This window comes from Lynx canadensis, chromosome E1, assembly GCF_007474595.2.
Source record: "Lynx canadensis isolate LIC74 chromosome E1, mLynCan4.pri.v2, whole genome shotgun sequence".
NCBI lineage: Eukaryota > Metazoa > Chordata > Mammalia > Carnivora > Felidae > Lynx > Lynx canadensis.
Window position 1 is genome coordinate 12,001,883 of NC_044316.2, and position 62,877 is coordinate 12,064,759.

The 62,877-nt window shown below is 49.1% G+C and overlaps 1 protein-coding gene across 1 annotated transcript; it reads left to right on the forward strand.

Annotated features, from left to right (window-relative positions):
- The first annotated feature begins 20,134 nt into the window (after positions 1 to 20,134).
- Positions 20,135 to 57,450, forward strand: TNFRSF13B (TNF receptor superfamily member 13B). The gene is made up of 6 exons (XM_030296491.1): positions 20,135 to 20,226; positions 41,028 to 41,165; positions 45,211 to 45,456; positions 56,301 to 56,477; positions 56,879 to 57,141; positions 57,355 to 57,450. Exons 1-5 carry the CDS (start codon positions 20,169 to 20,171, stop codon positions 57,127 to 57,129), a joined length of 870 nt encoding a protein of 289 aa, XP_030152351.1. The 5' UTR covers positions 20,135 to 20,168; the 3' UTR covers positions 57,130 to 57,141; positions 57,355 to 57,450.
- Positions 57,451 to 62,877: the final 5,427 nt, after the last annotated feature.

Here is a 62,877-nt window from a genome sequence, read left to right on the forward strand (position 1 = left end):
TGCCCTTGGTCTGCGGTGAAATGGGCCCAGGTGTGGCGGTTACAGTCTCGAGTAAAACCGACCCTAGAAGGTCGGGACGGTTCTGGCGTGGCAGGTTTCCTAGCAGAAAAGCACTGTGCACGTGCTATTTATAGATGCTCAGAATAGAGTGGGCTGCCTGTTAAAAGATGGCATCCACTCTCCCTGATTTTGACAGAAGGGGAAACTGAGTCTCAGGACGTTGAGTGCCAGGTCTGAGGTCACACACTGAGCTTGGGACAGAAACAGGACTAGAACCCGGTGTCTGGACTCCCTCCTCAGGGAATGATAGGGTTGCCTATGTGGAGCCGAGGCGAGATGAGTTTTGAGGGCCACAGAAGGTCTTCCCCCTCCCCTAACCGCCGCCAGGCTGGTATGGTCCAGAGCCCAGGGTGTCTGTGAGGTGGGGGAGGGAAGGCACAGTTGCGAGGGAGAGAGGATGCTATACCCATCCGGGGTCTCCAGGCCTCCATCCCTCCCTCTCCTACCCACCTTCATGATTCATGTTGGCCTTTTCTTTTTTTAAATTTTTTAATGTTTCTTTATTTTTGAGACAGAGAGGGAGACAGAACGTGAGTGGGGGAGGGGCAGAGACAGAAGGAGACAGAATCCAGAGCAGGCCCCAGGCTCCATGCTGACAGCTCAGAGCCCGACACGGGGCCCGAACTCACGAACTGTGAGATCATGTCCCGAGCTGACGTCGGACGCTTAACCGACTGAGCCACCAGGTGCCCCCATATTGGCCTTTGGTAATCTTTCCTTTTGCCCCATCTGGGTCGCTCTTTGGTGTTCACTGGAACCTGATTTCACTGGAACAAAAATGGCTGTGTGGTATTCCTTCCTTCATTCCTTCTCCCTCCCTGTCTTCTCTGCCTCCCTCCTTCCCTCTCTGCTTCTCTTCTTCCCTATGCTTGTTGAGCATGTACTACCTACTGGATACCATTCCAGAGATGGTCAGGCCTGTCCTCATTGACAAGGCAAGATTTGAGCCCAGATTTGTAGGAAAGGATGTCTGACCCAAGCAGCTATCCGGGCAAAGAGCGTTCTAGGCAGAGGGAACAGCAGGTGCAAAGGCCCTGAGGCAGGACCATGGACGTGCAGGTGAGTGACTAACGTGGCTCAAAGTGGGTAGGGATCAGGGAGGAGGTGAGAAGTGGTCATCTTCTCCCACAGATGTGGAAGGTGGTGGTGACACAGGCGGGGGAGGTGGTAGTGACACAGGTGGGGGAGGTGGTGACACAGGTGTGGGAGGTGGTGGTGACATGGGTGTGGGAGGTGGTGACACAGGTGGGGGAGGTGGTGACACGGGTGTGGGAGGTGGTGGTGATGCAGGTGTGGGTGTGGTGACACGGTTGTGGGAGGTGGTGGTGACAGGTGTGGGAGGTGGTGACACGGGTGTGGGAGGTGGTGGTGACGCAGGTGTGGGTGTGGTGACACGGGTGTGGGAGGTGGTGGTGACAGGTGTAGAAGGTGGTGACACAGGTGTGGGAGGTGGTGACACGGTTGTGGGAAGTAGTGGTGACACAGGTGTGGGAGGTGGTGACACAGGTGTCAGTGGTGGTGGTGACACAGGTGTGGGAGATGGTGGTGTGGGTGGTGGTGACACAGGTGTGGGAGGTGGTGACACAGGTGTCAGTGGTGGTGGTGACACAAGTATGGGTGGTGGTGACACAGGTGTAGGAAGTGGTGGTGACACAGGTGTGGGAGGTGGTGACACGGGTGTGGGAGGTGGTGGTGACACAGTTGTGGGTGGTGATGACACAGGTGTGGGTGGTGGTGACACGGGTGTGGGTGGTGGTGACAAAGGTGTGGGAGGTGGTGGTGACACAGGTGTGGGAGGTGGTGACACAGTTGTGGGAGCTGGTGGTGACACAGGTGTGGGAGGTGGTGACACAGGTGTGGGAGGTGGTGGTGACACAGGTGTGGGAGGTGGTGACACGGGTGTGGGAGGTGGTGGTGACACAGGTGTGGGAGGTGGTGACACAGGTGTGGGAGGTGGTGACACAGTTGTGGGAGCTTGTGGTGACACAGTTGTGGGAGCTTGTGGTGACACGGGTGTGGGTGGTGGTGATGACACAGGTGTGGGAGGTGGTGACACGGGTGTGGGAGGTGGTGGTGACACAGGTGTGGGAGGTGGTGACACAGGTGTGGGTGGTGGTGATGACACAGGTGTGGGAGGTGGTGACACAGTTGTGGGAGCTGGTGGTGACACAGGTGTGGGAGGTGGTGACACAGGTGTGGGAGGTGGTGGTGACACAGGTGTGGGAGGTGGTGACACGGGTGTGGGAGGTGGTGGTGACACAGGTGTGGGAGGTGGTGACATGGGTGTGGGAGGTGGTGACATGGGTGTGGGAGGTGGTGACACAGGTGGGGGAGGTGGTAGTGACACAGGTGTGGGTGGTGGTGGTGACACAGTTGTGGGAGCTGGTGGTGACACAGGTGTGGGTGGTGGTGACAAAGGTGTTGGTGGTGGTGACACAGGTGTGGGAGGTGGCGACACAGGTGGGGGAGGTGGTGGTGACATGGTTGTGGGAGGTGGTGGTGACACAGGTATGGGTGGTGGTGAGACAGGTGGAGGAGGTGGTGACAGAGGTGTGGGAGGTGGTGACACGGGTGTGGGAGGTGGTGGTGACACAGGTGTGGGAGGTGGTGACATGGGTGTGGGAGGTGGTGACACAGGTGGGGGAGGTGGTAGTGACACAGTTGTGGGAGCTGGTGGTGACACAGGTGTGGGAGGTGGTGACACAGTTGTGGGAGCTGGTGGTGACACAGGTGTGGGAGGTGGTGACACAGGTGTGGGTGGTGGTGATGACACAGGTGTGGGAGGTGGTGACACAGTTGTGGGAGCTGGTGGTGACACAGGTGTGGGAGGTGGTGACACAGGTGTGGGTGGTGGTGATGACACAGGTGTGGGAGGTGGTGACACAGTTGTGGGAGCTGGTGGTGACACAGGTGTGGGAGGTGGTGACACGGGTGTGGGAGGTGGTCGTGACACAGAAGTGAGTGGCAGCTGCCACATAAAAGTGGGCAATGTGTGCTCCTTTAGCCCAAAGTGGTTGAAAACGGTGTCCCATGGCCCTGTTAACAGGGCCGAGGTTGGGGCAGACGGTGTGGAGGGACAGCCAAATGCTGGCCTCGCCCCCACGCGGGGCGTCAGGCCTTCCCTGAGGAGAGGGGTGCCGGAGGGTTAGGGGCGGCCGGGAAGACGGTGGCCGGGTGTGAGGCTCGCGCACACAGCCCCTCCCCCGCTTTGGGGAGGTCCTCGCGGTGGAGGAGGAGCTCGAGCTCTGGGGAGTTGGCAGCCATCCTGATCCCAGAGGTGGGTTGCTTCTGGAAACAGAGATCCAGGGCTTCTCCTCCAGGGACAGATAACGACTGGCACCTCGGGTCCCCCTGAAGCCTTCCCGTTGGGCCATGAAGCTGTCTTCTCCCTTATTTCTGAGGAAGGGAGAATTGTGTCACTCGTGGTAGTCCACGCTGGGTGAAGAGCTTAACATGCTTCGTCTCACCCAGTCCTCGCGATGGTCCTGTGAGGTAAGGACCACCGTCATTCCATTTCACAGATGAGAAAACTGAGGCTCAGAGAAAGTATGGAGTCTGCCCAAGGTGTCCCAGCGGCTAGGTGGCGGAGTGCGACTTGACCCAGGTCTGTCCGGCCCGGCCTGAGCGGCTGCTGGAATCCTCCCGCACAGCTGGAGGGAGGTCAGAGGTCCAAGCGCTTTGGAAAGTAGTTATGTGACTTGGCAGAATTTGCTAAGGCCGTGCCTACGCCTCCCACGAGCCAGCAATCTCACTCCTGGGTACGTGCCCAGCAAAGTCTCTCCGGGAGCTCTGTGGACTCGGGCCTGCAGGCTCGCCCCACCTCCGCTGCCCACTCCTGGCCCCCGAGCAAGTCCACAGTGCGCCCTGGGGACCCGGTGGGACCCCGAGGCCTTGCCAGGAGACGTGCCGGGTCCCACCTTGCCAGTCACAGACCCGCGAGAGGTGGGTTTTCTTGCGCACTCGCACCGCAGCCGGCTGCGGGGGCGGGGGCCGGGGTCCGGTCGCCTTGTCCTAAGCCAGACTTTAAAGAGATTCGGGAAAATGTTCAAGGGCTGCTCGTCTCGCTAATTCCCCTTCAACACCTACTGACTTCCTCGTAACAATATGTTACTTATCTTGACAAGCCGTGGGTGGAGCTAGAGAGTATGATGCTAAGTGGGAGGAGTCGGTCAGGGAAAGGCCAGTACCCTACGATTTCACTCCTATGTAGAGTTTAAGAAACAAAACCCACAGCAAAGGGGAAGAAAAAACCGAGAGAGAGACAAACCTAGGAACAGACTGTGAATTATAGGGGACAACCTGATGGTTGGGGTCGGTAGCAGGGTTGGGATGGGGATGGGATTAAGGAGGGCACTTGTGATGAGCACAGGGTGGTGTATGGGACTGTTGAATCACCATATTGTGCCCCTGAGACTAGTATAACACTGCATGTTACCTCCCTGGAGTGATCAACTTAAATTTAAAAAAAAGAATGAAAAAAAATAAATCAACAGGTAGGTCTTTAACTTCTCAGTTTTAATTTCTGACGCGGTCACTACTGATAGGTGTGCCCACGAACGACAGCTCTCTGGGCTCCTCCACTGGGATCGGGACCAGGCAGGGGTCCCTGGGGACAGATGGCAGGAAACACAGGCCCAGGTTCCCCACAGGCTCCGAAACCCTTCCTGTCGGGGCCGTCCGTGGTGCTCCTCAAAGCTGTATGGGTCGTGCAAGACGAGGAAAGACCGAGAAACTGTCACAGGTTGGAGGAGACTGAGGAGACGGTGTGCGTTGTGAGGGGGGCTGCATGGGACTCTGGAACAGATACGGGAGAGTCGGGACAAACGGGTGACATGGAACAAAGGTGACAGTTTGTATTGTCATTATCGTTCTGAGAACGACCACTACGAGGACAGGGGATGGCAAGGTGGGCTAGGCCACAGAGGTAGGTCCGCAATAAGTCTGAGATGCCCCTTCAGAAGGCAGGAGGAGGCACGGAGGAGGCCAGCAGGGACCCAAGTCGAGTCCAGAGGAGAAACCTGGCTGCACGTGTGGATTTATGTGCTGTCACTGTTACTACACGCTGAGCACAGGCCAAGTGTGTTAGTCAGAGTCCCCCGGAAGAAGAGAACCAGCAGGAGGCACATAAAGAGAGAGACTTATTTTAAGGAATCAGCTCATGCAATTGGGGGCTGGCAAGTCTAAGATCTGCAGCACAGGCTGGCGGGCTGGAGACCTAGGGAAAAAGCTAGATGTTGCCGTTACAAGCCCGAAGGCCATCTAGAGGCAGAATTCCTTCTTCCTCAGGGAAACTCAGTCTTTTGCTCTTAAGGCCTTCAACTGATTGGATGAGGCCCACCCACTTTGTGTGTGTGTGTGTGGGGGGGGTCATCTGCTTTACTCAAAGTCCACATGTTTCACGGATAATCTCATCCAGAAATACCTTCACGGCGATATCTAGACTAGCATTTAACCAAATGTCCAGGCGCTGTGGCTCGGCTGAGTGGACACATAAAATTAACCATCCCAGCAGGGAGATGGTGGGACAGAGATGTCAGGGATCCAGGTGTGGTTCTTAGAAACAGCCCCACCTTCCTTTCGGTTTCTTCCCGGGCTTATCAGGATCTCAATACAGGTTTCAGGTGCCCTGCAACCCAACAAGGGCCTCTCGTACAACGAGGCCCCGAACACCGTGCAAAGCAGAGCCCTTGGAAACGCAGCTCTGTGTGAGACCAGACAGAAAGATCAAAAGGAATGGCCCCCTCCCGACTCAGACACCCTAGGGTGAGCTCTCCTACCTGGGAGTTGAGTTTAGCACTTTGCTCTCGCGTTGTTGTGCTTAGACCTTTATACAACTCTATGCAGAGTGATGTCCTCTCAGCCAGGCAGTGGACACCCGGAGGACAGAGACCCGGATTGCCTGTCGAGTAGCAGTGGTGGGGAGCTCACTCCTCAGCTGAGGCAGCCTTCGGATGGTGCTGACCGAAGGAGTTCTCCTCAAAGTTGCACTAGCACTCTCTCCCCAGGTCCTTCACACCCCATGGAGCCTACACAGGATGACCCCCAGGATGGCACCCGGGGCGTGTGAGGACTGTCACCGAGCCTTCTCTTCAGAGGAGGCACAGTCTTGTTCCTCACGACGGACGGGCTCCAGGCTGCTGGGGGCCCTCCTCTGATCACATTCCTGTTCTGGAAGGCCCCTTCCCACTCTCCACGGGGCCTGGCCAACAGCAGACTCTCGATAATTGTCTTGAATAACAAAGCGAGCCCATTCGAAGAGCTAAGTCGTAGTCCTGCACAGCGTTCTAAAAGTTCACTTATTCAATAAGTATTTATTGACTTCCTACCATGTGCCAGGCTCCGTGTTAGAGCCTGGGAATAAAACGGTCCCCCAAACAGACGTGACCCTATAAGGGCCCTGGCGGATCCCCCTCAGGCCTCTCTGCTTCCCTGTACCCCAACTTCCACCCGCCAGGGCCCATGGTTCTGACTCCCGGGAGGCTGTCATGCTCGCTGCTGAGCAAGAAGGAAGTGCCAGGGGATTGATACGCCCCGGGAACAGCCCTCAACCAGTAAGACTGGTAGGGACTGGTGTGTAAATATCCTGCCCCCTCCCCCCCCCCCGCTTCCCCAGGCACAAGTTTTACACCATTTCCCAGACTTGCCCTCTGGGATTGAGCGCCAGGTGCCCACCATGGCCGCTGGCATAATGACATACTTTCTTGGTTGCTTTTCCTGCCTTGCGTCATTTCCCTACCCCTTACCTGCAATCCCCGAACAAACAACTTGTGCTTCATCTTCCTCTCGGGGTGTGCTTGTGGGGAGGGCAGACTAAGACAGCCCCGGCCCTCACAGGGCTTCCAGCTAGTGAGAAGATGGATACTAAATGGGCCATAACAAATCAATATATAATTTGAAATTACGATAAGGGGTGTGAAGGGAAGAACAGGGTATATATGAGGGGCCAGGTGGAGAGAAGTGTGAATGTACCGCTCGAAGGTGCCAGAGCACAAGGTCAGGAAAGGCTCCTCAAAGGAAGTGACATTTAAACAGAGACCTGGGGGATGAGGAAAAGGAAACAGCATTCTAGATGGAGGAGAGCATGTGCGAAGGTCCTGGGGCACAAAGACGCTTGGCATAGTTAAGTTACAGGAAAAGAGCCTCACATCTCACTATAGTGTAGTAAGCAAGGGAGAGAGTGGTATGACAGGAAACTAGAGGGCCGGGCGGTATCGAAATCAGGTATTGTCTGGTGAGCAGAGCAAGAAGTTTTTACTTTTCTCTCAAGATAACGAGGAAGCTTCCAGCAATGGTAAACTAGATTATTTCAGACCATTCCTCCCGCTGAGAATCCTAGAAGAGCTGGACAAAATTAAAAAGGAAAACCTGTCTATTGGAAGGTACCAGATAACTATCAAGGCAGTGAGAAATTATGGGGATTATGGGGCCAAGATCTGGGAGAGCATGGATGCCCAGAGAGGAGGTGAGGCTGGCTGTCGATACCACTTTTCCCCTCAAGGGGATTACCGACTTGAAAGCAAGGTTTGAGAGGCTGAGAGGTTGCGCAGAGCTTTTTTTTAGACTCATGAAGCTTACTTAGAATTTAGAACCTGCCAAGGAGAGAGTGTTTATTAAACATCCAAAGGTTTGAGTCGGGATCCGTAAGGGCTGTGTGTTAAGAATAAAGATGAAAAGGACACAGACAAGCCCTCACAGGAAATGAATTCCAGCTTCAAGGCGTATCAATTCCTGACTCAACTAAGGGGATCTGGGACTGCCCAGCTAAGGTGATCCCAGCTTAGCTCCCTGCTCAAAGCAAAAGTAAAAAGGAAGGCGCCATCAAGTTATCTGTAACTTTTCATACTCAACACCCGGCCCTACAAGAATACAAGATTCGCCAGCAAATCAGGGGAAAACACACACACACACACACACACACACACACACACACTAAAGAGACGCGAGAGGATCTAGATATTGGAGTTATAATATGGATTTTGAAAATAACTGCAATTAAATGTTCAGTGAAGCGGCACGTGGGTGGGCTCAAGCGTCCAACTTCGGCTCAGGTCACGATCTCACAGTTCATGGGTTCAAGCCCCGCGTCGGGCTCTGTGCTGACAGCTCGGAGCCTGGAGCCTGCTTCGGATTCTGTGTCTCCCTCTCTCTCTGCCCCTAACCCACTCGCATTCTGTCTCTGTCTCTTTCAAAAATAAATTAACATTAAAAAAATTTAAAAAAATTTTTTAAATGCTCAGTGAGTTACAAGACGAGATGAGAATTTGGGCAATGAATGGGACTCTGTAAAAGGGAATCATAAAATGAAACATACTCTTGCCATGTGATCCAGAAATTGCCATCCTTGGTATTTACCCAAGTGAATTGGAAATTTATAAGAACATGAAAAACCTACACATGGACATTTATGGCAACTTTACTCATAATTGCCAAATCTTGGAAGCAGCCTTCAGAGGTGAATGCGTAGATGAACTGCAGTACATCCAGACAATGGAATACGATTCAGTACTAAAAAGAAATGGTTATTAAGCCACGAAAAGATATAGAAGAACCTTAAATGCGTATTAATAACTGGAGGAAGCCAATCTGAAAAGGCTATGGACTGTATGATACAGCTTTATGACATTCTGGGAAAGGCAAAACTATGCAGACAGGACAAGGATCTTTGGTTGCCAGGAGTTACAGTGGCGGGAGGCATGAGCAGGCAGAGGACAGAAGACTTTGGGGGCAGTAAAACAATTCTGTATGATACTAGAGTCTACACATGCCATTACACATTTTTCAAATCCCATGGAATATACATCACCAAGGGTGATCCCTAATGTAAACTGGGCTTGAGTGATGATGACGTTTCAACGTATATTCACAATTGTAACAAATGTCCCACTTTGATGTGTGGTGTTGATGGTGAGGAGGCTATGTATATATGGGAAGCGGAGTAGGGGCATATGTGAACTTTCTGTACTGTCTGCTCAATTTTGTTGTGAAGCTAAACTTGCTTTAAAAAATAAAATCTATTATTTTTTTAAATAATAGAAGAAAATCAACTGAAGGAAAGGAAAAGAAAGGAAAGGAAAGGAAAGGAAAGGAAAGGAAAGGAAAGGAAAGGAAAGAAAGGAAAGGAAAGGCAGAAGGGAAGGAAGGGAGGAACAAAAGGAAAGGAAGGAGGGAGGAATGGAGGGAGGGAGGGAGGAATGGAAGGAAGAAAGGAAAGGAAGGGAAGGAGGAAGAAAAGGGAATCAAGTGGAAATTGTGGACCTGAAAAACTGGGTAAGTGAAATCAAAAACTCAAAAAATAAGTCTAATAGTTGACTAGATGCGGCTGCAGCGAAATGGAAGAAAATGGAAGCTAGCTCACAGGAAAATATCCAGACTGAAGACAAAAAAGAGAAAAGGAGAAAAATGAAATATGGGACATGTTATAAAAGACCTAACACAGGCGTAATTGGAGTCCCAGAAAAAGAGGAGAGAGAAAGTACTGGACAGTGGTGGTGGTGTAAGAAATAATGACGAAGCATATTTCAAATGAATGAAAAGACATCCAGCCATGGATTTGAGAAGGACTATGAACTCTTAGCAGGATAAATACAAAGAAAACCACACCTAAGTACAGCCCGATAATATCACTGGGAATCTAAGACAAGAAGAAAAATCTTAGAAGTAGACAGAGAAGACAAAAAATAGAGAGATTTCGGGGCGCCTGGGTGGCTCAGTCGGTTAAGCATCCGACTTCGTCTCAGGTCATGATTCCACGGTCCGTGAGTTCGAGCCCCACGTCGGGCTCTGTGCTGACAGCTCAGAGCCTGGAGCCTGTTTCAGATTCTGTGTCTCCCTCTCTCTCTGCCCCTCCCCCACTCATGCTCTGTCTCTGTCTCGGAAATAAATAGACACTAAAAAAAAATTTTTTTTTTAAATAGAGAGATTTCAAGTAGGGCCTGATATAATATCTGATTTACATTTTGAAAAGTTCATTTGCAACTGCTGGAGGAGAATGGGCGGAAGCAGGTGAGTTTAGGGGCCCAGCAGAAGGTGAGGTGGGTGCGAGAGTGATGGCAGTGAGGATGGGAGGGAAACAGCCATGGGGAGGAGGTTCTGTATTTCGGAGACAGAATAGACCACTTGGTGATGGAAAAGACCTGGGAGTGAGGAAAGGAAAGAATCAAGGGTCGTTCCCAGACTTCTGGTTTGAGTCATTCAGTAAACGGTGGTCATTTACTGAAATGGGCAAGAATGGGAGAGGGAGTGGCTTGGGGTATGTTATGTTGAGTAGGTGATTTGCTGTCTCTGAGCCTCATTATCGTCTTTCCAAAGTGGGGTCATACTTGTACTCACCTCAAAGCTTCATGACTACTACTATCATAGACATCCAAGTTGAAGTGTCTGGTTGACAGTTCAGGGCAGGCAGCTGGAAGCAGGCTCTCACCGTTTGTACCCTGGGGTCCCTGTGTTCTTAGCCGCTTTAGACCCAGAGCTGAAACAACTAGGCCAGCCCAGCCATGTGGTTGAGGGGGCCCAAGAGCTAGTTTAACCACCTGTACTGGGGCCAATTTCCCACTTAATCAGGAAAAAGGAGAAAAATACACTAGCCTGGAATAGTAGCAGGAGATTAAGTTCAAACTCTGCAACACAAACGGTCTTAAGTATTTTTTTCTCCTTCACCCAAAACTTTTAAATTCTGCTTCTGCAATCTGATGCTTGCTAATCTGCCTTATTCCATCTGCATTTATTGTTTTGCGTTTGCTAGCCGCTGGGAGATTAACACTCACCCTCTCTCTTCTTGGAGGGAATTTTCTCGTGAGACTGCGAGGCTGCACCAGAAACCGTATTTGGTTTTTTTGTTTTTCCCAAGCGTTGATCTGATTCAATTCAATTCAATCCAACTCAGATATATCTGGAGGACTTTGTCTGTGCCAGGTACTGAGGGAGTCCAATGTATTATTTCAATCATTTCTCTGTTCAGTAAACATTTGTCTGCTACTTCTCAGATCCACCCCCGCAGGCCTTTTTCAAGTTCACTGTGTGCGCACTGTGGGCTTCCCTGGAGGAACTTTGACCTTCACACTGCCATGTCTCCAGCACCCCTGCACGCAATAGGTGCTCAATTAATGCTTGTGGACTGAGTGAGTGAACAACTCTGCCTTTGGTCCGACATGTCCTCTCTGAGAGGGTCCGGGGTCCCCGGCAGAAGAACGTCAGGGTCAGGCAGGAGCTCAGGCTCGTATTTGGAGCTTGATGAACATTTGTAACCACCCAGCTGATCCGGCACCCACTGGGTAGATCATGGGCTCCGGGGTCAGATACTATGGGAGGAAACCTCAGCTCTGCCACATTCTTGGCGATGGGGAAAATGCTCAGTCTCTTTAAGCCTCGACTCCCTTATCTGTAAAACGGGCGTCTTGGTGGCATCTGCCTTATTTTGAGGATGAAGCAATTTAAAATAAAGCTTGTGCCTGGCACATCGTAGTAGTTCAACTAACTATGGTCACTGATTATTCTCCTAATGCCTCCCCCCAGCACACACACACCATTGCCTTCACTGTGGGGCCCAAGCCCCTTTTCCAGCTCATCTCCTACTGTGTACAGATAAGGGAGGCCAGAGGCCTCAGCACAGAAATCGGCAGCTAGTCTCCTCCTCCCTCTCATTCATGCAGCAACTGTCTGTTGGGTGCCTTTCACGTGCCAGGCACAGCTCCATGTACCAGGGACACGGTGATGTCAACATGAAGCCCCTGCCTGCCGTAAGGCCTGCTGAAGCTTACGGTCCACTGGGGAAGCGGATGATCTGCCAGTAAGCACGTGAACAAGCTCACTCTAAGCAGATGTGAGCGCTCAGAAGGAAATAAACCAAATAAATGTGGCAGCCAGTGATTGGGTTGAGAATGCTGGTCATGGCTGAGCATCTCAGCAGGGAGAACGGCAGGGGCAAAGGCCCTGAGGTGGGGAATGTGTCTGGCTGGTCTCCTGGAGTGAGCAGGGGAGAGAGGTGGGAAAGGAGAGCAGTGATGCAGTGGGACTAGATAGTGTGGGGCTTTGTGCAGGTTCCGTGCCTGGCTTTGTACTTCTAGCCTCCCCCCGGCCCGGGACGTCTGTGAATCAGTGGACTGTGGATGCGAGTGCTCGCTGAGTCACCTCTGCCTCACCGTGGGGCCCAGTCTCATCTTCTCACGAAAGACCCGGTTCACTGATTTTCCTTCCCTGAATTGGTCACCACCCAGCAGAAGCCGAAGGAACCAAAATCTTGAGGGCTTTGTTCGTTTTTAATTTCCAACCTTCTCATCCATTCGTTTATTCACTCAACAAATCTTTGTGAGACGTATATGACATGCTGAATATTTTGCTGGGCTCTGAGGACAACTCACATACCAGCCCAGAGCCTAGAGATTTCAATGCCTCAGCTTTCCCATCTATAAAATGGGCAGGCTGGAACTGACGTCTACGAACTACTTCTCTTCTAGAGTCCGGATGACAGTGGAGAAGACTGTAAATATCTCTGCCCAACATCACATGTACAAGAGAGGGCTTGGAGGGAGAGGCGGAGAGACTCCTCTTGTTCCCAAACTTAAGAGATAAAAGGTTCCCCCCTGTTGAGTCTCGTAGCTCCATTGCCCACCCACTCCGGCTCCGACCGATCCAAAAACTGTAAAAGATTTAAGAGATCACTGACTCACCTCTCCTTCCTGAGCTGCAGTGAGGAAAGAAGTACTTTAAGCTGCCTTCTCTGTTTGTCTCCTGATCCAGAAACCCGAGTCAGTGGGCTGGGAGCTATTTGCAAGGCTGCACTTTTTGGTTAACAAAAAATTTCTCTGCTCATAGCCAAGGGGAGGGGCGGGACAACCAGAACCCCACTTCTTCTTTTGGTAAGAAGTCATCTTTTCTTCTCTCGGGGAACCGTCTGGGCATGTGGGAGGAGTATGGAGAGGCGATGCTGTCCAGAGGGAAAGGTTTGGGCGCTGCGGGTAGCCCACTTACCAGCTCTATGACCTTAGGCAAGTCACCGTACCTCCCTGACCCTCAGTCTCCTCTTCGGTAAAATAGGAATAATAATAAATAGGTTTCTGAGAGAATTAAATAAAATCTATAAATTGCCTTGTGCACGGTAAGCCAATAATCGGTGACAAGTATTATTAACACAAATACAGGGACATTATGAATTGAGAATAATTGCATTCCCTCCATGATATCCACCTGTTAGCTAATATAGCACCTCACTGGCTTAGGGTGGGCTTCAGGGGCACCAGATGTCTCCACGAGAGTGAATAGTAGTGCATCACCCCCCCCCCCCCGCCCCCTGCCTCTTGTCACGTTCCTTCCTTCCCAGTGAGTAACTGCAAGCCTTCAGGTGGCCCAGCAGCCAATAAACATCGGTGCACAGCCTTGCTGGTCGTCAGGAAATGCAAATTAAAGCAACAAGATACCAACGCGCACCCATTAGATTGCCAGAACATCTGATACCAAATGAAACAGTCTGAGGCCGCCCTATGTAGATCAGAGCTGCAGGGATGGGATAGTGATTCCCCAGCCAGTGGGAATGAATCTCAGTGTGGCCAGTTTGGCAACAGCTACTAAAATCGGGAAGGTGCACGCCCCACAATTCAGAGGTCCTGTTTGAGAACGTCCCCACTGGAGAGACTTTCACGTTTGCACAAAGTAGCATGCACAGGCCTGCCCAGGATGGCACGATTCATACAGCAAGGAATTGGAAACAACGTAAATGTTTCTCAACAAGGCAGGGACAGAAGACTAAATGAGAATACGAGGCAGCAGTTAAAAGGAACGAACTAGCTCTGTATGAATTAATATGAGTCGATCTCCACAATGTTGGGAGAAAGTAGGAAAATGCATAATGGCCTACGCAGAATACCATAAATAGTGACATACACTGTATCATTCACAGATAAACGCATACTTATAAAGGCATAAAAAGAAGCCCGGAAGATGAAGCCATCCTTACGATGGATGGTTCCATCGGGGGAGGGGAGGGGTGGGGGGAGGGGGAGGGGGCCGGGGAGATTTGACCTGGCTGAAGTCGGACGCTCAACCGACTGCGCCACCCAGGCGCCCCAATGTTTTCTTTCTTAAAAGAAACATTTGAGGGGCGCCTGGGTGGCTTGGTCGGTTAAGCGTCCGACTTCGGCTCAGGTCATGATCTCACGGTCCGTGAGTTGGAGCCCCGCGTCGGGCTCTGTGCTGACGGCTCGGAGCCTGGAGCCTGCTTCGGATTCTGTGTCTCCCTCTCTCTCTGCCCCGTTCATGCTCTGTCTCTCTCTGTCTCAAAAATGAATAAACGTTAAAAATTTTTTTTTTTTTAAATCTTTAAAAAAAAAAAAAAAGAAACTTTTGAAAGTGAACATGCCAACCGGCTCACACATAACTCTGGGCGGCGAAAATATGGGCTTTGTTATCTTACTCACCGTTATGTTCTGTGTATTCTTTTCAACAAGAGAAATGAAAAGGAAGCCCGTCACAGAAAACACCGGCTAAGGAATGTGGAAGGAATGATAGCTTTAGAGAGCCACCGTATTTTAAGTGCTAGGCTTGTTTCAGATGACGACCCTCAGTGAATGGTGGTTGGGGGCCAGGATGTGGAAGGTGCCAAAGTGCCACCTGCAGGGGACACTAATTGTGGAGGGGGCGTTTCGTGTTGCCACCTTAACAGGTGATCCAATCCGGCCTCGCCACGTGGGGGACAGTTGGCCCCACGTACCATTTGATGAGATTCAACAGGAAGAAGACCCCACCCCCTGGGAGGGCTTCTCCCCAAATCCTAGAGAGTGCCCAGCCCTAGCATTCCGCTTCCAGGAAGTCACACAGGATAGAGGAACCTGTTAAACCACAGCCGAGGAAGCAGTCAGAGAGGCACATGTGGGACGTTCTATAAGAGAGAGGCTGAGTCCATGGCAGACAAAGAAATGAAAGGAAAAGAAGATTAAAAAAAGAAAGAAAGAAGAAAGAGCGAAAGGGAGGGGACTGTTCTACACCCCAAAACTGGCTATAAAGAGACACAATCGCCAAATCCCATAGTTGACCCTTGACTGGATTTTGATTCAAAAGAGGCTGCCAAGGGGCGCCTGGGTGGCTCAGACAGTTAAGTGTCTTCAGCTCGGGTCATGATCTCACAGTTTGTGGGTTCGAGCCCCGCGTCGGGCTCTGTGCTGACAGCTCGGAGCCTGGAGCCTGCTTCGGATTCTGGGTCTGCCTCTCTATCTCCACCTCCCCCGATTGCACTCTGTCTCTCTGTCTCCATCTCTCAAAAATAAATAAAACATTAAAAAAATAAAAAAAAAATAGGGGTGCCTGGGTGGCTCAGTTGGTTAAGCATCCAACTTCAGTTCAGGTCATGATCTCGCAGTCCATGAGTTCGAGCCCCACGTCGGGCTCTGTGCTGACAGCTCAGAGCCTGGAGCCTTCTTCGGATTCTATGTCTCCCTCTCTCTCTGCCCATCTCCCACTTGTGCTCTCTCTGAAATAACAAATGAATAAACTTTAAAAAATAAATAAATAAAAATAAACTAAATAAATAAATGGCACTGTAGAGGTTTCTTTAAAAAAAAAACAACAACAACAAAACATAAAACAAAAACGGAGGCAGCCAAAAAAAAGCTTTGTAGGACAGCAGGTGACGTTTGAATATGGACTCGATATTGGGTGGTGTGTTGAATTACTGCTGATTTTCTTAGGTGTGGAAATGGTAAGTCTATGGGAGAGAACGTCCCCGTCTTGGGAGATGTCCGCTGAAGCGTTGAGGAGTGAATGTCACAGTCTGCAAAGCTTTCAGATGTCCCCACGGGAAAGTAGATAGGAGGACACCCATGTGAACACTGGTTAAGCCTTGCAAGATGGTCTGTGGGTATCCCTTCTACGTTACTTTTCCCTCTTCTCTGAGTTTTGAATTTTTCACCATAAAAATTTTGAGGGAAAATTTTTTTTAATGGAAAGAGAAACTAAGTCTTCCCACCAAAGCTGGGGCTCTTCCTGTAGAAACTGCCCTTTGCTCCTTTGAAGCACGTTTTGCTAAAGGTATTTAGCATTTCTGAGAAATTAGCACAAATCGAGGGAATAGGTACATTAGCAATACAGGAAATTCACATCTGAGTCGTATATGTAAATTGCAATCATGAAAATCAGGGCTTTCACTGCATTTCTAAGAAATGTCCTTTTTGGGACACTCTTGCTTTGGTCTTACCTCTAGGACTCTCTCAGAGAAGGTTCAAGAGTACGGCCTCAGAGGGACCGGGGGAGGGGGGTTGGCAGACAGCAGGCTGTGGCTAAGACAAACCCTCGCTGCCTCAGAGAGACCAGAACACCTAGCTTGGGCAAAACGTTCTCAGGTCCAAAATATCACCAACGCCCTCGTGTAGAGGGGAACAGTCTCATTGGAAAATATCAGTCAACGTGACAACCTTTCCTCTGACCAAGTAATCCACTTAGGGAATTCAATCCAGTCTATGAGACACAAAGACAAAATGTATGTTACATGAACATATATTTAAAGGGTTTAGAATAGTGCCTGCAACATGGTAATTGCCACATAAATGCTCACTGTTGTTATTATTTCCAATGAGCATTTTAAGAGCTTGTTTAAAAAGGTAAGAATTGATTGATAGGATATATCAAGTGAAAAAAGGTCATGTTTACAGTGTGTTTAATCTGTATAGACCAGCAATTGTGTAAAAAAAAATGTATGTTGGGTGGGAGGGCTGAGGCGAAATCTATCATCCATCGACACATACATGTGTGTAAATGCCAGGGCTTTGCGGAAGCCTGTGTGAACCAGATTTGGTCACAGTTGCTGCCTCCAAGCAGGGAAAGGGCCGACTAGAGTATCTAGATATGAGAGAAGTTTCTTTTTTGTCACTATATTCCCTTTCACACCGTGTGAATTTTTCTTTACCGTGTGCTCATTTTAACTGTTTAGGTCCACATATTTGAATGAATCAGCTCCCAAACCTGGACGTATACAAGGGATCTTTACCCTGGGTTCCAGAACTCTTCTGTCCCCTTAAGTGTGGAGCTTAAAATTAGAATCTTGCGTCCCCCGCCCGCCCCGGGAGACAGCTCGGAGAGGGCTGGTTTCAGAATGAGGCTCAGAAGTCTCCAGCACCTGTTCTGAGGGAGCCCAGGGAGGAGGGGACTCTATTTTCATGGGTCGTGAAATCTGAGCTCAGAGGCAGCAATAATAATAATTGTTAACAACTGTGTGGCACTGGTGGGGAGGGGTCACATGAGCTTCGGTCTGTGTTGTTCAGCTTCACATTCATCCATTAGATCAGGAGCAAATGAGGCCCTTGGAGGTTGGACAACTCCTTCCAAAAATGTCCCATAGCTTTGCTCTGTCTGGCTTAACAAAATCTGACACCAACCAAAAGAAGTCAGAAGAAAGTTGTGGATAATCCCCTCTGTATGTTCCTGTTTCCTTTTTTTAAACATAATTTATTGTCAGATTGGTTTCCACACAACACCCAGTGCTCATCCCAACAAGTGCCCTCCTCAGTGCCCGTCACCCACTCTCCCCTCTCCCCCATCCCCCAGCAACCCTCAGTTTGTTCTCAGTATTTAAGAGTCTCTTATGGTTTGCCTCCCTCCCTCTCCCCTGTATGTAACTTTTTCCCCCCTCCCCCTCCCCCGTATGTTCCTGTTTATACGAAGTTCAGGAACAAGCAAAATGAATCTATGGGGACAGAAGTCAGGATGATGGCTATTCTGCGGTGGTGGGGTGACTTCCTGGAAGGGGCAGTGAGGGGGCCTTCTGGGGGGCTCCAAATGTCCAAAGTCCTGATCTGGGTAGCGTTGTCTGGGTACGCACATAGTAAGCATTCATTGACCTGCGCACTCAAAATTCATGCATTTCACTTCATGTAAATTACACTTCTGATGAAAGAAAATAGAAAGCAAATAAAATCCATTATCTGTAAAAGGTGTTTGAGCGACAGCGCTAACCAGCTTCGATCACCAATGAGACTTTAGGAAACTCTACCATTCAGTTCCTGGCCACCCTACAAATCAGATTGGATTGTATTTGATTTTTGTTTCCTGCCTAACCCATGCCTGCTTTCTAACTCCAAAGTGCTATCTCATTGAGCAAGGCAATGTGTGCGGCTGCAGAAAATAGCGATCAGTCTAGCGGGTCTGTTTCTGGAAGGCACAGTCTGCTCGATAGACAGAGACCGCTTTTTAACGGTCAGAACTAACCCCCCGGGAGCCAGCTGCTTTGTGAGGCGGTGAGAGCCCCAGCTCTGGGTAAGAAGGTAAGGAGGAGACGCACTGAGGGCAGCCAACACTGACTCTGGGCTTTCAACAGGCAGAAAGTTCCTGGCAACGGTGTCGGTGACTGCCTCTGGCTCCCAACCCCACCCCCGCAGCTTTGTTACTTTTCACTGACACAAGTAATACGTAAGTATCTTCTCTGTGTAAAAATTAAAGCGTTACAAATAGGACTAAAGTCACCTTTGACCATCACCCCCAAACCTCGTCCCCTCTTGTTCTAACCCTGAGGCAACCATCGTCATCATGCCCACTGTGTAGGGGGCCATGGAGAATGCGATTCATGACTCTGCTTCACAAAAAGGTATCTTACCGTAGGTACCAGGCTACAAACTCCTTTTTTATTTGTTTTTCACTCAGTGATTTGTCTTGACCATCACTCCACATCACTGCCTACAGATCTGTCTCCTCTAGATCTGTGAATATCTCCATTGCATAATATCCCTGGTTATGACCTGTGAACCTCACTTTATCCGGCCATGCTCTGTGGGTTGGACATTTATGTTGTTTCCAGATGCTCCCTAGTATTAGCTAGGCTTCCGCGAACAGCGCTGTGCACCTGTGGCACATGGAGGAGAATTTCTGGGTTGTGGGTTGGGTGTAGGCTGTGCGTTTTAATTGGTCCTGGCAGATTGCCCTCCAAAATGGTAGTACCAACCCCCTCCCTCCAGCAGGGCGTGAGGTCACATTTCCCTAGATCACCTCTAGTTCTCGGCATTATCAAAGTTTCAGATTTTGCCAACCTGACGGATGAAAATTCCTTCTTCATTGTTGAGGTTGTGTTTCTCTCATTTTTGAGTCCGAGCACTTTTTAAGGCTTACCAATCATTTGTATGTCCTCTGCTGTTGTCTCAGGTCAGGTTCATCCAAATCAGCCTTTCGCTTTCCTCCCTTCTGCCCTCGCTCCTGTCCTAACTGCTTCCTGGGATGCCCTCCTGCTTCCCCTCCACCTGCCTGATTCCTTCCCACCCCTCAAACTTCCTTCCTAAATGCCATGGGCTCCTAAATTTGTCTCACTCCCGTCTTAATCCCATGGAGGGAGTTGGGAAGCCATGGAAATCAAGTCACAAGAGTGTGATGAGGGCTACGGTGCTAATCCTGCATATTGTTTCTTGAGAACTTGCTACATGCTGAGAACTTGCCCTAAGAATTTAACTGTGCCCCTTCCATTCTCCCAACAACTCGTGAGCCAGGAACTGTTGTTATACCCACTTATGAGGAGAGAAAATGGAGGCACAGAGAAGTTAAGTGAATTGTCTCCAAGGCTCCCTGCTGGTAAGTGGCTGGGCTGAGATTCAAACCCAGGCTGTCCTGCTCTAGTGTCAGCCTGTTGAGTGCTTTGATACGGGTAAGGATAGGGCTTAGGAAGCACAGAGAAATCAGGGATGGCTTCCCGGAGGAGTTGGCCCCTCAGTGGAGCCTGAGGACCAAACAAGAGATGACCCCGCAATGAAATAGGAAATGGTCGTCAAGGAAGGGGGAAGGGCCTGAGGCTGGAGAGCTGGTTCGTCCTGGGTGCAGCCTGGGGTGTGTGCCAGGGGGCAGGAAACCAGGTCCAAGTGTGGGGTCAGGGCCAGATGGGGGTCATACCAGTCTATACCTCATCTCAAGGCCAGACCAGCCCTCCCTGCTCTGCAGGCCCTGTCGGGCAGCATGCAGGGAAGGCTCCGCAGACAGCACCGTTGGGGACTCCTGAAGCACGCCCAGGCCACCCGCCTCGGCTCCTACCACGCAGGTGCAGGGGCGGGAGGGGGTGCCGCTGATTTACATCCTACAGGTTGGGGGGAAAACCCAGGAAGTGCAGCTCAGGCACTAATCAAATCAAAGTCTAATAATAAACGTCCTGAGTAATGAGTGGCTTGGGCCGGAGCAGGCGAGGTGGCCGGACCCGGGCGGGCCCGGAGTGGTGTGAGTAGCCGGGGAGGTGGCCGGGTGGGGGGGCAGTGGGGGCAAGGAGGGCTTGGCCAGGGGCGCCCCGCATGGGTTCGGTGGGGTTCGGCGCGAGTAGCACCCACAGCAGATGGACAAGCTCGGGCTTGTCTGGGGGCCACCCCAAGTCTGGGGGCTCTGGGGGTTTGCAGCTTGCACGCCGGGAGAGGAGCTGGGAGGCTGGAGGGTAGGTATGCACCTTCTGCATCCATCCCCTGACTTTAACAATTATCAACGTATGGCCAGCCTTAGATCGTCTACGCCCGCCATTTTCCCCCTCCAGCCCCACTGGATCATCTTAAAGCTAATAACAAACATTGTATTCTTTGATGTGTGGATGCCTCAGCAGCCATCTCTTAAAAACTTTTTCAGAAAACAACACCCAGAAAACTAACCATCATGGCCTGACCAGTTCTGAAAAGAATGACCCCCTAGTACTAGGACCAAATAGCCGATCAGGGTTGAGGTTTCCCAGTTGTCTGATCAATGTCTTTTCCAGTCGGTTTGTTCAAATCAGGATCTGAGCACAGACCACATTCTACCTTTGATTGTATGTGTTAATCTAGAGCAATTCCCGTCTGGTCTCATTTATTCCCCCCGCTGTTTATTTATTGAAGAACCTGGATCGTATGCCCTGTAGAATTTTTATCAGGGTTTTAAAGGTTCGTTCAAAGTGACAGAGCAGGAAGCATAGGTTGCCGGAGCCGATGGGACCCACGCTGCTGCTCTGTCCCCCACACGTCAGGCAAGGAGTCTATCTTTTCTCTGATTCCTTTTTGCATCCAGTGACCATGTCCCCAGACAGGTCCCCAGCGAAGGGCTCAAATGTATAAAATTTCTGAGACAGCCGGAACAGGTGAGGACACCCACCTTGACACAGGGTGAAAGTGCCGGGGCCTCCAGGACCACGGGCTGAGAATCGGTCAGAACTGTGACCCAGTGCTGAGCGAGGCTGCCTGGCACAGCAGAATCAGTACCGGCCCGCAGTCAGGGGTTCTGGCTCCCCATGTTCACGGACTCACCGTGTGACCTTGGACGGGCCCTTCACCTCTCCAGACTCTGTTTCCCCAGCTGCACAATGAAGAAGAGTCTCTGCCCCACCAGATGTCCCTCAAAACCTCACGAGGGCTTCGAACCCTCCAGAAGCCCTCTTGAGGAGTGACAAGCAAAGGTTCCGAGAAGGGCTGTGGAACTTCTTTCTCAGGCTTCTATTCCGCCCAGCCTGTGTCGGTCCTGGGGTTTTCCTGCCCTTCTTTGGGGCTGGATGATGGTTCTGGGATTTCATGTAGGTCCATGTGGTGGTCGGGGAGTGGGGAGCAGCCACGGCACCCTCTGGTCTGCTGGTTGTCGACCATCTGCCCAACTATGTCCCCGTCAGTCTCCACAGCTTGCTGGCTTCCAGACCATGAATGAGTCTTAGAAGCTCTCTAGGGCTGCCCTGTCCAATCTAACCCACCGCCCACCCAGCCATCCCTTCACAGTGGGTTAGCACCCTCCCTCTCCTCTCCCCAAATGAGGGAAGGGTCAGAGGTCTCTTTTTAATTTTGTGTGATTCTTTGGCGTTTTAAATTTGCTTGTTGAGGGGCGCCTGGGTGGCTCAGTTGGTTAAGCAGCCGACTCTTGATTTCGGCTCAGGTCACGATCTCACGGTTTGTGAGTTCAAGCTGTGCGTGGGGCTCTGTGCTCTCAGCTCTGCACAGAGCCTGCTTGGGATTCTCTCTCTCTGCCTTTCCCCCCTCCTCTCTCTCTCTCTCAAAATAAATAAATAAACTTTTTAAAAAATTGGCTTTTTGAGTAGGTAGTGGTCACGCTTTGCAAGCCCAGACAGTATAAAAAGGTATATAATATGAAGTCTTCTTCCCTCCCTGTCCCCCATCTGCCCAGTTCCTGCCTCCCCTGGAATAAACAGCCTTACCGACATATAATTTACGTGCCTGAAAGTTTACCCATTTAAAGTGTACAAGTCAATGTTATTTATTATAGTGACAGACTTGTGCAATCATCACTAGAATCTAATTTTAGAACATTTTCACCACTCCCCACCCCTCAGTCCCTCCACACCCCCCAGCCTTAGGCTTACCACTGATCTACTTTCTGTCTCTATCCATTTGCCTAATTTGGACCATTTTATAAAAATTGAATGTGGTTTTGCAACTTTCTGTCTCTACCAATTTGCCTACCATGGGCCATTTTATAAAAATTGAATGTGGTGCTTTGCGACTGGCTTCTTCTTCTTAGCATGATGTTTTTAAGGTTCATTCATGTTGTGGCACATGTCAGCACTTTGTTCCTCTTTACGGCCAAATTATATTCCATTGAATGGATATGCCACGTTTTGTTTATCCACTCGTCGTGTGGTGGACATTTGGGCCGTTTCTGCTGTTTGGCTATTATGAATAATGCTGCCGTGAACTTTCGTGTTCAAGTATTTGGGTTGACATATGTTTTCATTTTTCTTGGAAGTGCGATCGCAGCAGCTTGTGGCAATTCTGTGTTGAACATTTTGAGAAACTACCAGATTGTTTTCCACAGTAGATGACCATCTGATCATCTTGCTTCAAATTCTCCACATCCTCACCAACACTTGTCATTTTCCATCTTTTCACTATAACTATCTTAGTAGGTATCTCAGTGTCGCTTTGATTTGCATTTCCCTAATTGACAAATGATAGGTGCCTTTTCCTGTGCTGATTCAGATATATTTTTGGAAAAAATGTCTAACTCCTTAATCCATTTTTAAATTGAGATGTTTCTTCATTGTTTAGTTATAAGCATTCTTTATATATTCTGGATCCCTTAACAAATATATGATTTGCAAATGTTCCCTCCACATCTATGGACTGTCCTTTTCTTTTCTTTCTTTTTTTTTTAAATTATTTTATTTATTTTGAGAGAGAGAGAGAGAGAGAGAGACAGAGGCAGAGAGAGAGGAAGAGAGAGAATGCCAAGTGAGGCTCGATTTCACAAACTGTGAGATCACAACCTGAGCCCAAATCAAGAATTGGACACTTAACCAACTGAGCCACCCAAGCACCCCCCCCCCTTTTATTTTCTTGATGGTATTTTGTGAAACACAAATGTGTTTAATTTTCATGAAGTTTAATCTCTTCATCTTCTCTATAGTCATTTATGCATTTTGTGTCATTGCCTAACCCCAAATAATGAAGATTCACTCCTGTTTTCTTCTAAGCTTGTCGTTTTAGCTCTTACATTTAGATCTATGATCCACTGTGAGTTAATTTTTGTGTGTGGTGTGAGGTAGGCGTCGAAATTTGTTCTCTTACACATGGCTATCCTGTGGTCTCAGCACTATCTGTTGAGAAGATTATCCTTTCTCCCATCGAATTGCCTTGGTACCCTTATCAACTGAACATAAATGTTAAGCTTTATTTGTGGACTCTCAATTCTATTCCATTGGTCTATGCTTATCTTTATGCCAGTATCACACTGTCTTATTTACTATTGCTTTGTAGTAAGTTTTTGAAATTGAAAAGTGTGAGTCTCCCAGCTATGTTTTTCTTTTTCAGGATTGTTTTGGCGCTTCTGGGTCCTTTGCATTTCCATAAGATTTTAGGATCAGCTGTCAAATTCTGTGGAAAAGCCAGTTGGTATTTTTATTAGGATTTCATTGAATCTGTAGAATAATTTGGGGAATATTGCCATCTTAACAATATTAAATCTTTCAATCCATGAACATAGGCTTTCTCTCCATTTATTTAGGTCTTTAAATTCTTCTTTCAACAATCTTTTGTAGTTTTCAGTGTACAAGTTTTACACTTTTTTGTTAAATTTATTTCTAAAAATTGTATTTAAAACACCATTTTTTGTTTCTTAAGTTTCTTTGCGGTGTTTCGTTACATATATACCAACTCTTATAGATTTGAACTTCCCCCCTTTTTGCAAAAATAAAGAAAGAAGGAAGGAAGGAAGGAGGGAAGGAAGGAAGGAAAGAAGAAAGAAAGAAAGAAAGAAAGAAAGAAAGAAAGAAAGAAACCCTGTTTATTTTTATTTTTGTTTTTCCACATAATATATCTTGGAGTTCTTTCATAGTAATATATAAAGAGCTTCCTCATTCTTTTTTATAGGTACATAGTCCAGTATATAAGAATATTATAATTTACTCATTCACTCCCTTATTGATGGGCAGTTGGTTTTTCCCCAATCTTCTGCTATTACGAACATTGCTGCAATGGATTTATTATCTCACACTTTGAGATAAATCAGAGTTTGATCACTATATCAGTGGTAAATACATCAGTAATTTTGACAAATGTTGCCAAATTGCCCTCCACGAGGGTTATCCCTGTTTCCTCTCTTTCCATGGTGAATGAGAGTGCCAGTTTCCTTATGGCCCTGCCAATAGAAGGTGCAATTAAGCTTCTAGATTTTTAAGTCTATTAAGGAAAGATAGAATCAGCATAGTTTGAATTTATCTTCTATTAGGAATGAGACCAAACATCTTTATGATGTTTTCCCCTGTCTGTGAACTGTCTGTTCATTGTGTTTGCCCAATTTTCTATTGGGTAGCTGGCCTTTTCCTTTCTGTTTATAAATAAAAGATGCAAATGTTTTGTTTCCATTTTTCATTTGCCTTTGGACTTTCCTTGAGGTGTTTTTGGCCATGTTTGGTGATTTTTTCTTTGCTTGTTCTGTGTAGTCTATTTTATCAGTCCTTTTACAGATTTTGGATATGGTGTCATAGTTAAAAAAGTCTTTCATATTCCAAGGTTATAAAGAAATATCAGGTCTTTTTTTTCTTTAGAATTTTAATAATCTTATTGTTTTCCACATTTAAATCTTTGGGCTATTTTTTTAATAGAGGGGAAATTATTTCCTGTGCCCAGCTACTTTATTTTTTTTTTTAATTTTTTTTTCAACGTTTATTTATTTTTGGGACAGAGAGAGACAGAGCATGAACGGGGGAGGGGCAGAGAGAGAGGGAGACACAGAATCGGAAACAGGCTCCAGGCTCTGAGCCATCAGCCCAGAGCCTGACGCGGGGCTCGAACTCACTGCCCCACCCAGGCGCCCCATGTGCCCAGCTACTTTAAAAAAAATTGTTTTTATGTCTGTTTATTTATTTATTTATTTAGGTTTATTCATTTTTGAGAGAGAAGGACAGAGTGTGAGCAGGGGAGGGGCAGAGAGAGAGAGGGAGACACAGAATCCAAAGCAGGCTACAGGCTCTGAGCTGTCAGAACAGAGCTGGACATGGGGCTTGAACTCAAACCGTGAGATCATGACCTGAGCCAAAGTTGGGCACTTAACTGACTGGGCCACCCAGGTGCCCCATAATGTTTACTTATTTTTTGAGAGAGAGAGAGACAGAGTGCTAGCGGGGGGAGGGGCAGAGAGAGAGGGAGGGGCAGACACAGAATCCGAAGCAGGTTCCAGGCTCTGAGCTGCCAGCACAGAGCCTGACACAGGGCTCGAACCCACCAACCGTGGGATCATGACCTGAGCTGAAGTCGGACGCTTAACCCCACCCAGGCACCCCTCTGGCTCAGTTACTTTGTCTCTGTCAAGAATATCCTCCCCTAAGTTTTGAAAGCAAAAGCCAGCATTTTTTTCTCCTCTCCCTCTGCCAAGACACCTTTACCCTGAGTCCTACTTGAATGACAGAAATGCAGGCGGGGGAGGGGGCAGAATAAAACTTAAATATTGTCCCAATCCAGCTGTCTATAACACAGTGCAAAAATGGAGACGGCTTTTCATTCCACAAGTCTTTACTGGGGACAATGATGGACAAGGTCATTTATGAGGTCATTTATCAAGGACCTACTGTGTCCTGCTGTTATGGAAGGCACCGGATACAGAGATGAATGAGAGTGTCAGGAGACAGAATGGTGACTCCCAAAGGTCAAATTACAAAACAAGAACCATCACCAGGAAGGCATGCTCAGGCCACACGGTCATCCAGGGAGGCACATGTAAGGGCTCAGAGGAGAGGCAAGGGGGCGAGGCAGCTATGGGGGCAAGTGTTTTTAGAAAATTATGGTGCTTGGGGCGCCTGGGTGGCGCAGTCGGTTAAGCGTCCGACTTCAGCCAGGTCACGATCTTGCGGTTTGTGAGTTCGAGCCCCGCGTCGGGCTCTGGGCTGATGGCTCAGAGCCTGGAGCCTGTTTCCCATTCTGTGTCTCCCTCTCTCTCTGCCCCTCCCCCGTTCATGCTCTGTCTCTCTCTGTCCCAAAAATAAAATAAACGTTGAAAAAAAAAATTTAAAAAAAAAGAAAATTATGGTGCTTAAGCCACAGGTTGAGGTTGTCGGAGCAGTTCCCAGGCCTGGAGTGCTAATTTGATGATACTATTATTATTAATAAGAATAATGTCATAATAATTCTCTATCATTATGATTATATGGTTTTATATTACCGTAAGATGATTTTAATTGTGACTACAATCAATCCATTATATTTTTTGCCACTTATATCAGACTAATAACTGCCGCTTGGCAGCTTTGTCTCTGGCCAGTTATACGCATGTCACGTACACGTCCTTGAGGGAAACTTCTCTGCAGAGGGAAGCCTGGAACGCCCATTTTGCAGATAACGAAAACCTAGGTTTTGTGCCCTTTCCCAAGGTGATCGGTAATGACACGAGGCATAACTGTGCTTTCCCCACCACAGACCCCTTTGCTCTCTCACGCATGTTCTGCCACTGAACTGTGGCAAATCGATTTTCAAAATGAGCTAACAGGAGGCAAAAACTACCATGGGGAGAAATGGTCGCCCCTTTTCTACAAACACGGACCTGAGAGGGGCCCCTGGGTGGCTCAGTCAGTTAGGCGTCCGACTCTTGCTCTCACCTCAGGTCTTGATCTTGATCTCAAGGTCATGAGTTCAGGCTCCATGTTGGGCCTTGTGCTGGACGCGAAACCTACTTAAAAAAAAAAAAAAAATTCCCTATAAGCACAAAACTGAGAAAGTGACTTGACTAGTACTCCCGGGACTCAGTTTAGTTCTGACTTAGATCCAGCGTGGGGATGGTGGGCTCACCACCCTGACAATCTCTGAAAGGTAGTTTTGGGTGCAGGTGGGGGCTCCCAGGGGTTGGTCTCAGAGCTATTTTCAATACCTCAGAAGAGCCTGGTAAGAAATCACATACAACGAACTGAAATGAAAAGCCACCTTCTCATTTCCTTCTTTGCCTCCTCCCTCCCCCCCCCTCCCTTCTTCACGGGAATAAAAGCGGGCTTCTAAGTGGTCATTGCCAGTTCTCCCACATGTGCCCCAGGTGTCAGGCTGTGACCTCCTCTGGGGCACACACCCCATCTCTTGATGTTGGAATCTTCTTCTGACCCCTCCCCCCCCTCACTGACAGCCTAGTTCAAAGCCCCCAGCTCATGTGTTTATTCAAAGATTGGTGAGAAATTCCTCCTGTCTTGAAGCTTTTTATGGTCCCTTCTTTTCAAGTCACATTGACAGATTTTCTTGGCAAAATTCCAAAGAACGAGAAGGAGTTGCTGAGGCTTTTATCCATCTTGCTTCTTTCTCATGGGGACAGGACCCTCTCCCACCATGGAGAAAGACACAGGGTTGTCTTGGGTCCTTGTGGCAGGAACTGGCCCTTTTAATTTTCCCTTGACCCAGGTCCAGGCCTTGGCCAGTACAATACTCCATAGTGCAAGGAGTGGCAATGTTAATAAGGGCAATAGCTCAGGGGGTTAACCTTTTACTAATTGCACAGTACCACACCAGGCAAAGCACTTGCCATGCATGTAATAACCACAATGGCCTTATGAAGTCGGCAATAACATCCCCATTTTACAGATGAGGACACTGCGTTTCAAGGAGGCAAAGTTCTGCCCAAGGTCACACAGCTAGGAAGTGCTGGACCCGGGATCTATAGTCCAGTGGTTTCCAGCCATTGCTACCTGAATGTCCAGAATATGATATGCACACACTGCTAGTTCTTGACTTTTCGATTCTAGATATTGTGCATTAATTTCCTGCTTTCTAAGATGAGAACTCAACTCTTACATCACCCTCTGTGTACCCACCACCTCCCCTCTACCCAGTCTCCCAGAGCATGGTGTTTAGTTAGATCCGTGGAGACGGAGAGCAGTTCTGGCCCCAGCAATGGGGCTGACCCCGTGGCAGATGTGGCAGGACCAGCCGACCATACTCCCGACAGCCTGCGCATCTGTCCACTCTGACGCCCTCAGGATTTCCAGAGAGTCCATCAACAATGGAAATTCTTTTGGATCCCCCCGGTCAACCCCAGTGCTCAAGGGTAGACTGCCAGCTAATCAGCTTGCCCCCAAATGTAAAACCCTCCACGGTATCGTTCTCCCTTTTCTTCTTCCTCTCTCTCCTAAGTCCTGGTATTGCCTTTGTTCCTTGACAGTGGTCCAATGACTGTCCCCACTCACGCAGATGAGGAAACTCTTGTATGGGAAGCATAAGTCAGAGTCCTTGAGTTATTCACTGACAGTTGCTCACACGTTTATGATGCTGTGAATTTTGTTCCCAGCTGAACTATCCGTGTGCTATGATTTCCCTGGTGTTGACAGCTCCTGAGTTCTCTCTGCACGTGTCGGCGATTTATCCTCAGCTCTGTGACAAACCCAGCCTGTCAGTTGGTCAAACATACTCACTTGTCTATTATTTCAATGTTCATCAGAGACATTCCTTCCCTCTTTTATTTTAGCTGGGACAGTGTTCCCTCCAGGCCTGCAGGCAGCTGTCCCCCGAGATTTCCTTCGGCATCATTCTGAGAATTTCTACCTGCACCTCTTTGCTGAGATGGATCCTGTGTTTCTCCCCGACTTGTCACCATTTGGCTTACTCCCTACATTGGATGGAGTGTATCCCCCAGCAGCTTACCAAGTCACCACTATCTAGATCCAAAATCTCTCATCATCCCAGCTTTCTCCTCCCCTCAGCCCCTGGTAACCCCTGGTCTACTTTCCGCCGCCATGAATTCGCCTAATCTAGGTGCCTCGTGTAAACAGAATCACACAGTAGCTGTCTTTTCGTGGCTGGTTTATTTCACTTACCATAAGGTCTTCAAGGTTCATCCGTGTTGCTGCATGTGTCCGTACTTTACTCATTTTAATAACTGAGTAATATTCCAGTATATATATAGCACTCTTTATTTATCCCTTCATTTATCGATGAACACGGTTTTCCACTTTCGGTCTATTGTGCATAACTCTGCTGTGAACGTTGGTGTACAAGTATCTATGCGAATCGCTGCTTTCAGGTCCTTTGGATTTATATCTAGGACTGGAATTGCTGGGTCATATGGTAGCTCTATATGTAACTTTGTGAGGAAATGTCAAACTGTTTTCTGTAGTGGTTGCAGCATTTTTCATTCCCGCAATCAATACATGAGGGTCCCAATTTCTCCACATTCTTGTCAGGACTCATTATTTTTCACTTTTTTGATAATTGCCATTCTAATGAGCATGAAGTGGTGTCTCACTGTAGTTTCGATTGGAATTTCTCCAATGACTGGCGATGTTGAGTATTTTTATATGCTTATGGGCCATTTGGACGCCATCTTTGGCGAAATGTCAACTCAAGTCTTTCGCCCAGTTTTGACTTGAGTTGTTTCTGTTTTGGCTGTTGAGTCTCAGGAGTTTTTTTTATGTCTTCTGCCTATTAATCCCTTATCAGAGATGTTATTTGCAAATATTTGCTCCCATTCTGTGAGCTTTTTGTTTTTACTGTCTTGATGGACACAAGTTTTTAATTTTGATGAAACCCAACATATCTAGGTGTTGTATCAAAAGTGGAATGCCAGATGGAATGCATGAAGGTGTTACCCGGTTTTCCTCTAAAAGTTTTATAGTTTTAGTCTGAAGTTTAGGTCTTTGATACATTTGAAGGTAATCCTCCAACTCTTCTTATTCTTCAAAATTACTTTGGCCTATTCAGGGCCCCTTGCAATTCCATATGAAGTTTTAGGATGAATTCTTGTATCTGTGTAAAAAAGTCACCGGGATTTTGTTAAGGACTGTAATGAATCTGTAGATCACTTTGGGGAGTATTGCCATTTGAACAACATTAAGTCTTCCAGTCCATGAACATAGGATGTCTTTTATTTAGGCTTCTTTAATTTCAGCAGTATTTTGTAGTTTTTCAGGATATACTTTTTTTTTTGTCACCGTGGTTAAATTTATTCCTAAATATTCTTTTTGTACGCATTTGTAAATGGAATTGTTTTCTTAATTTCCTTTCAGGATTGTTTGTTGCAAATGTGTGTGTGTGTGTGTGTGTGTGTGTGTGTTTATTTGTGTATGTATATATATACTTGCATATAGATATATTTGTGTATATATATATTTGTGTGTGTGTATGTATATATATATATATATATATATATATATATATATGCGTGTGTGTGTGTGTGCATTGGTTTTGTATCCTATAACTTAATATTAGTTCTAACAGGTGTGTGTGTGTGTGTGTAACTGTTAGGGACTTGACATGTAGGATCATGTCATCTGTGAACAGAGATCATTTTATTTTCTCCTTTCCAATTTGGATACCTTATTTCTTTTTCTTGCCTAATTTCTCTGGCTAGAACTTTCAGTACTATGTTCAACTGATGCAGGAAAAGTAGGCTTTCTTGTCTTGTTGCTGATCTTAGGAGAGAAGCTCTTAGTCTTTCATCATTGGGTAGGATGTCAACTGTGAGTTTTTTCATATATGGTTTTATCGTATTGAGGAAATTCTCCTCTATTTCTACTTTACTGGGTGTTTTTTTTTAATCATGGAAAGATGTTGAATTTTGACAAATGCTTTGTCTGCATCCATTGAGATGAACATACAGTTTTCTTTCCATTCTTTTACCGTGGTGTGTTGCATTGATTGATTTTCATGTATTGATCCATTATTGCATTCCAGGAATAAATCCCACTTGGCTGTGGTGTAGAATGCTTTTAATATGCTGTTGGAATTTATTTGCTAATATTTTGCTGAGAATTTTTACATCCATATTCATAAGGCATATTGGTCTATAATTTTCTTTTCTTATGTTGTCTTTATTAGGCTTTGGTATCAGTGTAATGTTGACCTCATAGAATGAGTTAGGAAGTATTCCCTCCTCTTCAATTTTTTAGAAGAGTCTGAGAAATACTAATGTTAATTCTTCCTTAAATGTTTGGTAAAATTCACCGGTGACACCATCTGGGCTTTTCATCATGGGCCTTTCATTGAGAGGTTTCTGATTACCGGTTCAGTCTCCTTACTTGTTATATATAGGTCTGTTCAGATAGTCCTTCTTCGTGTGTCAGTTCTTATAGATTGTATGTTTCTAGGAATTTGTCTATCTAGGTTACCCAATTTGTTGGATGTGTAATTGTTCATAGTATTCTCATAATCTATAAAATCTGTAGTAATATCCCCACTTTCATTTCTTTTTTTTTTTTAATCTTTCTCTCTTTTCCCATTTTATTTTATTTTCATCATGATAGGTGTACTGTTTAATCCTCAGCCTCTATTTTCCCCCTCCCCCCACCCTTTTCTTCTCTGGTGACCATCAGTTTGTTCTCTACAGTTAAGAGTTGGTTTCTTTTTTTGTTTGTTTATTTACTTTTGAGAAAGACAGAGAGTGTGAGCAGGGGAGGAGTAAAGACAGGGAGAAAGAGGATCCAAAGCGGGCTCCATGTGAGTCTAATGTGGGTCTCGAACTCATGAACTGTGACATCACAACCTGAGTCAAAGTTGGACGTCCAACTGACTGAGCCACCCAGGTGCCCCAAGAGTTTGTTTCTTGGTTTGCCCTTCTCTTTCTTCCCCCCCTTTGTTTGTTTGTTTTGTTTCTTAAATTCCACATACGAATGAAATCATATGGTGTTTGTCTTTCTCTGACAGACTTATTTCACTTAGAATTATACTCTCTAGCTCCATCCATGTTGTTGCAAACGGCAAGAGTTCATTCTTTTTTATTGCTGAACAATATTCCATTGTAGATCTATATCACCTCTTCTTTATCCATTCGGCAGTTGATGGACATTTTGGCTGTTTCTATAGTTTGGCTATTATAAACAATGCTGCAGTTAATATAGGGTGCATGCTGTTGGTGGGAATGCAAACTGGTACAGCCACTCTGGAAAACAGTATGGAGGTTCCTCAAATAATTAAAAATAGAACTACACTATGACCCAGAAACTGCACTACTAGGTATTTATCGAAGGGATACAGGTGTGTTGTTTCAAAGGGGCACATGTACCCCCTTTCATAGCAACACTATCGACAATAGCCAAAGTATGGAAAGAGCCCAAATGTCCATCGACTGATGAATGGATAAAGAAGATGTGGTTTATAGGGGCGCCTGGGTGGCTCAGTCGGTTGAGCGTCCGACTTCGGCTCAGGTCACGATCTCGCGGTCCGTGAGTTCGAGCCCCGCGTCAGGCTCTGGGCTGATGGCCCAGAGCCTGGAGCCTTCTTCCGATTCTGTGTCTCCCTCTCTCTCTGCCCCTCCCCCGTTCATGCTCTGTCTCTCTCTGTCTCAAAAATAAAATTTAAAAATGTTAAAAAAAATTAAAAAAAAAGAAGATGTGGTTTATATATACAATGTAATACTACTTGGTGATGAAAAAGAATAAAATCTTGCCATTTGCAACAACATGGATGGAACTAGAGGGGATTATGCTAAGCGAAATAAGTCAATCAGAGAAAGATATATGATTTCACTCTTATGTGAAATTTGAGAAACTCAACAGATGAACATAGGAGAAGGGAAGGAAAAATAAGATAAAAAGAGAGAGGGAGGCAAACCATGAAAGACACTTAAATACAGAGAACAAACTGAGGGCTGCTAGAGGGAAGGTGGGTGGGGGGATAGATGAAATGGGTGATGGGCATTAAGGAAGACACTGGTTGGGATGAGCGCTGGTGTCATATGTAAGAGATGAATCACTAGGTTCTACTCCTGAAGCCAAGACTACACACATGTAAACTAACTTGAATTTAAATGAAAAAAAAAAGAAAAAAAAAAGAAACATAGGGGTACATGTATCCCTTTGATTAGTGCTTTTTTATTTTTTTGGTAAATACCCTGGTAGTGCAATTCCTGGATTGCAAGGTAGTTCTATGTTTAATTTTTTGAGGAACCTCCATACTGTTTTCCAGAGTGGCTGCACCAGTTTGCATTCCCACCAGCAGAGCAAGAGGGTTCCTTTTTCTCCACATCCTCACCAACATTTACTGTTCCTTGTGTTGTTGATTTTAGTCATTCTGACAGGTGTGAGGTGACATCTCACTGTGGTTTTGATTTGCATTTTCCTGATTATGAGTGATGCTGAGCATCTTTTCATGTCCCACTTTCATTTCTGACTTTAGTAATTTGAATCTCTTCTGTTTTTCTTAGTCAATCTAGCTAAAGATTTGTCAATTTTGTTAATCTATTCCAAGAACCGGCTTTTGGTTTTGTTGATTTTCTCTAGTACAATTTCTTTGTTCTCTATTTTATTTATCTCCACTCTAATCTTTATTATTTCCTTACCTCTGCCATCTTTTGGTTTAATTCACGCTTCATTTTCTAGTTCCTCATAGTGTACAGTTAAGTTATGATTTGAGAATTTCTTCTTTTTTAGTGCATATGCATTTACAGTTATAAATTTCCCTCTTAGCGTTACCTTTTCTGTATCCCATAACTTTTGGTAACTTGCGTTTTCATTTTCACTTATCTCAAGGTATTTTGTAATTTTCCTTGTGATTTCCACTTTGAGACATCAGTTGTTTAAGAATATGTTGTTGAATTTCCACATGTCTGTGAATTTTCCAGTTTTCCTTCTGTCATTGATTTTTAGTTTCATTCTACTTTGATCAGAAAAGATACTTTGAATGATTTCAATTTTTTTAAAACCTGTTAACGTTTGGTTTGTGATCCAATATATGGTCTACTGTAGAGAATGTTCCATGTACACTTGAGAAGAATGTGTATACTGCTGTTGCTGAGTGTAGTATTTGTATATGTCTATTATAGATCATTGATTCATAGTGTTGTTCAAGTTCTCTATTTCCTTATTGATCTCTTGCTTGGTTCTTCTATCCATTACGAAAAGCAGGGTATTAACATATGCAAATATTATTGTAGAACTATCTATTTCTCCCTTCAATTCTGTCAATTTTTGTTTCATATATTTTGGGGCTCTGTTGTTAGATGCGTGTATGTTTATAATTGTTATTACCTTCTTGCTGTATCAAACTTTTCATCAATATATTTTGTCTTTCTTTGTTTCTTGTAACCTCTTTTGACTTAAGGCCTATTTTGTCTGACAATAATATAACCGCCTCAGCTCCCTTTTGGCTATTATTTGCATGGAATATATTGTTCATTGTTTTTAGTTACAATCTCTTAGTGTCCTTTTATCTAAAGGAAGTCTCTTGTACACAGCATATAGATGGATACTGCTTTCTTTTTTTTTTTTTAACATTTATTTATTTTTGGGACAGAGAGAGACAGAGCATGAACGGGGGAGGGGCAGAGAGAGAGGGAGACACAGAATCGGAAACAGGCTCCAGGCTCTGAGCCATCAGCCCAGAGCCTGACGCGGAGCTCGAACTCACGGACCACGAGATTGTGACCTGGCTGAAGTCGGACGCTCAACTGACTACGCCACCCAGGCGCCCCAATACTGCTTTCTTTTTTAATCCAATTTGCCAATTTCTGCCTTTTAATAGGGGAATTTAGTCCATTTACTTTGATGTGATGACTGATAAAAAAGGATTTACTTCTGTCGTTTATCTGTTTTCTGTATCTTATGTTTTTTGTTCCTCAATTTCTCCATTACTCCCCTTTTTTGTATGTAGTTGGTTACTTGTAGCGTAACATTTTGATTCACTTTTTCTTCCCTTTTTTTAAAATGTTTATTTATTTATTCAGAGACAGCGAAGTGGGGGTTGGGGGGAGAATCCCAAGCAGGCTCCATGCTGTCAGCAAAGAGCATGACACAGGGCTCGATCTCACAAACCGTGATATCACGACCTGAGCCAAAATCAAGAGTTAGATACTTAACCGCCTGAGTCACCCAGACGCTCCTCCTTTTTTGTACTTTTAAAGGTTATTTCCTTAGTGGTTACCTTGGGGAATATAATTAACATTTTATTTTTTTTTCAACGTTTATTTATTTTGGGGACAGAGAGAGACAGAGCATGAACGGGGGAGGGGCAGAGAGAGAAGGAGACACAGAATCCGAAACAGGCTCCAGGCTCTGAGCCATCAGCCCAGAGCCTGACGCAGGGCTCGAACCCACGGACCGCGAGATCGTGACCTGGCTGAAGTCGGACGCTTAACCAACTGCGCCACCCAGGCGCCCCTAATTAACATTTTAAACTTATAACAACTTAATTTTAATACTAACTTAGTTTTGATAATATACAAACATTTTCTTGCTATATCTCTGTCCCTTCCCATTTACATTGTTATTGTCATAGATTACCTCTTTATGCATTTTATGCCCATTAACATAGGTTTATAATCATTTTATGCATTGGTACACTAAATCATATAGAAAAAAAAAAAGAGGAGTTACAAACCACACAAAAAGTACAATAATACTTGCTTTTATATTTACCTATGTAGTTACCTTTACCAGTGTCCCTTATCTGTTATCATGGCTGTGTCTACATCCAAGGTACTTTCATTTCAACACAAAGGACTCCCTTTAGCATTCCTTGTAGGGCAGGTCTAATGAACTGGGAATGAACTCCCTCAGCTTTGAAGGATAGTATTGCTGGATATGTAATTCTTGGTTGGCAATTTTTTTTTCTTTCAGGACTTTAAATATATCATCCCACTGCCTCTTGACCTCTATGGTTTCCAAGGAGAAATTAGCTGTTAATTTTATTGAAGGTTACCTGTATGTGAAAAGTTGTTTCTATGTTGCAACTTTTACAATTCTCACATTTTGATTACAATGTGTCTCAGCATTGGGCTCTTTGAATTTACCTTATTTAGAGTTCATTGAGGCTCTTGAACATATATTTATGTCTTTCCTAAGATTTGAGAAGTTTTCAGCCTTATTTTTTTTTCAAATATTATGTCCTTCTCTCTCTCTCTCTCTCTCTCTCTCTCTCTCTCTCTCTCTTCCTCTCTCTTTCTGGAACTCCTAAAAATTTATGGTGGCATGTTTGATGGGGCCCCACAAGTCCCTCAGGTTCTGTTCACTTTTCCTCATTTTTAAAAATTTCTGCTTCTCAGACTAAGCAATTCAATTGTCCTTTCTTCTGCCTGCTCAAATCTGTTGTTGAGCCCCTTTAGTGACCTTTATTCATTTCAGTTATTAGATTTTTCAATTCCAGAATTTTTTTGTTTCCATTTTTTTATTTAAAAAAATTATAAAAATGTATTTTGAGAGACAGAGAGAGAGAGAAAGAGAGAGAGCAAACACAAGCAGGGAATGGTCACAGAGAGAGGGAAAGAGAGAATCCCAAGCAGGTTCTGTGCTGTTGAAGCAGAGCCCGACGTGGGACTTGATCTCATGAACTATGAGATCATGACCTGAGCCAAAATCAAGAGTCAGATGCTTAACCGACTGAGCGACCCAGGTGCCCCTGTTTCCATTTTTAATAGGCTATTTTTAGAGCAGTTTTGGGTTCATGGAAAAATTAAGTGGGAAGTACAGAGAGTCTTCCTATACCTCATTCCCCCAAACATGCACAGCGTCCTATACGATGAACATCCTGCACTAAAGTGGTACATTTGTTACAACGGATGAACCTATGTTAATACATCATTATCACCCAAAGTCCATAAGTTTACACTAGCGTTTATTTTTGGCGTTGTACATTCTACAGGATTTCACCAACGTAGAAGGACATGTATCCACCATGATAGTATCAAACAGAATAACTTCAGTGCTCCCTTCCCCAACCCCTAACAGCCACTAATCTTTCTACTGGTTCCATAGTTTTGCCTTTTCTAGAATGTCAGATAGCTATAATCATGCAGTAGTAGCCTTTTCAGCTTGGCTTCTTTTAGTTAGTAATATGCAGTGAAGATTCCTCCATGTGTTCTCATGGCTTGATAACTCAATTCCTTTTTTAAAAAATTTTAATGTTTATTTTTGAGACAGAGAGAGAGAGAAAGCATAGGGGCAGAGAGACAGAAAGCGAGACATAGAATCTGAAGCGGGCTCCAGGCTCTGCGTTGTCAGCCCAGCGTCCAGTGCAGGGCTTGAACCCACGAGCCATGAGATCATGACCTGAGCTGAAGTTGGACGCTTAACCCACTGAGGCACCCACGTGCCCCAATAACTCATTTCTTTTTAGTGCTGAGTAAATGCCATTGTTTGGATGTACCACAGTTTATTTATCCATTTACTTACTGAAGGAAACCTTGCTTGCTTCCAAGTTTTGGTCCCTGTTTTACAACTTCTATCTCTTTATTCATATTCTCATACTTCATTCATAATTTTTTGATTTCCTTTAGTTCTTTGTCCATGATTTTCTTTAGGCATTGAATATACTTAAGACAGTTGATTTAACATCTTTGACTGATATTTCCAACGTCTGGGCTTCCTCAGGGATAATTTCTGTCAAATTCTTTTTTCTGTAAATGTGCCATGTTTTCTCATTTCTTTGTATGTTTCGTAAGTTTTCTGAGAACTGGATATTTTGAGTACTCTGTTGTAGTAATTCTAATTCTCCCGTTTCTCAGGGACTACTGTATCTTGCTTGTTGATGGCTGGAATCCATGTGTGGCTTTTCCAAACTATTTCTGCAAAGTATGTATTTATTGTGTGTGGTCACTGAAGTTTCTGTTCCTTTGTCTCTGCAGTCAGCCAGTGACTGGACAAAGATTTCCTTAAATGTCTGGCTCCCAAGAGTTGGGGGGAGAAGACCACTATCTCTTTTAAATTCCCTGGAAGCCACCTCAGCTGTTGGGGGTTGAAACAATGGTCACCGACCTCTGGGCCAGCCCCTCACTGATCAAAAGCAGCAAGCAGCAGTCCGAACCTACAACCCCAATGTTTGGAGGACAAGGTCCTCCTCACCCATCGGGGTTCCAGCAAGTTTCACCGGCAACGAGAGCAGCTGCCTGCACGGCGGCACACATGGGGTTGGAGACCAAGGAATGCTAGCCACCACCATGAAATACATTGAGACGCACCGAAATTCCAAACATGTACCAACTTCTTCCTCCGGTTCTCCCTGGGATAACTTCCAAAACAGTCACCTCAGATGGTTGCTGCCAGCTCAACATCTGTTAGGCGGGAGGGCAGATTACTGGCGCTTCCACTCTGCCGTCTGCCCTGCCTTCTCACATCCCAGTGTTGATCTGGGATCTCCACTGACTTCCTAGCGGAACTCTGTGGGTAGCCTGCTTGTTCTCGAGAAGGTTTTAGCACCTGCTCTTAATCTCTGGTCCTCCTACATTTTATGATGATGGGTCATGGCTTGTGAGAATTTATTGTGCCAGACACCCGACTGGTTCTTTGAATCTGGAAGCTGTATCCTTGAGGTCTGGAACTCCCATTTAATCAACCTCTGGGCTTCCTGAAGTGATTCTACGATCGTCGTATCTTTTCTCTCCCTATTTTCTAGGAAGTTTCTTCAACTACATCTTGCAACCCCTTCTACTGATGTTTATATCCTGGCTATTATATTTTTAATGTCTAATAATTCTCAGTTGTTCTATGCATATTCTTTTTTTTTTAATTTTTTTTAACGTTTATTTATTTTTGAGACAGAGAGAGACAGAGCATGAACGGGGGAGGGTCAGAGAGAGGGAGACACAGAATCCGAAACAGGCTCCAGGCTCTGAGCTGTCAGCACAGAGCCCGACGCGGGGCTCGAACTCACGGACCGCGAGATCATGACCCGAGCCGAAGTCGGCCGCTTAGCCGACTGAGCCACCCAGGCGCCCCTGCATATTCTTTTTTAAAGACAGTACTCCATTCTTTTTCATGAATGTAAAAATTCATCTATCTGTCTATCAATATCAGTATCAACTGTTGCTATTGTTGCCTTTAAATTTTCTCCAGTTCCTTGCATTGTCTCTCTTGGCTCCCAGCATGTCCCTTCTGCTTGCTTTGTTTGAGTTCTCTTTCATGTAGGGGTGGCACTCCAATATCGGGTGACCTGTGGCTTTTGGCTCAAACTCAGATTGAGGCAGAAACAGCTGTTGGAAGTTCTGGGTACACGAATGGGGTTGTTAATGCAGAAGCTTTGCTCTCAGAGGGTCAAGCAGCAAACTTGGTCATTTTCTTGAGAGAATCTCCCAGTTAGTGCTTTTTGGTCTTTTCCTCTGGGTCGGTTTTCCCAGAGAAGGGTCTGTTGATTCCCTGCCAGTTGCTGGATGGGGAAGGAGACGTTTTTTAAAAACATGGTCACACTACTCCTGAGGTAGTATTTTGGGGAGTGTGGACCTTAGGGCTGCCCTCAGCTGCGCCTGAGAAGACACCAAATCTTCTGCTGGGGTTGGTGAGAGGCTGTTACCTGCCTGGAGATGGAATCCGGCTGGGGTCAAGCTGTCTTTCTGTACATTTTCAACCAGTCTTTCTTTCATTGTTTTGCCTTCCCATCTCCCGTTGTCAGAGATACTTGGTACCTCCAGTTCCAGAGGCTTCCTGGGGTTCTGTGGGTCAAGTCAGCTTCCTTCTCCCTGCGGGCATCAGAGAAGAGAGACCTTTAACTGAAGCCAGTCACCCCAGTCCACGTGCCTTCCATATTCCAAAATGTCGCTCACATCTGTCTCCTGGTGCAGTAACTTCTTCCGCTCTCTTTCCCTTTGAGGATAAATATCGTTTTGGAGAAGCTAATACCAGGAAATCAGGCAGAAAATTCTAGAAAACGTGGTGCGTTCATAAAATGGGAGACTCGTCAATACAAAGCAAATGACTGAGAGAGCCTCAACAGAGAATGTGTCCCAGATATCGTGCGGAGCCAACAACCAGACACAAAAGTTCAAGGATGGGCAATATCAATGACCTACAGGGATAAAAGTCAGAATAGAAGTTACCGGCGGAAGTGAAGTATTGGACGGGAGAGGACCCAAGAGAGTCTTCAGGGAGCCAGAAATTTCTAGGCCTTGATGTGGGTTGTGACACAGGTGTATACATATGGAAAAATTCATCAAGTCGTACACCTAAGATCTGTGCAGTGTACACACATCATTTTGTGTGTCTCATGCCGCAGTAAAAGAAGAGAAGGGGAAGGACATTGACGTTTATTGAATGCTTGCTGTATGCTAGGCACTGGCTGGATCGGCTTTTCTTTTCATTCGCTTAATGAGCACCTAATAGGTCCTAGGCATTATCTAGGTTCTGAGGGCCGAGCAGTGAACAAAAAAATTAGAGTTCTTGCCTGCGTGATGCTCGCAGCTGATGGGGGAGTCACTATCAAACAGTCCCAGTCATAAAAGTGAAGTGAAAACAGTGCCAAGTAGTGCAGAAGAAGGGGAGTGTCCTAATCTGGGAAGAGAGCCGGGCTTTTCTGAGGAAATGAAATTGAAACAGTGACCTAAAGGATCAGGAAAAAATAACCAGCAGAGAGGGAAGAAGGGCATTTTATGCAAAGGGGCAAGCAGGTGAAAAGGCACTGTGGTAGAAAGAGGCACGTTAGACAGGACAAAGAACGAGGACGAGAAGGGCACGGCTGGTGCAAGAGCGGCGGCCCCAGAACTGCCATCTCACACACAGGGAAATTGAGGTTGGGGACTTGAGATGGTTGCCCCAGGTCACCCCGCAAGTGCAGCTGGGGTTGGAAGCTAGCTTTGTCTGGTTCCCCCTCTGCGTGCCGGGACAGAGTAGGAATGTGAGTGGGAGAGGCTGGGTTCTGACCTACGGCAGGGTGCCAGCTACCCTCATGCTCCCTGCCTCTCAGCTCCACAGGGCCTGCGGATGGGGGTGGCCATGGGTCAGTGCCCCGAAGAACAGTACTGGGATCCCCTACTGAACATCTGCCTCTCCTGCAAATTCATCTGCAGCCATCAGATTCCACGCACCTGTGCAGCATTCTGCAGTGAGTTCTGGGGCCTGAGCCCCATGGGCTGGATCACCCCTTCCTTCCCTGCAGAGACCCCCCTGGCCCATTGCACTTGGGTGCCTGACGAGGAGGTGGGGGGAGGAGACGTACACTGTGGCCCCCCTTTACCCCTGGGTCTTTCTGCTCTGGCCACGCTGGCCTCCTTGCCGTTTCTTGAACATGCTGTGTTTCTTCCTGCCTCAGGGCCTTTGCACATGTTGCATCCTCTGCTTAGAATGCCTTTCCCTGTTATTCTTCCCTCAGCTCCCTCCTATTCAACCAACCTTCAGGTCTCAGGCCAAATGTCAGAGGTCTTATCTGATGGCCTATTAAATCCCCCTTTGTCATTTTCTGTTCTGACTTGCTTTTGAAACTTTTTATTACAGGAACTATCACAGAGGATAGCATAATAAATCCCTATCTACCCATCATGAGCTTTATAGATTCTGCCCTTTTATTCCCCAACCATTTTTCTTTTTTGCTTGTGCATTTTAAAGCAAATCCAAGAGCTCATGTAACTTTACCTGTAAATACGAGATCATGAATCCCCAACACATAAAGGCCTTCAAAATATAACCTTAATATCTCGTCACCCACAGCAATAATTCCTTAGCATCATCTGTACTCAGGCTGTATCCAAGTTTTTCTGATTGTCTTGAAAAAGATGTTCCGCTTGCTATTCTCTTATTTTCAATGTTTTTTTTTTTTTAATTTTTTTTCCCAACGTTTATTTATTTTTTGGGGGGACAGAGAGACACAGAGCATGAACGGGGGAGGGGCAGAGAGAGAGGGAGACACAGAATCGGAAACAGGCTCCAGGCTCTGAGCCATCAGCCCAGAGCCTGACGAGGGGCTCGAACTCACGACCGCGAGATCGTGACCTGGCTGAAGTCGGACGCTTAACCGACTGCGCCACCCAGGCGCCCCTTCAATGTTTGTTTATATTTGAAAGAGAGAGAGAGTGTGAGCAGGGGAGGGGCAGAGAGAGAGGGAGACACAGAATCCGAAGCAGGCTCCAGGCTCTGAGCTGTCGGCACAGAGCCCAACGCGGGGCTCAAACCCACCAGCTGTGAGATCGTGACCTGAGCGGAAGTCGGACGCTTAATTGTCTGAGCCACCCAGGTGCCCGTGTTTGTTATTCTTTTTCATAACTTGTTTTTTTCCTTGATGGAACTTCTCATGATTTGTGTTACATTCTTTTGTGTGTATTTGTTTCATGTATACCTCGACCATCAGTTTGTGAACTCCTTTTGAGCCTAGCACCGTGACTGAAACATAGTAAGCGATTCATAAATACTGATTGAGTAGAGCTCAGAGAGGCTGAGTTGCTTGTCCAAGGTCACACAGCATAATAATGGAAAAGTTAGGATTTGAACCAGGACTCTCTGACTCCAAAGCCATGACTCTAAACTATTCACGGTTGACTCTTCTATCATTAGGAGGTAGAATATTCATTGTGTCATTCCATGAATATTCATGGAACTCTCTAGCCCCTTGAAAATAGGAAACTGATGTGATCCTTTGAAGGGACTATCATCTGACGGGAGAAATAACTACAATTCAGGGGAGAAAAGTAAAGTACCATAAAACGCTACAGTTGGGAGAGATGCCCCCCGGCTGATGGGTTGGGGGGCAGGGAAGCATTTTTGGAGTAAGTGCACCGGAGATAGATTATTAAGGGTCTGTAGACGCGGCAGTCAGATGCGGGGGGCAGGGCACTCCAGGAAGGACCAGTATGGGCAAAGGTAGGGAGGTAGAAAACACAATAGGAAATATCAAGGTCATAGGGGAAGTTTATGGGGTTGGGCAGTGAGGGTTAGTGCTCTGGGGAGCTCGGGCAGCACCTGCAACAGCCACGCCAGGGGCCCTGAGGAGGGGAGGGGGTCCACACATAAGACCCTGGGAACACCACTGTCCTCATGTCAACTCTGTCTCATCAGTGGCGGAACCAGTGGTCCTATGTGACTTAGTGGGACCCGGGGGCAGAGACAGGGCAGGGGGAGGTCACCGGTCCCATCTGAATCTTCCCTGAGATCCCAGGTTGACCGTCTTCCTGGTCTTTTCCTTTCTTCGGTCAAGGACATAAGAGCTGGTGTGTTTATGCTGCAAAGAGGCACCAATGAATATTCTACTTAAACCTCCCATTCACCCAAAATTCTTATCACACATCGGGCACTGTGCCGGGAACTTCAAATCCTCATAGCGACTCTAAGATGTCAATATTATTATTACCTCTGTCCTGGAAGTGAGGAAACTGAGGCATGGAGAGGCTAAGACCCCACAACCTTCAAAGGTAGGGCTAGGGATGCTCTTAAACCTGTCTGACCTTGAAGTCTGTGTTCTTACCCTCTATCTGGCACTGCCTCTGGAATGTGCCCTTAAAGATCTGTGTGAGTCCCATTTTCACATAAATAGAATCTTATTTTAAGACAAGGGAAACTTGCTCTGTGAAAGTATAGATTGCTGTTATGCACTCAAAATTGCTCTCTGAGGGGCGCCTGGGTGGCTCAGTAGGTTAAGCATCCGACTTCAGCTCAGGTCATGATCTCATGGTTTGTGAGTTCGAGTCCCGCATGGGGATCTCTGCTGACAGCTCAGAGCCTGCCGCAGATCCTCTGTCCCCCCACCCATCTCTTCTCTCTCTCTCTCTCTCTCTCTCAAAAATAAACATCTTTTAAAAATTCCTCTCTTACAGCAAGTGTGATTAAGCTGTAGTTTGCGTGGCCTCTGCTCCTTGGCACTGACCCCTGTTTAAGCTCTTCGAATTCTCACTCATTACGACAAAAGAAACACTATTAATTTGAGCTTTTCCCTCTCCCTTCCAGCCCCCTCCCTCAACTTGCCAAGGTGGTTTCTGGCCTCTTCCTCCAATCCTTATGTTAATATGAAAGGTTACACCTTTATGAAGTTGGGAAAATGCAAGTACACGACTTATGTGATGATGTAACAACCCAGGCTTCAATTTTAAAAGATAACTAGAAAATTCTTATGTTTACAAGCTAAGAAATGCACTTTTTAAGTTGTTGTGGGTTTTTTTTAAGTTTTATTTTTTTTAGTTTTATTTATTTACTTTGAGGACAAGAAAGAGCCGGTGCATGTGTGTACAAGTAGGGGAGGGGCAGAGAGAGAGAGAGAGAGAGAGAGAGAGAGAGAATCCCAAGCAGGCTCAGCACTGTCAGCATGGAGGCCATGGTGGGGCTTGAACTCATGAACTGTGAGATCATGACTGGAGCCGAAATCAAGAGTCGGATGCTTAACCGACTGAGCCACCCAGGTGCCCCAGGAAAGGCACTTTTAAATAATCTATAGGTCAAAGAAGAAGTAATAATGAAAAGTAAAAATAGGGTAAAGTAAATATAGGAAAAATACTACGGATCAAAAGTATATATTGTAGCTAAGACAGTATTTATTGGACAATGTATAGCCTTCCACTCACGTATTGGAAAAGGCCTTGCATCACTCTGGAATTTCTTCCGGGGAATTGCATTGTGATTTTTATGTTTAATGTTTATTTATATTTTTAATTTTTTTAATGTTTATTTATTTTTCAGAGACAGAGAGACAGAGTGTGAGTGGGGGAGGGGCAGAGAGAGAGGGAGACCCAGAATCCAAAGCAGGCTCCAGGCTCCAAGCTGTCAGCGCAGAGCCTGACGTGGGGCTCGAACTCACAAACCGCAAGATCGTGACCCGAGCTGAAGTTGGACGTTTAACCAATTGAGCTGCTCAGGCATCCCAATGTTTATTTATTTTTGAGACAGAGAGAGAGAGAGAGACAGAGTGTGAGAGGGGCAGAGAGAAAGGGAGACACAGAATCGGAAGCAGGTTCCAGGCTCCGAGCTGTCAGCTGTCAGCACAGAGCCCGACGCGGGGCTCGAACCCACAAACCGTGAGATCATGACCTGAGCCGAGGTAGGACGCTCAACCGACTGAGCCATCCAGGCGCCCTGTGATTTTTTTTTAAACTGTGAAGCCCTTGGAGGCCAGATTCACGGGTCCCGCAGGTCCCTGTCTCCCAGTAGCACCGCTCGTTTCTGTCCCCCAGAGTCACTCAGCTGCCACAAGGAGCAAGGCAGGTACTACGACCAGCTCCTGAGGGACTGCATCAGCTGCACCTCCATCTGCGGACGTCACCCCAAGCAATGCACGTACTTCTGTGAGAACAAGCTCAGGAGCCACGCGAACCTCCCGCCAGAGCTCAGGAGACAGCGGGCCGGGGAAGCTGAAACCAGGCCAGACGACTTGGGGAGGTACCAGGGAACAGAGCACAGAGGCTCCGAGCCAGTTCCAGGTAAGCCCCCTGAGGCCGGCCTGCACGGTGCCTGAGGGTCAGAGCAGGAAGCAGGGCCCGTGCCAAGCCTCCACAAGGAGGGTCTGCAAAGCAGGAAGCGCAGAGTCAGGGCAAATGGCCAGAAGGCAGGGGAGGGTCATCACAGGATAGAAAAAAATTTAGGCAGAAGATCTAGAAGTCTGTGGGCCAGAAGGAAGCGGGGGGGGGGGGGGGAGGGGCAGGAAAGACCTGGTCATTGAGTCTTATAACGGAGGCTAAATGAGTTCTTAAAACATGGGCAGCAGCTAACCAGCAGAGCTGACCTTGTGAGCAAGGTCTCTGATTGCAGTTAGACACAATGGGCACTTCCTAAGAATGAGAGGGACCGAGATATCACAACACAACTTATGCTGGGGGTTGGCCACTTGGGATATGGTGAGAAGGGTCCCTTGAACCGGACATCTACCGCGTGCCAAGCATCGAAAGTGTTTAATGATCCTCCCAGAAAACACCTCTTGGCTTACCCACCCTGCTCGTGGTGTCGGAAAGAATGGGAGGGGGGTGCCACGTGGATCCATAAACACTTGAGATAGTTACGCTGCTCTTGGCCTGTCAGGGGAGAGACAATAGTCCTGAAGGCCCCTGGGGCCCCGATTGGTTTCTTTTCTGTGCTGTGACTTTCCTCACAATGACAATCATTGTGATTCCAGAGCTTAGTGCCAAGACACCAAAGGACAGGTGTCGTGCACCCTGATAATGGAGGTTGCCCAGCTCCATGTTCTACTCGGTTAGACTGTTGTCTTTTACTCTTCTCTGTTCTCCTGTCAGTGAGCTGTTGCTGTGTAACAAGCAGTCCCAAAACTCAGTGCCTTATTATTCTTCTGTATCTGGATTTTGGCTGGGGTCAGCTGTGTTCAGCTGGCTCAGCTAGACGTGGGTCTGCCCCATGGATCTCTCTTCCTATGCCTGGGGCCAGCAGGCTGGCAAGGCGTGTCCTTCTCGTGATGACGGCAGGAGTGCAAGAGGTAGAAATACACCAGGCTTCCAGCTGCCTAGGCTGGGGACACGCATTGTATCATCACTGCTACCTTCTATCACTCAAGTTGCAAAGCCGGTCAGATTCAAGGATGGGGAAAGAGATGCCACCTTTTGGTGGGAGGAGAGACCAAGAATTTGCAGCCACGGTGAGGTTGTGGCTGATTTTAATCTAGCACAGCATCCTTCTCATGAGAACTGCAGATCCGCATGCAGAGGACGTGGATACAGAGGGAGCGATGTACGGGGCCATGAAGTGGGGCTGGGGGGGCACCCCCGTTCCTCCGGTGTCTGTCTGTGACCTGTGTGTCTGGCCTGCCGTTGGCGGTGTATTTGGATTCTTCCAGCCAGACCCAGAACTTTCCCACCTCTGATGCACTAGAGTCCCCTTCAGATCAATCCCACCCGTTTTACGGATCAAGAAATGGAGTCTCAGAGTTTAGGGTTACTTGCTGCGAGTTGTGCGATGAGTTCATGAGCAAAGCTGAGCTGAGATCGAGGCCAAGCCTGGGGGTCCCAAAGCGTATCCCCTCTGCTGGAGCCAAACTCCCAGAGCGGCACGCACGGGGTTATCACTTCCTGAGGGTAACCCGTTGTCCGTGGGACACGATTAGCTATTCCTGTCTGTGATGACCCATCGCAAGCCCCATCCCTACAGGGCACCGGGTAGAATCTGGGAGCCTCATCTGGGCTCCAGGAATAGATCCCCCAGGATGTGTGGATGGGGGTGTGTAAGGACATGGTGGGGGGCGAGTCATACCTGACCCTGCAGCATTAGCGGCCCCATGCATGCCACAGCCAGGGGACACCACGCGCCCTCCCAGGGACTCAGGGAGTTAAAGACCGTCTTGTGCCCTGCCCCAGGCCCGAGTCTCTCCAGAGGCCTGGGGTTTAGGTCCCTTCTGCTCTGTCCTCTGACACCTGGGTGTGCTGGTGGGGCAGGAGCTGGGCTTGGCATGGATTGTAAACCCGGGAGGACCAGGTGTGGACCTGTTCGAGGGCGTGGACTACAGCATGTCACGTGACCAAGCTTGCCTCTGGCTGCGGCCAGTGGCGGAGCTGATGTGATCCCGTCCCCTGTGGGCTCCACAAATCCGGCCACCCACCCCACTCACTCCCACCCCCGCCAGGCCCCACCTCAACCCTACTCGGGGTCTCTCACGGGTCCCTCCCAGGTTGTCATTCCTTCATGCGACATGAGGTGTCCCGAGCACGACAAATCCTGTCCCCGGCCCCACAGAAGTCACAATCTGACGGGAGAGTCAGACATAGACAAGACTCACGCAAATGGTAAATTAATCGCGGTGCGTGGTGGCAACGTAACCCGGCCAGGGGTGCGATGGGGGGCAAGGCAGCCTTCTCTGGGGGGAGGGGGCTTGGGGCAGACTGGAGTGATGGGGGGTGGGGCTGCGGAGCCAGACCCTGGTTCCATCCTTCGCTGTGTGACCGTGAGCAAGTTCCTTCACCTCTCTGAGCCTTGGTTCTGTGAGAATGGGGTCACACACCTTCGTGGGGCTGTTGTGCAGAGTACAGGAGAATGCTCACTGGGGTCAGTGAGTGCCCGCCGTGTGTACATAACCGCTCGTTTAAAAAGAAAAGGTGGGCTTAAGAGACAAGGTGGAGGAAGTCTGCTCCAGGCAGGGGGAACAGCACGTGCAAGTGTTGTGAGGAGTAAAGTGGCTGTGACACGAGGGGCTGAGAGGAGCTTTGGGCCAGAGGGGGAGCCCGAGGAGGGGCGGAGGGCTGAAGCCGGGACAGCAGAGCACGCTAGGGGGCGGACAGGGCCCGGAGAGGGATCAGGGCCCACGACAGAGGGCCCTATCTGCCAGGCTGGGGAGACTGACGTGTTCCTGGGGGCAGGGAAGTCGTGGGAGAGGTGGGGACTGGATGGCGGGGAGCCTTGAAGAGTAGACGCTGGCAAAGGCAGCAGGGGCCGTGAGAGCCTCTTTCTAGCAACAACGAAGGCCACAGATGACAAGGACTTGGATGGTCCTTGAGAGGCGGCACATTGGCACGGGATCGGTGGGACGGAAGGGCCCTCACGTCTGAGTGGCCGTGGAGGCCTAGAGCACAGCGGGGCCACTCAGCCTCTGGGATGACCGGGCACCAGGGGACCCCTTCTGGGAATAACTTAAAAGTGCATCAAACAGGGGCATCTGGGTGCCTCAGTCGGTTAAGCATCTGACTCTTGATTTCAGCTCACTCAGGTCATGATCTCCCAGTTCATGAGATCGAGCCCCACATCAGACTCTGCACTGACAGCATGGAGCCTACCTGAGATTCTCTCTCTCTGCCCCTTCCCTACTCATGCGCAAGCTCTCTCTCTCTCTCTCTCCCTCTCTGCCCCTCCCCTACTCATGTGCACGCTCGCTCTCTGTCTCTCTCTCAAAATAAAAAAAAATAAACATTTTTTAAAAAGTGTAGGGGCACCTGAGAGGCTTAGTCAGTTAAGCCCCCAATTTCAGCTCAAGTCATGATCTCACAGTTTGTGGGTTTGAGCCCCGCGTCGGGCTCTGTGCTGACAGCTCAGAGCCTGGAGCCTATTTTAGATTCTGTGTCTCCCTCTCTCTCTGCCCCTCTCCTGCTTGCTCTCTCTCTCTCTTTCTCTCTCAAAAATAAAAATTTTAAAAAAGTGCATCAAACAAAGCACATAGGGCTACAAAGAAGCCAATGACGTTGAGATACTGTCAATATAGTATCTCAAAATATTAAATCAAATTAAACATTAAATCAGAGTATTACCAAAGTATGGCACAAATTGCAACCTCAGAATGAATCTGCGTGCTTCTCTATCAATGCATTAAATGGCGAGACGGGGCGGTGGGCTGGATGACGACAGGTGATTTCAACCTGCTAGGAAGCAGACAACATCGCAGGCTGCCCGGACCCACTGAGGCAGGATACGGAGACACCTGGGGCTCTGCTATTGACAAAGCCACAGTCCGCTGCTTGTGCAACTCGGGGCCAGGCTCTACAGAGGGTGGAAGCGAAAACCAAATCTCAGTTGGCCATCAGTGAAATAAAAGATGCATCTTTCTTATCCGAGCCTGCGGAGCCCCCAGACCCTATCCCTGGGTCCCCTGGTCCCCACGTTAGGAGCTCTGGGTGGTGTTGGGAGCAGGGCTCCCAGCGAGCCTGCCGGCAGCTGGATTCCAGCCCATGCTCTGGGTGAGCCAGGGAAGCTTCTGGACGGCTTGCGCCTGACTGTCCCCACCTGTAGTGATCATGACAGCACACAGGGCTCTCGTGAGGCCTGACTGCCTCTGAGACTTGGGGGCACGGGGCCGCGCCGGGCACTTCAGGGACGTCGTTGGGTGGGACGAGCAGAATGTGGGTCCTTTCCCGGGCTGGCGATGTCAGCGTCCTGCGGCTGCCGAAGCACCATGCCACAAACGGCGGGGCTTAACGCCGATGTCCTTGTGGCCGTTCTGGAGGCTGGAGGGCTGAGATCGAGGTCTCTGCAGCTGTGCTTCCTCCTACGGCTCTGGGGGAGGATCTTTCCTCGCCCCGTCCAGCTGCTGGTGGCCCCGGGCCTTGGCGTGTGGTGGCCCCCATCTTCCTGTGGCTCCACTCTGTGTCTTCTCTCTTTCTAAGGACACTTGTCATTGAATTTAGGGCCCAGCCTGATCCACACTCTCTCTTCTTGACATCCTTAACTTAATTCCACTCACAAAGGCTCTTTTTTTCCGAATAAGGTCACAGTTGCAGGTTACGAGGGGGCATCTCTTTGAGGGGATGGAACCAGGGTCGGCGGGGAGGGAACCAGAGGGACCCCAGAGCTCTGAGTTGGGTCCCCCATGGGCAGGTGATGCCAGCCTTGGAGGCAGCCAGGACCCCTCACATGGGTCCAGAGCTCTGGGGAGCATCTCACTGGAGAACTTGGATTTCATGGGCCTGTGGGTGGCAGTTTTGGTCCCAAGAATGAAAAAGATTCCCTGGGGACCCAGGAGGTGCGAGGAGAAAAGGGCTGAGAAGGAAGCCTTCATGGGAGAGGGGTCTGCCTCTGAGGGGTCAGTAGAATCTCCCCCAGACACACCGCAAAGGAGCAGTTGGGGAGGTCAGAGCAGATCCCAGAGGACCGTATGTCCACAAAGGCAAACAAGGAGGAAGGTTCTGGAAGGAGTAGGTCACATCGCAGAGAAGTTTGCAAATGTCCACCAGTTCTGGCCACAGTGAGGTCAGAGGACCCTCTGAAGGGCCATTTTCAGGCGTCCCTGGGTGGAGGCGGTCCTGACCTGAGGAAATGGTGGGGGGCGAGGCAGGGAGCCCCTCTCTCACCGTCCATGAGGCCTCTTCCTCTCCCTTTCCATGCTCAGTCCGATCCCTTATCAGGCCTTCAACATCCCCCGTCAGTCCGTTTCAACCTCATTCCACCAGATGGGAATGCGCAGGGGCAGGGTGGGGGACACAGGGGCACAGACTGCCCGCCAGGACCCCGCGTGTTCACTGAGCAGCTTAGGAAGCCGGGCCTGGAGCTCACAGCCCCACCGTGACGATCACAGGCGGGGGCGCCGAGGCTGGAGGAGGTGAGGGCGCGTGGGAGCCGGGCGTCCGCAGCGTCCAGGGTGGGGGGCAGCGCCGAGCTGTGGGGCACACGCACCCCAGGGAGAAAAGGCCCAAGGCGGTCAGAGCTAGAGCGCCGGCTCGGCAAACGGGAAGCACGACAGGCCTTTAAGGAAAAGAGACACAGGGACTCATGCATTTGCAGGTCACGTGTGCAGGGTGGGGAACAGCCGTTTTCTCACTGGGGGTCACAGCCACAGAAGGATTTGGGGGTCGGGGAGGACGCCACTTTTGTCCCAGGAATCGCTCAGGGTTTCCTTTGGTTTGGGAACTACAGCTCCACAGGGTGGCCCTGGGGTTTGGTCTTATGCTTGGCTTTTCGTTTGTTCCCTCAGGGGACGCAGTGCAGCCCCACCCCACCGTGACAGGCCCCACATGCCCCTCTCCCCAGGGCCGAAGCTGAGGTCCTCACTAAAACCCTCTTGATAAAACACGGGGGCAGAAGCCAGAGTAGGGAGCGTGGACCAGTGACCTAGACGTGAAGGCACGGAGAGGACCGTGGGGAAATCGGGCAGTAGCGGGAGGGAGAGCCCGGGGGGCAGGAGGCTTCCTTCGTCAGTTGGAGCAGGTTGAGCAAGTGGAAAGGCCGATGGGCCTGACCCAGGGCCGGGGAGAGGGGCTGCACAGGAGCAGTGGCCGAGTCTGTGTAGGAGCCCTTCCCCCAGCAGGATGGAGGGTCACTCTCAGAGGGGGTGGCCCCAGAAAGAATGGGGACTCGGGGATCCCAGGCCCTGATGAGGGGGTGTGAGGAACGGGGGGGATGTGGTATTCTGGAAACAGAGCCCCCATCCTTTCCCAAATTGTCTCCCAAAATGGCAGCCAAGTGTCTCTCTCTCTCTCTCTCTCTCTCTCACACACACACGCACACACACACTCACACACACACACAATAGGGGGGCCTTCCGCGGGCATTTGCAGGCCCCCCAATAGCCTAATAGTGAGGCTCACACTCACTGCAGGAAACCCCTTCTCAAGGCAAACTTTGGACCAAGTGTCACCGGCATGTGCAGAGGGAAGGAGGGACAAACAGGGCGTCCGGGATGCTGAGCTGGCCATCCGCACGGCCGCAGCCCACAAGTTGCGCCCAGAGTCTTCCCAGAGGGAGGAGGGGCAGAAATCCCCACGTGTCTGGCGTCCTGCAATTGCCGCCCCAAACCCACTCCTCCCCTATGGACAAACTGCCCCGCCAGCTGAGCTGTGGCAGCGTGGGGACACCTGGTGACTTTTGCTGGGCCGGTCCTCCCAGGCCCAGCTGCCTCGTATGTATTTACCTGTATTACGTCATGGATGCCAAACAACGCTGATCGGTATATCATTCCCCATTTTACAGATGAGGAAACCGAGGCCTGAGGAAGCAGAGTAAAATGTCCAAAGCCACGTTCGCCTCAAGCAGTTGTGGCTGCAGGGCCCAGGCTTAAAATCATGCCTTCCTGCCCTCAGCTACATCCAGCTGAGGCAGTGGCATCTGGATTCTTGCACAGCCCTTGCCAGGGCCACAAGGCCCCTTTGCTCTACCTCTAAGTGACAAGTTATCATGTTAAGGTCCCTTAACTCTGTCCCTAACAGACAAGTTATAATGTTGACCGGCTGGCCAGCCTCAACCTGAGCTGGGGACAGCAGCAGTCTGGGGGCAATTCTATTTTTAGATAAGACAGGGCTTTGAAGACAGTAAAACGAAACAAAACAAAAGCAAAACCCAGCTTGCAAATAAACTGTCCTTGGGCTGGGGCCAGCCTAGCTCCCAAGCAGCCAGAAGCTTTGAGTGGTGCCTCCTGGTGGCGGTTTCTGGGAACTGCACCTCCAGGGGCTGTATCCCCAGGGCTCGATTTTCAGACAAGGACAGAGAATGCATCCCTTTTTCTCACAGAAACTTTTGATTGTGCCCCTTTGCTGCTGGGGGTGGGGGGGGCAGACAGGGAAGCACGGGGCAAGGCCTCTCTGTCTAGCAGTGTCCCGGTCACTGAGGGCCGACAGAAGGCCACTTCTGAGGTCGTGGACCCAAGTGATCTTGGAGACTGAACAAAGAGCAGAGAAGTGCACACTCCCCACCTCCAGCCCCCAGGAGAGTCTGGGCGCTCACCGCTGCCAGACCCAGTGCAGGGCCCACTCGGGTGGCGCACGAAGCAGCGGGGACAGCTTTCCCGTTAGCGGCCCCGCCAGCTGCTGGAACTCTATGACTTCCCTGTCCTCCTGGTGCGCCTTGTACACGGTTCTTTGGACACGCGGACCGCTAGAGCAGCTTCAAGCTGTTTTGCGTTTTGAATAGACGACACACACAAATCACCTGAGAGAAAAGGAAGAAGGTGTGGGGGGAAGTCTTCAAGGTGTGGGGAGAGACACAGAGAGAGAGAGACAGAGCACGAGCAGGCAAGGGGCAGAGGGAGAGGGAGACACAGAATCCGAAGCAGGCTCCAGGCTCCCAGCTCTCAGCACAGAGCCAGACGCGGGCCTTGAACTTACCAACCGCGAGACCATGACCTGAGCTGAAGTGGGACACTTAACCGACTGAGCCACCCAGGCGCCCCGGGGACACCTGTACTTTTAACCTGCCCTCCTCGTCCTGGTCCAGGAACTCTGCAGAGCATGTACTAGGGGCAATCACCAGGCAGGAACTAGGTCCACTGGCCGCAGGGAACAGCAGATCGCTGGTCTGGGCAGAGGGGCAAGGAGCAGCTGGGACCAGCCCCTCAGGAGCACTGTCACCGTTTGGTTGTTTACCGCGGCACCCAAAAGCCACTGAAAACCTAGTGGCCTCCGAAGAACCGCTTTATTATCTTGTGTGGTTCCGTGGGTTCCTGGGCTCAGCTGGGCAGGTCCGGTGTCCGCTTGGGGTCTCCTTGTAGCCACAGGCAGGTGGCGCTGGGCTCTGAATCTGGGACGGCCGGGCCTCGCTCCTCCCCGCGGTCCCCTCTTCCCGTGACTTCTCCAAGGGGCGCCTCCACGCGGCCCCTCCCGCTGACCTTCTCGAGGGGTGGCTCAGCGCTCCCAAGAGAGCAGAAGCAGGGGCCGCGGGCCTTCGGAGGGCGCAGGGCGGGGCTGGCGCCGATGGCCTCTGCCGTCTGAGGTTTCAGGGAGGCCCAGCCCGGCCCTGATTTGAAGGGCAGGCTGTGGGGAGGTGGTTCTCTGGGGACCATCTGTGTGCACTTGCTGCCAGGTCTGGGTGTTAGAATTTGTGCTGAGAACATCTGAAATACGCAGATGTTCGGACTCCCTCCTTGAACCTACACGGCGGTGCATCTGTGCTTAGCAATCTGGTAGCCGGGCACCCGTCCCTGATGCGGAGGCTGCCGGCCTCTCCCCTGCTAAGCCAGTTGTACGAGGTCATCTTACTCCAGAGGCGAGCAGGAGCAGGTAGGCAGATGGAAAGACCTGGGGGTTGGGACGTGTGGATGGCCGGCCTGCTCTGCCCGAGGCCCTGTGACCTCCCTTGGTTCCTCTTTCCTCTTCGGGCCTCAGTCTCCAGATCTGTAGCACTGGCACACGGTGAGCCGCACTGGGGGTTCTCTGCATCCCCCTCCTCCGTGGCTGCTCTGAGCTCTGGGCAGGGGACAGAAGGCCAGCACCGCCCACCCAGAGCTCCCATTCTCCCTCTGTAAATGTCAGGTGGCACCTGCCAGCTGTTACTGTATAAAAATCGTGACTCTGAGGAGCGTGTGCAAGGAAGAGGGCAGTGCCCTTCCCGCTGCCTGTGTGTGGCCAGCCCGGAGCACTGGCCTGGAGCCCGTCAGACCCGCCCCCAGTAGCAGCTGCGACTGTGGACAGTGTGACTTTGAATCTCAGTTTTGTCACCTGCAAAGTGGGGTGTAAAACGGTGCAGTCACGGTGGAAAACGTCCGGTTTTTCCTCAAAAAGTTAAACGTAGAGTTACCCTCTGACCCAGAAATTCCACCCCTGGGTGTATACACCCCAGAAAACTGAAAACGTGCGTCCAGACGCACACTTGGGCACAAATGTTCACAGCAGCATTATCCGCAACAGCAAAAGGTGATAACGACCCAAAGGCCCATCGGCAGCTGGACGGATAAACAAACTGAGGGGTGACGGTACAATGGAACATTATTCAGCCACGGAAGGGAGGGAAGTCCCAACACACACGACAATGACGATCAGCCTTGAAAGCACGCTCAGCAAGAGAAGCCAGACACAACGGGCCACACATTGTGTGATTCCATTCGTGTGAAGTGTTCAGAATAGACACATCCGCAGAGTCGGAGTGTAGCTTCGTGGTGCCAGGGGCTGGGGCAAGGGAGATGGGGGGTGACTGCTAGGGAGTACGCGGGTGACAGAAATGTCTTCAGATCAGACAGTGGTGATGGTTGCACGACCTTGTGAATATACTAAAACCCACAGCTGCCCGCTTTAGAATGGTGAATTTGATGGCATATGAGTTATATCTCAATATCCAAAGGTGGGGTGATCAGTCCTTGTTCAGATTACGGAGACGCTGCCCGAAGCACCTGCATGTGGTAAGGGCTCGGTGGGGGGCCCACACCATGCGTCTATTACACACACACATACTGACTCTGGCTCATCTGTCCTTTTCTACCTGGGGCCTACGGAGCACCCCAATTCCAGGAGCCAGGAGAAATTTCAAGGGGAGAGCTTCGGCTCAGGGCTGCCTTCCTCTGGCACCCAAACCAGAGGCTCAAGGCCCTGGGAAGAAAAGTGACCACCCCAGCTCCCCAGGACTCTCCTGGTTTGCCGGCCCAGATTCATCAGCAACTGTGCCCGGCTCACTCTCAAAGTATGCTTCCCCAGGACGGCCCCCTCTTACAGGAGGGCCCAGGTCGAGACAGAGACATCTTCCCGGGACTACAGTCTGTCCATTTTTCCATCCACCGCTGGTAGTGTCCCGATCTACATCCTGTAGCAAGAGCAGACGTAAAAAGGGCGAGCTCCAGAGGTGTCCAGCTCTGAGGTCTTGGAAGAAGTTGCCACCAGCCTGGGGGGGGAGGGGGGCTGATTTCTTCCGGAGTCCAGAAAAGGGTCCACACGAGCCAAGCTTCAGGGTGAGGAAGGGAACCAGCTTCTCCAGGAGCCAGACAGGTCCACAACACGCCAAGGGCCGGGGGCCGGGGGCTCGGCCCTCCAAGGGGGCACGGGGATGGCCACGTGGCTTGCTCGGGTCTAATGAGGGAAAAGAAAGATGGTAGGACAAGGGGGATGCTAGCCCGAGGAGGGGACACTTCAGGGAAGGGCCCTGGGCGGTGAAGGGCCCCTCCTGATCTCGGGGCCTCATGGCTGTCTTGCAACTCCCCCGGCCCCAGGGCTGAAGCTGAGCGCCGACCAGCTGGCCCTGGTCTACAGCACACTGGGGCTCTGCCTCTGTGCCATCATCTGCTGCTTCCTCCTGGCCGTGGCCTGCTTCCTCAAGAGGAGAGGGGACCAGTTCTCCTGCCAGCCCTCACCGGCACCGTGTCAGACCCAGGCCAAGTCCTCCAAGGGTGAGTGTGAAACGGGCACTCGCACCGCACGTGGGGCCAGCTGCGGGAGGTCCCTCTGTCCCCGCACTGGCCCTGCTTCCGAACGGGAAGCATCTTTTGGGTCTTGGTGAAATCAGGTTCCACATGGAGACAACAGATGGGGCACCCGAGGAAGGGTGGGGGTCCGGCGATGGCCATCGGGTTGGCAGGGGCGCAGGGCTGCTGGGGCGCTCCCGGAGGGGTTCCTACACAGGCTTCCCCAAGCAGAAGGGGAGCTGGTGCCGGGAGAGGGGGGCTGCCTGTGCGGCGGGGACGGGGGGGGGGGGGAACCCGACCGCCCGGCCACATGTCACCTCCATGCAGGGCGGTAGAGAAGGGGTCAGGGCCAAGGCCAACGCCATCGGCCTCTCACCTTCCATCAGATCACTGGATGGAAGCTGGAAGCGCGGAGGGCGCGTTGCCAGAGCCGGTGGAGACGTGCAGCTTCTGCTTCCCGGAGCGCAGGCAGCCCACCCAGGAGAGCGCGGGCGGGCCCGGGACCCCCGGCGCCGCGCGCTCTGGGAGGTGGGGGCGCCTCGGCCGGACCACGATCAGACAGCCGTGCGCGCGCGCCCCGGAAGGCGGCCTTGAGGTCCTGTGCGCTCCTGCGGAGGAGGGAGGCCCGACCTCGTGAAATGGGGGCAGGGTGAGACCGGGAGAGAGATGGGGGTAGGGGAGGGAGGCGGAGGAGGGGGGAGACAGGTGGAGGAAGGGGGAGAGAGGTGAAGGCACGGGGAGGGAGGCGGAGGAGGGGGGAGAGGTGGGGAGGAGAGAAGACAAACGGGGAGAAAAGAGCTGGAGGGAGGGAGGTGCGAGGGAGGGAGGCCTGTCACCAACTTTATCCACGTCTCCACTGTAGGTCGCCATCACCTAAACACCTGCAGTGAAGTCATACCTACCTGCTGGCCACAACCCCCAAGAGCCCTTCTTTAGAAATAAAACCTTCCCCGGCTGCCCGCTCCTCCCTTTCTCTGGTTTTCATCGTGTCTCCCCCGTGATGACTCTGGACGTCCCACCCTTCCTGCTGCCACCACAAGGGGTCCGCCTGGTTTCTGAGGACCTGCAAGCTGATGGTCCCACCAGGCTCTCGACCGAGCTCGTTGACCTGTGCTGGGTGGGAAGCGGGTGGGGGGGGGTACACGCTGGGACTGTGTTGTGCCTTTTCGTTCAAGAGGGGAAGCCAGAGAGAGGGGAACGCTAAATGGCCTGAAGGAGGCGTGCCTCCCACCAGAGGCCTGGGCTCTTTACATTTGTTTTATTAAACAAATTCCCCACCACCGTGCCTCCTTAGGCACAGCAAAGCACAGTGCAGTGTGTGTGTGTGTGTGTGTGTGTGTGTGTGGTGGGGAAGGCACAGGCTGAGCCCAGTGCCGAGCTGTTCTGAAAGCCCCAGGCTAATTGCCCGGACGTCAGCAGGAGCGTTCTCATTGGCACCCATCTTTGGCCCCATCTGGCCACCAAGCTGCACTGTTCGTGGCTTAATATTCTTCTTTACATCAACTCACCTTTTCTTCTAGACCGACTCTGACCTCACGCTGCATTTCCTGAATTCTGACTGAGAATAAGCGATAATACCTGAACATCCACAAGTGTTAGATGTTACCTAGAAGTAAAACCTTGGATCGCGAGGAAATTCTGCCAGGGTCCCGCAAGACGAGCAAACATGTCTAATAAATTTTAACCTGGTAAACGAGCGCCGTCTTGCCTTACGGGTAGCACGTGACGCCGAACGTCATATGATCACACCTGAGCCAACGGTTCTTGGAATTCGCCCTGATATGCAAATGCTTTGGGTACACGCATGTTTCCGGAATGAGTTATGCTCGCAAACCAAGGTTTTACTGTATTTTATATGTTGAGTAGCATCGAAACCCGCATTTTAGTCGCCCTTAAAAGGCATAATTGTTCTTAGAAGCATTTACCCAGTAAGACAAATACATGGTTCTGTAAACCAAAGTAATTCATCCTGTGCCACCCCAAATTACTTGGCACAACTGTGAGGTTCACATAACACGCTTTGGGAGGTGTAGACGGGAAGCCTGATGCTTCCCCCAATGCGCTACAGGCCGTATCCGTTTCCCAGGGCTCTTCGAACAAAGTAGGACGCACTGGGTGGTGTCCCCCACTTCTTGAGGTGTGACATCTGCCGTCAAGGTGTCTGCTTCCTTCTGAGAGTCCTCCGGAGGCCCGTGAGGGAAGGGCCCTCTGTTCGGCCAGCGCTCCCCCATGTGTGTCTGTGTCCACATTCTTTCCTTTTTATGAGGACACCAGTCCTACGAGATCAGGACCCGCCCTCACGTCTCATTCAACTTGATCCCCTCTGTTAAGACTCTAGCTCCAAATAAGGTCACATTCTGGGGACCTGGGGTTTAGGGCTTCAACACATGAATCTGGGGGACACAATTCAGCCCATCACCCAGGCCCTCCCCAAATCCACCTCTGCTTCATATCCCTTGACAGGCAAGTTGACTTCTAATTTCTTTAAGACATTCTTGAAAAATTAAAAATTTTAATTTTTAACAATTTAATGTTTTAAATTTTAATTTAAAATTTAATTTAATGTTTAATGTTTAATTGTTTTAATGTTCATTTATTTTTGAGAGAGAGAGAGCATGAGCAGGGGAGGGACAGAGAGAGAGGGAGACACAGAATTCGAACAGGCTCCAGACTCTGAACTGTCAGCACAGAACCCAACCTGGGGCTCAAACCCACAAACCGTGGGATCATGACCTGAGCTGAAGTCGGGCACTTCACCGTCTGAGCCACCCTGGCGCCCGTGTTCGATCAACTCTTCAAACACCACTATTTTTGCTTTAGAAAGTCAGTACCTTTCACAGTGATTAAAAAGAAGAAAAACGAGGGACATCTGGGTGGCTCAGTCTTCCGACTTGGCTCAGCTCATGATTTCATGGTTTGTGAGTTTGAGCCCTGAATCGGGTTCTCTGCTGTCAGGGCAGGGCCCACTTTGGGTCCTCTGTCCCCCTGTCTCTCTGTGCCCTTCTCCTGCTCGCATGCTCTCTGTCTCTCTCTCAAAAGTAAACATTTTCTACAAATAAGAAAAACAATGCCCTTTATATTTACCTTACTCTCTGGAAATCCTCACTGTTTGGTGTAGATCCAAGTCTGTTAACAGGTTCCTTCGTCTGAAGAATTTCCTTTAGTTCTTGTGCTGCAAGTCTGCAGGAGATGAATTCTCTCCATTTGTGTCTGTTTGAACAAGTCTTTATCTCTCTTGCGTTTGTGAAAGATGTTTTTTCTCTGGGTATGGACTTGGGGGTTGCCAGTGCTTTCCTTTGAGTATTTTAAAGACATTATTATCCCTGGTTGGCATAGTTTCTGACAAGACATCTGCTTGGATTCCTATCTCTGTTCCTCTGTAAGCTGTGTCCTCAATTTTCTCTCTTTCTCCTAACTTTGCAGCAGTTAGAATATGTTGTGTCTAGGAGGGTTTTTTTTTGGGGGGGGGTAGGTTTTTCACTTATCCTGCTTGGGGTTCTCGGAGATTTCTTGATCTGTAGTTTGATGTCTTTCATTATTAGGAGATAGATAGAGATAGAGATAGAGATAGAGATAGAGATAGAGATAGAGATAGAGATAGATATTATACATATAGATAGAGATAGAGATAGAGATAGAGATAGATATGTATAATATCTATGTATAATAGATAGATATGTATCTATTATACATATCTATCTCTATCTCTATCTCTATCTCTATTTCTATCTATATGCCATTCATTATCTCTTCCAGCTGTTTGATATCATCACAGCTCTGGTGCCCTATTGTTTTGTTTTGTTTTTTCTTCTTTCCATTCTTTCTTCTCTTTGTGTTTCAGTTTTGGTCATTTCTATTGACCTTCAAGCTCACTGCTTCTTCCGTCAGCTGTGTTGAGCTTACTGACAAGCCTTCGTCTGGTTTACGTGGGTTTTTCTTCCAGTTTCCATGGGACTCTTCCTTATAGTCTCCAACTCCCTGCTGAAGTTCCCCCATCTCTTCAGGCATGTATTCTACATTTTCCATGGGAGGCTTCAGCTTATTAATCTTTTAATTATTTAAAAATTCCGGCCTAATACTGTCAACACCTAGATCACCTGAGTCCGGCCCTGTGGAGTGATCTGTTCCTGGGCAGTGGGTTGTTTTTCCCTGCTGTCTGGTGTGTCTTGTAATATTTTTAATGAACTCCAGATCTGTGCAGGGCGGTGGGCAGACTGAAGTAAGAATGTGCCCGGAAACGGGCACGCCTTTTCTCCTGCCAGGCTGTCAGTGGGAGGGGGTGAGTCGCCCACGTCGTGAGCTGAGCTGGATCAGGGTTGGTTGGTGTTAGGTCACCTTCTGCACCTCACTGGCTTCAAGTTCCCCTGGCGTTGCCATGTTCTTGGTGGCAGAGGGTGGCCGGGTTTGCAATATTCCTGCTACACCCTTGGCTCTACACCTTCCCTGAGTGCCTCTGCCTAAAGAGGGTCTATCTCCATTCTTGGCCTTCCGTCGGGGGTAGACTACCCTACTTGGTGCTTGCCAGCCTAGGCGGAGGCAGGAGCTGCCTGCGGTCCTGTTCCATCTCAGTGGCGGGCAGGCCACGTTCCTGGGCTGGGGGAATCAGCCTCGTCCGGTGATCCCTCCCTCCCCCTAGGAATGGAACCCCCTCCCATGAGTCGGGCCCATGACAGCTTCCTGCCCAGCCGCAGTAGAGGGTATGTCCCTTCCTACCGCCCGCGATGGGCTTGAAGTCTGTGGACAAGAACCTGCAAGTGGGTGCTGACGCCCCTTGTTTGCAGTTTCCAGAAGTTCTATGCTCTCATGCTAATCCACACTCAGCCTTCGGCAATTCTTTAAAGCATTGGAAGGACTCCTCTTGCCCGCTCGCGTGGCGGCTCTGCCTTCTTCCCTGTGGCCGCCATTCATGTCCCCGCTCTCCTTGGAGGCACCTGCCTCCCTTAGACTTCAGGCTATTTGGTTGCCCTGTGGCTGCAGCTCACAGATGGGCTCAGAGAAGACACGGTTTGGGGGGTTATCCAGCTTTATTATCACTTAGGGAAGAGTGGTCCTCTCTCTGGCTTCCTACTTCCTAGGTGCCACTGGAGGCCAGGGAGATCGGTTAAAAATATCACTTACATCCTGTCTTTTCACAGCTTAAACCCCTCCAGTGGGTTCTCCACACAGAACCAAAGCTCAGCCTCTTCCAAGGGCCTTTGAGCCCCATGTGCCCTGGCCTCCTCTCAAACTCCTCTCAAACTCCGCTCCTATCACACTCCATGGCACCAACGAGCCTCCAGCCCCACTCGCCCTCGTCCTCAGAGAGGTTTTCCTTTCCGCAGGCCTGCCCTGAGGCCTTGGCCTTTGCTGTTCCCTCTCCCAGGAATGCCCTTCCCTGCATCTTCACTCGGGTTGGAAGGGGTGCTCCTATCGTGCAAGCCTCAGCTCAAACGCCACCTTCTCAGAGGCCCTTTCCCTCCACAGTTTCCCTTCTCCCTGATTTCCCAAAATTTCAAAAATCTCCCAGATACGATCTTGGAACAGAGGAGACAGGGAAGGGAGAGACTTCCTGCAGCTGTCCTTCTCTGGCTCCTGATATTTTACTGGGGCTACCGGGCCGGCGGCTCTCAGCCTTAGCTGAGCATTAGAATCCCGGGGCGGGGAATCTGTAAAAATTCCCGAGGCCTGGGCCACACCTCAGACCAATTAAATAAGATTATCCGGAGTTGGGCGGTAGGCCTCAAGAGGCTTTGTAGGCTCCCAGGTGGTTCCAGGTGGAGAACCAAGTGGTCTGGTCCTAAAACGGGCCCTGTCACCCACCAGCCTGACATTCGGTCTCTTTCCAACAAGACAGGCCCCACATCTCTGCCTCGCAAAACACCCTGCTTCTCCTTCCTAATTTTTGTTGACACTCTCTCATTTATAGACTAATCAAAGGAAAATCCCAAAACGTGTCCCAGGAAAGGGGCATCTGTGCTTGTTATGCATTTTCCTGTTAGTCAGAAAATACACCGCAGATCCCAAACAGCCCCGAGCTTTGCTCTCGGGCTTGGGGCTTTACAGAAATATTTATAGAATTCTTACTACATGCCAAGCAGTTTTCCTAAGCAGGGTACAATTGTTTTCCATAGAACAATCCTGTGAGAGGATGCTACTAGGGTCCCCATTTTATAGGGGAGGCTCATGGTTACCCAAAGGTACCCAGAACCAGGATTCAGGCTCAGGCGGTCTGACTCCACAGTCTGCCTCTTAATCACTGGAATATACTACAGAGAGGGTTCAAATTACAATGTAGAATATTAGGGAAGCTGGAACTTCTATATCTTAGCACGCAGAGCGTGCCCCTGACACAGGGCAGGGAAACCACATGAACCCGCTGGTGTGGAAAGCATGAACCATCCTGGCT

What these genes read in the sequence shown, in the direction of transcription:
- TNFRSF13B (XM_030296491.1), top strand. Translation starts at nt 20,169, where the DNA reads ATGAGTGGCTTGGGCCGGAGCAGGCGAGGTGGCCGGACCCGGGCGGGC. An exon ending in CACCTGTGCAGCATTCTGCA is followed by an intron (nt 41,166 to 45,210) that starts GTGAGTTCTGGG and finishes TCTGTCCCCCAG; the next exon opens with AGTCACTCAGCTGCCACAAG. An exon ending in CCAGGCCAAGTCCTCCAAGG is followed by an intron (nt 56,478 to 56,878) that starts GTGAGTGTGAAA and finishes ACCTTCCATCAG; the next exon opens with ATCACTGGATGGAAGCTGGA.